This window comes from Dermochelys coriacea, chromosome 17 (assembly GCF_009764565.3).
Source record: "Dermochelys coriacea isolate rDerCor1 chromosome 17, rDerCor1.pri.v4, whole genome shotgun sequence".
Taxonomy (NCBI): Eukaryota; Metazoa; Chordata; order Testudines; family Dermochelyidae; genus Dermochelys; species Dermochelys coriacea.
The window spans coordinates 23,687,695-23,741,808 of record NC_050084.1 but is presented as its reverse complement, the minus strand read 5'-3'; the positions used below and the strand labels follow the sequence as shown (position 1 = coordinate 23,741,808).

The 54,114-nt window shown below is 47.2% G+C and overlaps 1 protein-coding gene across 1 annotated transcript; it reads left to right on the top strand.

Moving 5' to 3' along the window:
• The first annotated feature begins 5,967 nt into the window (after positions 1 to 5,967).
• Positions 5,968 to 53,800, top strand: MTMR4 (myotubularin related protein 4). Its single transcript, XM_038375506.2, is given in 22 exon segments — positions 5,968 to 6,417; positions 10,833 to 10,922; positions 16,307 to 16,423; positions 17,245 to 17,327; positions 17,625 to 17,791; positions 20,714 to 20,810; positions 33,536 to 33,649; positions 40,676 to 40,872; positions 41,200 to 41,328; positions 41,741 to 41,852; positions 42,309 to 42,504; positions 43,971 to 44,175; positions 47,202 to 47,234; positions 47,237 to 47,305; positions 47,308 to 47,352; positions 47,495 to 47,541; positions 47,543 to 47,628; positions 47,630 to 47,665; positions 48,688 to 49,930; positions 50,364 to 50,474; positions 50,877 to 50,965; positions 51,401 to 53,800. Coding segments are annotated over 22 exon segments (3,495 nt in total). The 5' UTR covers positions 5,968 to 6,366; the 3' UTR covers positions 51,579 to 53,800.
• Positions 53,801 to 54,114: the final 314 nt, after the last annotated feature.

Genomic DNA, 54,114 nt, shown 5'->3' with positions numbered 1-54,114 from the left:
AATGTTCTCAATGTCCTGGGGCAATGCTCAGTATAGTCACTATTTGGGGAGAGGGTTGGCGTGAATCTTGGTTCCTTTTTCCAATGCTCATACAGCATTATTGTTAGGAGGCACATCCCTCTGGATGGCATCCCACATGGCTTGGAGATGCCTCAGGGAGCATGAAAAGGCTTGGGATGTTGTCTGGGCGCCTTGTGTTTTGTTTGTCTTTGGTAACTCCTATAAAAGAACCTGCTTTTCATAAAGCTTCCCTGACCCAAAGCATCCAGTAAGCAAATGTCATATATTCATTGAAAAGCCTGACTGAATCTAAAGGCTGGTAGTGTGGCCCAGAGCCTGCCAAGCGTGGGCCTTTTTGGCCAGTTGTGGGGAACATCCAGACAGATGCAGTGCCCCTAGGTCTGGGGACCATACGTCCCACTTTTAATAGGATAGTCTTGGTTTCATATGATGTTCTGGTGCCTTGAGAACTTTTTGTGGGACACCTGACATGGCTTATTCTTTCTTTTCATCAGTCAAAATGTTTGTTTTTTCTAACTACAGAAAGTGGTAGAATTAGAGCAATGTGAATTACAGGAAAAAGTCCAGTGGAACCCAGTGTTCATGGTGCTGACCAGTATCTGCAGTGAATGAGCACAATCGCTACCAAAGCTGCACTGCTGCTGCTCAGAGTAAATGTTAGGGACAGGTGTTCAGTCTTTCGTGGTAACTCATTCAGACACTAAGTACTGAAAACACCCTTCCTCAGATACAGATGTATGCCTGCCTCACTCTTGAGCCAGAAGCTGGGAGGAGTGACATCGGGTGCTCACTGCAGCCAAAAACGTCAGTGGTCATTTGTCATCCCTGGGGACATTTCAGATCCCTAAATGAAGTGACCAAATAATCATTTGTCGGTTGTTGTTTTTTTGTTGTGTGTGGGTTTTTTTGTTTTTTTTGTTTTTTTGTTTTTAATTTTAAGATATGGTTAACTTACTCCAATCTCGACCGGTGGGGTTGGGCATAGGAAAGGAGGCATTTTCAGAAATTGCTGAGTCTGAAATTTGACTAACAGGTGTACACTACCACTTAATTTGGTATAACTGACATCACTCAGGGGTGTGAATAAGCCCCCCCCTCCCGCCCTGAGCGACATAAGTTACACCGACCTAAGTTCTGGTGTGCACAGCACTTTGTCGTCAAGAGAGCTTCTCCAGCTGACACGGCTACCGCCTCTCGCAGAGGTGGATTTATTATGCCGATGGAAGAGCTCTCTCCTGTCGGCACAGAGCGGCTACACCACATGCAGTATAGTGGTCAGTTCCAGTCTGTGGGTCAGGTGTAAAAGGTCACTGACATGAGGCTCATTTTACAGTCATGACTGTTCAGCTACTCAAGTTAAATGTTCCATTGACAAAATTAAAGTAAATATCTTTTTGAAACCTCCCATCCTCTGCTAAACTTCATATCTGTGCCTCTTGCCCATGGCCAACCATCCCCCTCCATCCCTGAAACGCTCCTTTGTGTGCCCCCTCCCCCCCCAGCCATGGCTAGTCACACCCCTACATTGCCGCGTTTCTGTGAATTTCCCCTGTTCTTTTCCCCCACACCCACAGTGGAATCCTTTCCCCATAACTTTTTCTCCTCTCCATCCTTTCCCCTCCAGTACTTTCCTTCCCCCAGCCCCCAGGGGAGAGTCTTTTCTCCCTGTCTCTGGCTGCGTCTCCCTCCTTAGCCCTCTGAGCTGTGGCTGGCAGGCACTGGTGGGCCAATGCCTTGGGAAGTTGCAGTGGGGGGAGCTGGAAGCTGGATCTGACTTATAATATGTGCAGTTAACACTCCAGCACTAAACAAAGGACAGTAGTAAGTAGCATTATCTGAAGTTGTGGGAGGCACGTGGATAACGGCATTGTAATGTTCCACCACTCTTTACTCCCTCCAGGCAGTGGTGGTGGGAAGAATGCTCCTTGACGCTGCCAGCTAAGAACTGTCATGACTTGAGCATTTAGAAAACAACTAGGTAGGCAAGGCTCCTGGAGACTCATGTTCAGGGGTCTGATGGCCTGGGCCCTTCCCCCCTGCAAGGTGAGAGCTAAAGGGTTGGAGAACAAAGGAATCAGGTGACTTCCTGTCCCGGGAAAGGGACAAAGCCCAGAGGAGGAGGGGCTTGAGGGTGAGTCATTTTGGAGCTGGCTGAGGACGAGGAGTGAAGTGCAGCCGTGGTTGTCTGACTCACTGCCCCCCAAAATGGACCCGGCTGAGGGGTCCTGTTCTCTGTACCTACAAGCTCTGTTTTAGACCATGTTCCTGTCATCTAATAAACCTCTGTTTTACTGGCTGGCTAAGAGTCATGTGTGACTGCGAAGTTGGGGTGCAGGGCCCTCTGGCTTCCCCAGGAACCCGCCTGGGCGGACTCGCTGTGGGAAGTGCACAGAGGGGCAGAGGATGCTGTATGCTCCGAGGTCAGACCCAGGAAGGTGGAAGCTGTGTGAGCTTTTTGCCCTGCAGACAGTCTGCTCACAGAGAGTTGACTTCACCAGAGTCCTTCCTGGCTTCGTAGGGAGCAGTTCCAGAGCATCACCCGGGGACTCTGCGACAGTCTGTATCCGCAAAAAGAACAGGAGTACTTGTGGCACCTTAGAGACTAACAAATTTATTAGAACATAAGCTTTCATGGGCTACATCCCACTTCATTTTGAGCATTGGCCTGCGAAACCCAGGGTTGTGAGTTCAATCCTTGAGGGGGCCATTTAGGGATCTGGGGCAAAAACTGGGGATTGTGCCTGCTTTGAGCAGGGGGTTGGACTAGATGATCTCCTGAGGTCCCTTCCAACCCTGATATTCTATGATTTCATCGGATGCATAGAATGGAACATGTAGTAAGAAGATAGATAGATAGATACTTAACATAGGGAAATAGATTCAATATGTGTAATGACCCAGCCACTCCCAGTCTCTATTCAAACCCAAGTTAATGGTATCTAGTTTGCATATTAATTCAAGCTCAGCAGTTTCTTGTTGGAGTCTGTTTTTGAAGCTTTTCTGTTGCAAAATTGCCACCCTTAAATCTTTTACTGAGCGGCCAGAGAGGCTGAAGTGTTCTCTTACCGGTTTTTGAATGTTATGATTCCTGATTATATTTGCTTCAGTATTTGCTTCAGGTTCGGGGGCTGTCTGTAAGCAAGGACTGGTCTGTCTCCCAAGATCTGTGAGAGTGAGTTAAGTGAGTATGTTAAGTATCCTCATACTTTCTTGTCAACTGTCTAAATGGGCCATCTTGATCATCACTACGAAAGTATTTTTTTTCTCCTTCTGATAATAGCTCATCTTAATTAATTAGCCTCTTACAGTTTGTATGGCAACTTCCACCTTCTTTGTATGTGTATATATATACATCTTCTTACTATATGTTCCATTCTATGCATCCGATGAAGTGGGCTGTAGCCCATGAAAGCTTATGCTCTAATAAATTTGTTAGTCTCTAAGGTGCCACAAGTACTCCTGTTCTTTTTAGAGAGAGAGAGTGTGTGTGTGTGTGTGTGTGTGTGTGTGTGTGTGTGTGATCGCTTCTTTCCATTGTAAAGGATTCCTGTAACGACTTCTTTGAAAAGTATTAGCATCTTCGATATTTGCAACAGACCTTTGCTAGTCATCAGAGAGAAACCCCTCAGGTTAGAGAAGTGCCTCTTTGTCCTATGAAATTCCATTTCCTTCTTCTCACTTGCTTACCAAAATCACCGAATGTTCTGAGCTGGACCTGCCCCGGAGCAGCCTTCTTCTAACACAGTTGTTTTTAGATAACTCGGACACACCCATCCTCCACAAAGCACTTGTTGTTAATCTTAGGGCTTGTCTACACTTACAGTGCTGCAGCTGCGCCACTGTAGTGCTGCGTGAAGGTGCTACATATGGTGACGGAGTTTCTCACATTGGTCTAGGTCCTCCACCTCCCTGAGAGGTGGTAGCTGTGTCGACAGAAGAAGCCTTCCCACCGATCGAACACTGTCTACCTCAGTGGTTCAGTTGGTGTAACTGCATCTGTCGGGGGTGAATTTTCAACACCCCGAGTGACGCCGTTATACCGACTTACGTTCCTAGTGTAGACCAGGCCTTAGAGTGGCCCAGCGAAGATTGGGGGTCCTATTGCACTAAGTGCTGTACAAACCCCTGATACCATGTGAATGGTGGCATAGTAAGTGGCAGATATAAAAGTGGGCTGAGGGGGGCAGAGTTAGGGTGGTTTATGGAACTGTATGTTCTGATTCCAGATTTTCTTACTTTCTAAAAGTTTTATCCCTCTAACATCTGCATGTAAACCTCCTGAATGATGTGCAAACTTTTGGACATAGTCTTTTTAAAACTTTTGACAGGTGGCTCATTTAGTAAAGTTAGGGTAGGGCCTGTAGCACAGTTACAATGGAGTTCGGAAATCTGGTCCCAACACAACTGCCCCTTGATCCGGTTACAGTCTAGTGTAGCGTGGCCCTTAAACCTCCTCCATGGAGACATGCCCAAGACTTTAGTCTGGCTACAGAAAACCATTGAGTCTCTCTGTGTTACCAGTTGGAAGTGTCTTGTAATAGCCTTGGGAATGAACAGCTGTGAAGTGTAAGCAGATGCACTGCTGTGGACATGTTTGTAGTACAGATAGGCCCAAGTATCTAATCCTGACAGTGAAAGGGCTCTTCTGTGCTGGAAGTTTGCCTGAGGTAGTATATTGTGATTGGCCTGGGCTCATGGAGTGTCATTCAAACACCACCTCTTGGTTGACTAGGTTTCCACTTTTTCTTTCTGAACAGAGGATTCCTTCTTCAGTTGTGTCTGGGTTTCTATACCCCATCATTCATCTTGTCATATGCCAGTTACCTTGGAGGAATGGTCCCTGACCATTAGCTCAGGGTGCAACCACAAGCATGTTTGCCTTGAACAGAGAAGGTCTGAAGGCCTTAGCCTGCTACTTCTTTCCTGCTGGTCCAAAGCCCTGGATGTTCTCTAGCATGTTAGGGAGCTGTTGATACCTGAACAGAACAAGGTGTTGAGAAGGTCAGGCTGTTGTCCAAGTAGTGGGCAGTGGAGAGCAACTGGTGATGGAAATCCAGTTGAGACTATATCTTGTGAATGTTCTCAGTGTGGCTTTTGGCAGGCACTAACTCTGGATCTTTAATTTGGACTTCAGGAATATTCCTGTCTTTCTTTAGCTCTTGAGGCGATGCTCAGGCCTGAGAGAGTAAAGAGGCTTCTGTTCTGCAGGCATGTCTGCACTGGCGGTATTTTCTAAACAGTTCCCACTGTTGCTATTGCTTACCTAATGCAGCTGCATTGGAGTTGGCAGCACTAAGAGCCCTGGCATAGACAAGGTTCCTATAGCCATTTTAAACAGTCAGTTTAAAACTTCAGACTGATTGATACAGCGTGAAAAGTGCTGGCAGCCACGGGAGCCTTGTCTGCACTAGGGCTTCCAGCTGTGCTAATACCAGGGCAGTTGCCCCTGGATTAGCTACATTTGGAAATGTTCAGCTAATGACCCTAGTGTAGATAAGGCCCATGAGGCAATGCCCCCTAAGTGCTCCGTGCTCTGCCTGCGCAGGGCAGTGGACATAGAGGTGTGTACTTGTGAGCTCCCTAGCAAGAGGAAGCTGTAGGGTGGGAGAGGACAGCCCCTTTGTCCCTTCCACCTGATCAGGCAATGTTTATCTGCTGGGTGGTGAAGGCTGTGAGCACTAGTGAGTTGCAGTCCAGGGAGGTTTGGGACCTCGTTGCTGTGGTTCTGTGGAACTGAGTATCCCAAAGCAGCAAGCTTGGAGCTGGAGTCTCTGTGGTCCCTCCTACGGGAGGAGGGGCTCAGGGTGAGCGCACAAAGCGAGCTGCTTGCTATTGTTCCTGCACATTCCTGCACATGCTGTCTGGGTAGCGAAGGCTGTGTGGCAGGTGCCTCTGGGAGTGTGCTGTAGGCCAGGACTGCATTTCCCAGCAGGCACCTCTCACTCAGCTTGCAGCTTAGTTTGAAGGGGGGATGTGTCAGCAGAATCCCCGCTCTGCGTGTGGGGGTGGGGAGGGGGTGAATCCTTATGGTCGGTTTGCTGGTGTCTCCATTTTCCATGCAGTCTGTGAAGGAGGCACTCGGATGGCAGGGTCTGCTCTGCTTCCTTAGGAGGTAGGTGGAGTCTCTCCATCCTCCCTCCCTCCCCCGCCTCCATTGTCAGCAGCGGCACCAGCAGGCACACCTGCTGTAGTCGCTTGCAGCAGGAATGCTCCTGCCCGCCTTTGAGGGATGGGAAGGCTGCACTGATCGGGTGTGATTGTGAGAGAGTCGCTGCCGGCAGCAGCAAAGGACCAGAGAAGGGCGATGCTGCTTGTGTGCGCCCAGCCCAGCCGCCACCTCTGGAAATGAACATGAGTCTACCGGGCCGTAGTTCCTGCTCCATGCTCAACTGCTTTGTAAGTGCCTTCTCTTCTCCTCCCTGTTGTCTGCTAAGCGTCTGCATGCAGGGCTGCAGGCCAGGTTTCCTTTCCGGCTCCTGTCCTGAGGCAGGGAAGGGGCAGCCATCCCAGACTCAGCCTGTTCTTGAGTTGGGCATCCTGCAGATCCTCGCTTCTCTCCCTGCTCTGGACCTGCCTGGGCTCGATGTGCTGCTCTTGCTCTGCCCCAGATGCTTTTTCTTGTGGGAAGGAATCTTCCCTCCCCTGACTTCCATCCCACTGATTCCATGTGCTCCTGGGAGAAGCCCTGTACCCTACTAGTCCTGCAGCGATTGCCTACAGTTTCCTGGGTCCACAGTTCTAACTAGCCCATGGCTGTGAATTGGCCAGAGTGAGTGTGGTGTGCTGCGCAGACTCCTACCCAGCCCCTGTCTGCAGCTGGAAAATTACAGTATGACAGCAGCAGGCATTTAGGGGGAATCCCTGAGTACCCACCCTGCCTGATGCTGCCTGGGAAGGAGACAAATAGGGAGGGGATCCCAGAGCTCCCACCCCATTGACACGCCCTGCAAAGAGGACATGGGGCCAGAGGAGCCCTGAGCTCCCCTGGCCCCATTGCACGATGCTGGCTAGGAAGGAAATGAGGAGACACAGCTGGCTGAAGTCCTGTTTAGTTCTGTTCCAGGGGCTGCTTCTCCCTCCTCCTTCCCCCCCTCCCCCCCCCGTTACTGAGTGGGCAGCATAGTGATGTCTGGTGTGGCAGTCCAGGTACACTTCTGGGGAATGGTACGCTGCAGCCACCTGGCCACAGGCTTTGCTCACTATCTCCCCTGGAGTGACACTGCTACTTCCTTGCCTTTGTGCTTTCCTGCTTCATCACTACTTGGCTAGCAGTGAGCGAAGCTGGGTGAGAGCTGACTGCTGGCTTGCAGGGCTCTTGCTCCAAGCCATTGCTGTTCCCCTGGAGACTCTCCAGGGAGCCTGCCCCTCTTCATTACTCGTGACCAGTAGGGGCAGAAGCCTATGGATGTCTCCCTGATATCTACACACACGCACCTGCAACGTGGCTGGTCACTAGGGAATTACAGTGAGTTGGCTTCCAGCTGGGAGTGGTGCCGTGTTTTTATAGGGACTGAAAGGGAAGTTTCATAAACTTTAAGACCAGAGGGGGCAATTGTATCATCTAGTAGGCCATGAAGTTTCATCTAGTGATCTCTGTATGGAGCCCAAAGTCTTAAAATAGACCAAAGCATTTCAGTCACCAGGAGATTAAACTGTGCGCACAGGTGGAGAACAGGAGAGACTGAGTTGCCACTGATGGCCAGAACCCCTGCAATGACAGGGAGCTGATTAGGTGAGACGTGCCTAGCTGATCCCAGAAGGTGAGCTGACCAGGTGCTGCAGAAGAAGGTGGAAAACCCCCCCAAGATCCCTGCTAATCTGATGTGGGATGCAAGGGGGAATTCCTTTCCAACCCCAAGTCTGGCGATCAGTTGGACTCTCAGCACGTGACCAAGACACAGTAGCCAGGCAGCTAGAAAGGATTTCCTCTATCACCTCAGAGCACTGTTCCAGCCTGCCTGGTGTCCCATCTCCAGCTGTTGCTTCACTGATGCTTCAGAGGAAGGCAAAAATTATATGTAGCCAATTGTGCATTGGGGAAACAATGCCTTCCTGATTCCTGCAGGCAAGTGACTGACTGAAACCTTGAAGCATGACACTGGATTAGTCATTATCTTAATGCGGAGCTGCAGTGTTATGAGCATATTGAGGACAATGCAGGCAGTCCCATTCGCCCCAAGGCCCAGGAAGAAAGGGGATGAGCAGGGGGACCCGCAGATCCACACATTGCAAGGCCCAGCAGGGGCCACAACTGCTCAGCCCAACCCCTATGCACACAGGCTGCAGAACTTCTTGAAGTTGGATAAAAGCATCTCCTGTAAGTGATGGGAAGAAGGTGGTGGTTCATACCTATACTGAGCCGGCTCCTTAGGCGAGCCCCTTGTGCGGTAGGCTATAGCTTGCTTCACATCCCTATTGTGCTACCCAGATACTAGTGGAGTTCCTTGCTACCTTTGTGGCTAGCAGTTCTGGGACTTAGTGAAAGCCAAGATGGAGGTCTGATGACCCTACGGCCATAGATTATCTAGACATAAGCTAGAACATGTATTGATAGAAGTACTATTCTCTCCATGCCAGGTGGGTGCGTCTTTAGGCTGCCCTCGGGAGAACCTCAAGGCCTGTGTGTGTGTGAGTTGATTGTACACTGTTCTAGCACCGGGCAGAGGGATAGGGCATGGGCATGTGTGCATTGTGCGTATATGAGGGTGGCCAGAGAGCAAGTGTGGAAAATCTGGTGGGGGATAATAGAAACTTATACGAGACAAAGCCCCAAATATTGGGACTGTCCCTATAAAATCAGGACATCTGGTTACCCTAGCACACATGTATGTGTGAGGTGCTAGCTGATACATTGTGCCCTGCGGGGGGAGGTGTGTGAAGTGTTAGCCCTATGTTCTGTGTATTGTGGAGAGGCACGCTGTGGTGGGGGGGAATGAGAGAAGTATTAGACCCATGATATGTGTATGGAGGGGCTGGGCCTGCACTCTGTGTTCCATGAGATACTCTTGGGGGAATTCTGTGCCAAAAAATTAAAAATCTGCAAATTTTATTTGTCAAAATAACACTACATAATCACACCAGTTTCAATTATTTTGATAATTTATTTTAAAATACCTGTCAGCAAGTATGTCTGTAACAATACAGACACGTACACAAATTCCCCCAGGAGTAGAGTTAAAGAAACCCCTATGACAGTCCAGTTCCTGTTTCTCTGATCCTGTTTCTCCATCTCCCCCTGCCCCCGCCCCTGAGCCCAGCTGTGGGACCAGACACCCAGATCCCAGCTGTGTCCCCCCCACCTCCCAGCCAGACACCCGCACCCTCTCCCCCCCAGAGTCCAGCTGCAGGGCCCCCCCCAGCCCAGACACCTGCTGCCTTACTTCCCAGAGCCCTGCCGTACTCCCCCCCCCCCGAGCCCTGAAGCCCGCCCCCTCCCCCTCAGAGCCCAGGGATCCAGCGGGAGAAGCCATCTCATGCTCGGTCCCAAGCTTGTGTGGCGTTTCCTGCACACCATCATCTCCTTCCCTCAGGGCATGCTGGGAACCCTCTAACTCTCTCACACTCCCCCTGGCAGTGTGCTCTATGAGTGAGCTGGGCTTTGCCAGGTCCTGTGTCCCCTAGTGGTGGCTAGCAGCATTGCAGCCCATTTCTGTGGGGGGGAAAGGAAATTCTGTGCAAAAACCAGCAGTTTCTGCAAAATTTTGCATTGCGTAGTAGCGCAGGATTCCCCCAGGAGTAATGAGGATGAGTCCCTGTGCACTTTGCCTCTGAGTTTTATATTCAACACTAGAGAATGCTGACATCTTCATTTCAAAAGTCTGGTATGAAATTACTGGGCTGGTGTATATGTGTATATTTAAACCCTTATAACTTAGCCAAATAATTAGGCCACCATGGTCTGTCATGGAGACTAGCCTTGTGTCAGATTTCAAGTTTCTTCCCCAAAAGGCTTGGGCACAAAGGTTTTTTATTTTAAAGTCACAAGCTTTTGTTTTTTTGATAATTGTGAAAGTGTGCGTTTTCTCCAAGCCTAGACCTCACTCATGACCAATGAATAAAACCAGTTTGAGAAACTCTAGAAGAAAATTAGTTTAAAAGAGATCTTTCAATGAAAGTTAGACTTCTAAACTGCTTTTCTCCCAAAGTCTTACCCTGTCCAGTTAATATCCACTTTTAAAAAAATCTCCTAAGAAAGGAAACAAGTCCTTAAATGAGAGAGGAAAAAATTGCCATTTTGCTCAATTTAGAAGTGGGTGAAAATTAAGGTAAGATTTTCATACGTGCTAGTGATTTGGGGTTCCCGGTTTGAGGTATCGTAACAGGGCCTCTGAGAATCAGATCTCTTTACAGAGTCTCAAGTGGGCACCAAAAATGGAGGTCCCCAAAATCTCTAGTCACTTCTGAAAATCTTGTTTTAGACTCATAATGGAAATTCTCATGGACTTATCCTCAGTATTTGTTTCATGGGACTTCATGTTTATAAGCGCCACAAGATCACTCATGGAGTTTAAATGTTCAGAAACTTTCATGGAGCTTCCAAAGTGTCAATCTTTTATCATCTAATTCCATAGGTTTCCACTTGACTTAATAAAAATGATCTAGTGCTGTATTCTGATTGAGCAGTAATGTCTATAGCAAAGTGGGAATTAATCCATGATGTCTGAGAGATACTTTAGGTTAAAAAAGTTACTGTTCAAAAGTGAAAAAGCAAACTGTTTTTCCAAATCCATAACCTTGGGAGTACTTTGTCCAATTAACCTCAAACTGCTCCCAGACTTTTCTTGTCTGAGTGTGTTCTGTTTGGAATGCAGGGTGAAGAAGGCCCTCCCAGTTTAGAGTACATCCAGGCCAAGGACTTGTTCCCACCAAAAGAGCTGGTTAAGGAGGAAGAGTCTCTACAGGTAAGGATGTAAAATCCCAGGAAACCATCAACTCAAGAACACTGTGTAAATCCCAGGCCACATGCTCATGGGTGGTAGAGGTTACCTTCAGGGAACAGGCTTCTTCCCTGAGCTTGCAGGCTGCTGACTTGCAGCTGCTGTGTGCTCCTCCTGACCCTCCTCTTCCTCCACACCAAGATGTTCTGATTTACACTGTGCTGCCATAGCCACAAGGGGATGGGAAACATAACTGAGGAATGACATAGTGCAGAGTTGTCCTGGGCATGCTTCCTTCTCCTTCTGTGCTGTCAGCGGGGGGGGGGGGTGAGTTGCAACAGCCTCTATGCTGACTCTCTGCTGATGGAAGACCCTCCTGGGCCACTTAGGCTGGTTGTAGGGTCAGACTGTCTCATAGTGTGGCACTAACCATCCGGCAACAAATCTGATCCAGTGTGTGGTGATGTGGCTTTGTCATACTGTGGAGGCACAGACCAGAGCGGCTGGAAGGAGAGAGATCCCTGAAGGGGCTTTGGGATGACATATAGATGCTGCCATGGAAGCACCTATGCGAGCAAGGAGAGTGTCACAGATTGATGCTTTGACCAAAGCTGCTTGATTCTCCTGCTGCCTCAGCGTAGACCACTCCCTTACATGTCTGCTGTCCTCCTCCTGTACCTGGAGCCAGGCTCTGGCTCCAGACTTGCACTTGGTGCTCTACTGTTCCCAAGGTCATTGGTCCAGATGGCAGTGCCATGCTGAGCTACATTCATAGGCCCTAGGCTAAGGAATGAATAAGGGGTTGAAAATTGAGGGTCATGGGAAACAGAAGACCCTAGGTTGTGAGAGGGACGGCATGTGGTCAGATTACAAGGAAGTTCACTGAAGAATGGGGGTGGGATGACTGATCTGTCATGTCACCATTCTTTGAGACGCATCCTCTAAACCAAATCCTGAACAGAACTGTATATAGCCGAGCGCACTGCAACAGTAGCTTTCTGCTGACAGACCTTACAGTTCAGCATCAAAGGAGTAATTCACATGCACAAATTCGTACTGTTCTCTTAAGTTAAAGTATGATTCAAAAGGCACCATCAATTTGAGATCAAGTTGACTTTGAACAATGAGTTGGAAATTGTGACAGTTGCTCCACCTGTCAGTTTGTTTCATGATTACCCCCTTCCAATTGTTATAACTTTACAAACATATTGTTAAAAAGGTTCTTGCTGCTTATTTGCCATGTGAAAAAGCCACACTAACATGGGAAGCAGCGACTGACTAGACAGAAAGTGCTGCCAAAAACAGACATAAACTGCAAAAAGAGAATAGTTTTCCCCAATCTGTCAGCTAAAAGCTTCGGTATTGCATAAAACTCTTAAAAACACGGATTTCAGGCAGAAGTGGTTTTTAAGTTGATGGTGCCCTTTAAGGTTGTTAACATTTATAAATAACTAGGGCTGTCAAATGATTTAAAAAAATTGTGTGATTAAAAAAATTAATTGCAATTTCTTTATGGTGAAAGTGCAACTTAAAAATGTAGATTTTTTTTTTTGTTACATAACTGCACTCAAAAACAAAACAATGCAAAACTTTAGAGCCTACAAGTGCACTCAGTCCTACTTCTCATTCAGCCAGTCGCTAAGACAAACAAGTTTGTTTACATTTACGGGAGATAATGCTGACCACTTCTTATTTACGTCACCAGAAAGTGAGAACAGGCGTTCAACATGGGGCTTTTGTAGCCAGCATTGCAAGGTATTTACTTGCCAGATATGCTAAACATGCCCCTTCATTCTTCGGACACCATTCCAGAGGACATGCTTCCATGCTTATGACACTCGTTAAAAAAAATAATGCGTTAATTAAATTTTTGACTGAAATTTTCTCCTTGGGGGATAATTGTATGTCCCCTGCTCCATTTTATTCACATTCTGCCATATATTTCATGTTATAGTAGTCTTGGATGATGGTCACTGCAGATTTGACAAAACGCAAAGGAAGTACAATGTGAGATTTCTAAAGATAGCTACAGCACTCAACCCGTGATTTAAGAATCTGAAGTGCCTTCCAAAATCTGAGAGGGACGAGGTGTGGAGCATGCTTTCGGATGTCTTAAAAGAGCAACACTCCGATGCGGAAACTATACAACCTGAACCATCAAAAAAAAAAAAAATCAACCTTCTGCTGCTGGCATCTGACTTAAATGATGAAAATGAACATGCATCGGTCCACGTTACTTTGGAGTGTTATCAAGCAGAATCAGTCATCAGCATGGATGCATGTCCTCTAGAATGGTGGTTGAAGCATGAAGGGACATATGAATCTTTATTGCATCTAGCATGTAAATATCTTGCAACGCTGGCTACAACATTGCCGTGGAGAACACCTGTTCTCACTTTCAGGTGACATTGTGAACAAGAACCAGGCAGCATTATCTCCTGCAAATGTAAACAAACTTGTTCGTCTGAGTGATTGGCTGAACAAGAACTAGAACTGAGTGGACTTGTAGGCTCTGAAGTTTTACATGGTTTTACTTTTGAATGCAGTTATTTTTTGTACATAATTAAACATTTGTAAGTTCAACTTTCATGATAGAGATTGCACAACAGTACTTGTATTGAATTGAAAAATACTATTTCTTTTGTTTTTTACAGTGCAAATATTTGTAATAAAAAATATCAAGTGAGCACTCTACACTTCATATTTTGTGTTGTAGCTGAAATCAATATATTTGAAAATGTAGAAAAACATCCAAAATATTGAATAAATTTCAATTGGTATTCTATTGTTTAACAATGTGATTAATCGTGATTAATTTTTTTAATTGCGATTAATTTTTTTGAGTTAATTGTGTGAGTTAACTGCGATTCATTGTCTGCCCTATAAATAACTTGAGGGGAGAAATCCTTGATAACTTCAAAAAATTTGGAGAGCCAGGAAATTCAGTATTTAGGCCACAAAAGTATATGAAATTAAACAGTATAGACTATTAGTTTTAAAACATGGGAATTGGAGCTGGTTAAAGTATTTGTAAGGAATAATGTAATCAAATCCTTGTGTGGACACATTACAGCCTGTGATTTGACAATTATGGCTACTTGATATTTTTGTGAGATTTGTCTAAATCTCGTCTAAATCACGTGTTGTGGCATCTGTTCTATGATTGGATGTCCTAGCTTTATAAAGAGAGAGCCTCCCTTAACAAACCTATGGGCTTTGAATCGCAGAGAGAGCACAACCGTGGCCAATTTTAGGTTATTCTGGATCTTTTCCTCCCCTCTTTTGCACAAGATGAACATTATACCTGGCTGTGTACATGGCCTCCAAGTTTTAAAATAGCTGGGTCACTTCCTGACTGAGGAAGAGAGAGAGAGAGAGAAGCCTAGTATATGGCCTGTCCATCAGATTTGCATTTTCATTTCTATTGTTGGCCACAGAAATGATTGTGTGGTTCATGTACAGTCCCGTCTGCAGAGATTGTGGCCAGATTCCTTGTCTGGCTCCTCTAGTTGCTTGGGCTGTGGCCAGTGGGTCTCATGCTGCAGATAATTGTTTTACATATACACGACTCTGCAAGACCATATATATGGCTCGGTGCTGTCTGGGGATGTGATTCAATTTGGGCTACACAGACACCTTGCTCCCTGTTCTGGGACACATGCAAAGTGCCTCCAAACAAGTGATTCTTCTTTGAGATCCCTCCCCTTCCACCTGCGGCTTATGCTAGTGTTGTGTCACAGTGAGAAAGCCAGTGACTTTAAATCCCTCTCCTTGCTCCCCACTGATCTTACTGTCAATGTGCACAGGGCAGGAGCACCAGGGCTTGAGGTACAAATAGCTCCCCCTGCAGTTTTATAAAGAAAAGGAGTACTTGTGGCACCTTAGAGACTAACAAATTTATTAGAGCATAAGCTTTCGTGAGCTATAGCTCACTTCATCAGATGCATTTGGTGGAAAATACAGTGGGGAGATTTATATACACACACACAGAGAACATGAAACAATGGGTTTTATCATACACACTGTAAGGAGAGTGATCACTTAAGATGAGCCATCACCAGCCGCGGGGGGGGGGGGGAACCTTTCATGGTGACAAGCAAGGTAGGCCATTTCCAGCAGTTAACAAGAACATCTGAGGAACAGTGGGGGGTGGGGTGGGGGGGAGAAATAGTTTTACTTAGTGTAATGACTCATCCATTCCCAGTCTCTGTTCAAGCCTAAGTTAATTGTATCCAGTTTGCAAATTAATTCCAATTCAGCAGTCTCTCGTTGGAGTCTGTTTTTGAAGCTTTTTTGTTGAAGAATAGCCATTCTCAGGTCTGTAATCGAGTGACCGGAGAGATTGAAGTGTTCTCCGACTGGTTTTTGAATGTTATAATTCTTGACGTCTGATTTGTGTCCATTTATTCTTTTACGTAGAGACTGTCCAGTTTGACCAATGTACATGGCAGAGGGGCATTGCTGGCACATGATGGCATATATCACATTGGTAGATGTGCAGGTGAACAAGCCTCTGATAGTGTGGCTGATGTGATCACATCACATCAACCACAGAGGCACTTCAGTCTCTTTGGTCACTCGATTACAGACCTGAGAATGGCTATCCTTCAACAAAAATAACTTCAAAAACAAACTCCAACAAGAGACTGCTGAATTGGAATTAATTTGCAAACTGGATACAATTACCTTAGGCTTGAATAGAGACTGGGAATGGATGAGTCATTACACTAAGTAAAACTATTTCCCCATGTTATTTCTCCCCCCCACCCCACCCCGCACTGTTCCTCAGACGTTCTTGTTAACTGCTGGAAATAACCTACCTTGCTTGTCGCCATGAAAGGTTTTCCTCCTTTCCACCCCCTGCTGCTGGTGATGGCTCATCTTAAGTGATCACTCTCCGTACAGTGTGTATGATAAAACCCATTGTTTCATGTTCTCTGTGTGTGTATATAAATCTCCCCACTGTATTTTCCACCAAATGAATCCGATGAAGTGAGCTGTAGCTCACGAAAGCTTATGCTCACATAAATTTGTTAGTCTCTAAGGTGCCACAAGTACTCCTTTTCTTTTTGCGAATACAGACTAACATGGCTGCTACTCTGAAACCTGCAGTTGTATGAACACAACCAAATGTTCCTGGAAAGGTGAATTTGAGGGCCCAAGCATTGCTGAGTCAGCCCCACGTTTCACACTGAAGAGCTTTCAGAGGTGAATTCATGGGGGGTAGGGGGGTGCACTGTGCCCTGCTGCCTGCGCTCAGGTCCCACTGGGATTGCTGTGTCCTACTGATTTCATGTGGAAATCGCATGGAGAAGGCACTAGCAGAGCTGGCTCTTCACTCCCTGTTGCACAAGGAGTTCTGGGTGTGTTTGTCTGACAGCTGCTCTGACTGTCTCTCCCCCTTGCAGGTCCCATTCTCTGTGCTGCAGGGTGAGGGTGTGGAGTATTTGGGCCATGCTAATGATGCCGTGATCGCCATTTCCAACTACCGACTTCATATCAAATTGAAAGACTCCGTGGTCAACGTAAGTGCAGCTCTGTCAGTCACTGGTTTGTTACTCACAACCGAGGCCTTTGGCATTCTTAGGCTGCTGCAGTATTCTGTGGCTGCAGAATCCACTTTTAGGTCTCTCGTCATCCTCCATGAAATTAAGTCTTGGAGTCATTCCAGTAGGTGGCGACATGCCCTGTGACACAGAAGCTGCATCTCTAAAGAGGCACGCAGCCTGACATACTCCAGTGCCATTAGCAAGTCACAGAAATGCTGTCCCTCCCGTTTGTGGGGTGAAGACCTCTGTGTTGGCATGTGGGTGATGGTCAGACTTCTCTCTTTCTCCTTTCTCTCTTTGCTATTCTCCTTTCTTGCAGGCTCTAATCTCCCCAGCAGTTGGGTTTAAGACCAGTGAAAAATGTTCTTGCAGACCAGGCTAGACGTGATTCTTCTTGTATTGAGGCCAGGGGTGTGGTGCCAGGAACTATGGCCCATGCTGCTGAAGTGCCACAGTGCCTTACTCAGTTTCTTCAGTCCCCTATTTTCCTGGTGCCCTTGTCTCTTCTGCATTTGTGATCCCCTGTTGCTTGCTAGGTTGTATCCAGTGGTTCCAGGCACCCCTGTTGTTCTGCCCTCCCTAGTCAGATCCTCCCTGACAATGAGAGAGGAGGACAGGGTGGGGGTTAAGGGGGGAGACTCTAAATTGTGGATCATGAAGCTATGTAAATGTGGGATCCTCTTTGCTGCTCAGAGAGCCTTGGCTGGGATGCACAATGAGAGAGTGATAGGCTGGGGTCCCTGCTGGTGTGGGACATCCCATGCTGTCAAGTGACGCTCTGCGTCTTTCTGTTTCAGGTGCCTTTGAGGATGATGGAAAGCGTAGAGACTCGGGACATGTTCCAGCTTCACATCATCTGCAAGGACTCCAAAGTGGTCAGGTAGCTGCATAGTTCCCTCCTATTGCCACAGTGTAAGGTTTCTCCAGCCACGGGTTTGGCCAGCAGCCTTGTGGATTCCCTGCCCTAGTCTGTGCTGCTGAGTCGAGCCCTGTTATCCTGGAGGGTGCTCTCAGATATGTGGGAGGGTGTGGCCCAGCCTTCCCCTGGGAAGCTCAGAGCCCCTTGGTCCTCCCAGGGAGGTTGGATCTCCCTCTTCTCCCCTGGTTGAACTCCAAGGCCGTGGAATTCCCTGTCAGTTCATCCTGACTGGCCCTACTGAGTCTATGTGTCCTGCAGGTGCCATTTCTCCACCTTTAAACAGTGCCAGGAGTGGCTGAAGAGACTGAGCCGAGCCATTGCCCGCCCTGCAAAGCCTGAAGACCTGTTTGCATTCGCCTACCATGCTTGGTGCTTGGGAGTCTGTGCCGATGAGGAGGATCAGCATGCACATCTGTGTCACCCAGGTGAGCTCCCAACCAGCTCCTTTCTTAGTGCAGCCCTCATGGTATATCCAGGAAGAGGGAAACCACACGCCCATATCATGCTGTGCTTTTGTGTTCTGCTGCAGCAGTCTCCCATATCCCTCTTGATGGTCCTGTTAAGTCCTTTGCTACACAAAGAGTAGCTATAGCCAGGTGTGCTCTGTCCATCTTCCTCTGGCTAGGAGGTGGCAGTGTCTCCTGGTCGATTGCTGAGTCCAGGGCCACATCCAGACCTAACCTGGAGATTCAGGTGCTGCACCTGACCATCGCCTGGAAGCTTTAGCTGGTGCAGAGCGGGCTCACCGCTTGGCTAGCAGCATGTCACTCAGGAAACATCTCCTTCCTGGCTTCACAGTTTCAGGGCAACTGCACTTATATTCCCCCTCCGTGGTTCACCAAGAGCACACACTTCAGGTTCCTGGCTCCTAGCCATCACCTCTCTTGGGAACTCCTGTCTCATTCCTTACTGACCGGGGGATTTTTAAGGCTGCACAGTTCCATTCCCTCCCTCCCCAGTGAACCAGACTCTGTGCTTTGCTTTCTCTCCTAAGGCTGTGGCCTTCGTATTGCCCACGGTTAAACGTTACCACCAAGCTCTTTCTAAGCAAGCAAATTTATTCTAAGGTAAAAGCATTGCAGAGAAAACATTTAAGCAATAGAAAAACCTACACACATGCTAAAAAGCTCACCAGAGGTCACCCCAACTTCAACCTTGGGTTCTGACAGAGAATGAGTAGATCTTGTCTCTGGACTGGTAAATGTTCATGGCTTTCTTGAAAGGTTGTATGTCATTAATAATTCTGTTTGCATCTCCTCTCCCAAAAGTGTTCAGGCCACTGAGCAACAAATATGGCAGGGTGATTAAACCTAAATTCTTACCGTCATGGACAGACACATGCAGCACCCAACAGTGGGGATAAAGCCCTCTTTCTGGATTGTCTCCTTCTATTCCAGGACTGTAGGTTGTTGGAGGCACTTGAGCTGACAATCCCAAATCTAGGCTGAGGATAGGATGTTCCCAGTGCCAGGCCCTTGATTCTAGAATATGCCTCCCCAATTGATCTGGCCTCAGGGGCTGATTAGAGGAGTTCGGGGCCTGGAGAAATTGCTGTATTAATTTAGATGAAATAAATGGGCCCAAAGAGTGAAAGGTTTTACCGTGACCTTATTACTTCAACATTAAACAGTTTTAAATAATATTTGGGGTTTGCCATACAGAGACCTCAGCCTACTTCGTACCGTGGCAAACATGCTAGGAAATTCATGCTGAAGTTTAGAGATTTATTAGTTAGAATACACAAGAGAAAAAGAAGTCAAACAATTTATATAGTACTTTAAAACAGCAGTTGAATTCTATGATAAAAAAGTAACCAAAACCTGTCAAAATCCCTTTAAAATTGATAAAAAGAAAAGGAGTACTGGTGGCACCTTAGAGACTAACAGATTTATTTGAGCATAAGCTTTCGTGAGCTACAGCTCATTTCATCGGATGCAACTGATGATGCTGTAGTTCACGAAAGCTTATGCTCAAATAAACTTTAGTCTCAGGTGCCACAAGTACTCCTTTTCTTTTTGCGAATACAGACTAACACGGCTGCTACTCTGAAACCTGTCTTTAAAATTGATGGATCAGGTGCTCTCTCATTTTGTGGGATAACTTTTCTTGGTAGCAAGGAAAGAGCTTTGTTGCTCAGCTCTAAGATATGAAGGATAGTCGCTTTTCCTGCTTTTAACAGGCAGATCCAAGGGGAGAAAAGAAAGTATACTAACGGTGGGGGAAATATGGCTTTTGTTAATGTTTTCAGGACTTTGGGTGTCAGGTCAGTCTCAGAAAGATGCTGTGGGTTGGCAGATTAGCCACTACAGTAGTTGCACTGAGCTCTGGCTTATTTTCCCATCTGGGATCTGAGATCTTCTGGCTGGACCTTCTCCTTTAACAGTCTCTCTCAGGCTGGGCAAAGCTGGATGGGCTGTCTTGTCTCATTGTGCTGATCTTGTGTGGTACAGTTGACCTTAGGATGAGATGAAAACCAAGAGAGACAGGGAGGTAGAACAGGAGGAAAAAATAGCAGGGCAGAAAGGAACACGCAAGGAAAAGGGAGACAGCAGGATCTCACATGTCTTTGCTGGTGTGGCACTGTCGACAGGGTGTTCTGACGTCTGAACTGCATGATGATGATGATTAGATCTTTGGGGTCCATGGGCGAAGTACAGAATCCCTCAAGTGGAGTGGAGTCCTGACTGGCATTCCCCCTCCTACAGAAATCCCTCCATCAGGCCACACGTCCTAGCCCCCAAAGCGGGCCTTTGGTTGGAATAGTCCATCCTCTCATTATTGTGTTCGCCATTTAGGCCCAACTTCCGATTTGCCATTAACATCCAGTCCCTCGCTTTTTTGTTTACCAGGTATTCATACATTCCAAACTGGAAGGGACCACTGTGATCTAGTTTCACCTCCTGTATAATGCAGGCCAGAGAACTTCCCCATAATAATTCCCTGAGCATTCCCTGATCTTCTAGAAAAACATCCAATCCACCATGACCCTTGGTAAATTGTTCCAATGGTTAATTATTATCTCATCGCTAAAAATGTGCGCCGTATTTCCAGTCTGAATTGGTCTACTTTCAACTTCCAGCCATTTGATCATGTTCTACCTCTGTCTGCTAGATTGAGGAGCTCATTATCAGATATTTGTTCCCCATGTGTAGGTGTTTATAGACTGTAGTCAAGTCACCCCTTATCCTGAACAAGTGAATGTGACCTTTGGAAAAGCACCCATCCCACAGCATTCAGACACCATCTGGCCTCTTGCTCATCCAGTCCTGTAATGTCGCAGCTACCAGGTTTAGGTTTCCCTTGGCTGTGTCTAGCTGCCAGTAACTGCTGTGCCTGTGCTGTTCCAGGAGACCACGTGAAATACCGGTTTGAGATGGAAGTTGTGAGAATGGACTTTGACTTGCAGAATGTCTGGAGAGTTTCTGACATCAACAGCAATTACAAGTGAGTAACATACCAGCCAGACCCCCCCACACCTCGTATAACCCCCTGGCAGGGCAATGTACCAGCCAGACATCTCCCCACCCCTTCCCTCACCCTGGCTAATAACCCACAGCGTAGCAGCCATATGTCGCTCTTCACCCTGGGTTGTGGAATTGGAGCAGTATTGCACCTAAGCTAACGGGGTAGCATAAGTTGCAGCAAATGCTGATGTATCCAGTTTAAAAGGTGGTAGGCATGGTTCTTCCATTAAAGCATTTGGGAATCTTGCAGAGCTGTTTCTGTTTAAGAATTTCCCATCCATGCTGCTCCTTTTTTGATCAGTCATTGGCTCTGAAGTGTTCAGATCATTTGGAATAAAAAAGTCCCAGATTCCCATAAAAGAATGCACAACTCTCCTGCATTCTTTAATCTCATTTTCTATGTCTCATAGGTTCTTTGTACTCTCCCATCAGTCTATCTGTATCATGGAATATCAGGGTTGGAAGAGACCTCAGGAGGTCATCTAGTCCAACCCCCTGCTCAAAGCAGGACCAATCCCCAACTAAATCATCCATCTGGTGTCTCATGTCTTATGCTTAGATTGTCCCCTTTTTGGGACAGGGATTGTGTGGTGGGTTGCTCCCCCTTCTGGGGTGCCACCTGATGTACTGGGGTACCACTGAGCCTACCTGTTCCACCAGTCTGGGTTCCCTCACCCTGTCCTGCTAAGCCAGGCCCTCAAACCTCCTCTAGCGCGCGCGCGCACACAGGTAGGGACACACGCAGCTGCAGAAAGATACTGACACTGAAATCAGCACTAGATGGGAACACTTTCAGCTAAGAAATTGCCCAGCACTCAAGTGCACTCCCCTTCTGGAGAGAAAACCCAAAATTGTATTGTCTTTCGCTGCACAGAGAATTTACAGCATAAGCTAATTGAAATTCTCCCTCTCCCTCAATATGGAGAGTGATAAGCACAGCTTTTTGCCCCCCTCCCTCCAGTTATGAATTCCACAAACTGGGTTTAAAACAAAAACAAGTTTATTAAGTATTTTAAGTGACTGTAAGTGATAGCAAACAGATCAAAGCAGATTACCTTAGTAAATAAACAAAAAATGCAAACTGAGCTTAACACACTAGATACATAAGATATATAAATTAGCAGATTCTCACCCTGAGTGATAAACAGGCTGACAGACTCTTAAGGCGTAAGTTGCCTTGGCTTTCCCAGGTTTTCATACACAGGCTAAAGATCTTTCTAGCCTAGGACCATCACTTCCCATAGTTCAGTCCTTGCCCCTCAGGTGTTTCCAGGTATTATGTTGTAGGGAGAGTGAGGTTCCCCATAATGTCATTTCCCCCCTTTTATATCTTCTCCCTGCTTTCTGGAAAGCTCTTTTGCTGTGAGCTGGGTCAAACAGTTCCCTTTGTGTAGTGCTATCTCTGAGAGGTTTCTGTTGTACACAGTTCCTGGGGTAATCCTTGTGATTGTGTGCATTTCCTCAATAAGCCATTAACATTGTTTGGCCTTTTTACTGTTGTACCTGAAAGGCTGTTTGTGTGTGTTTTCTACCTCAGGACATGTTTCAGTAACACATATGTAGCCAAGCTTCAAAACTTTGCATACGACGATAGCACATACAATCCAACAAGATATTACTGTCAGATCAAGACTTTTAGAATGCTTAGGCTTACTTAGTATAAGACGTATCCTAATTATATGACAGGGGTGAATATTGGGTCATGGGTGCTGGGGTTGCTGCCATACCCCCTGGCTTGAAGTGGTTTCCATTATATACAGGGTTTACAGTTTGGTTCAATGGCTCTCAGCACCCCCACTGTACAAATTGTTCCAGCCCCCCTGGTCAGGATGTCACAGATTGTCTTTGTTCTGTATTTGTACAGTGCCTAGCAGAATAGGGTCCAGTCCATGGCTAGGGCTCTGGAGCGCTCCCATAATACAAATAATAAATAACAATAATAATAGTCTAGGAGCTTTAAGAAGAACTTCTTAAAGCTCTTCTTCTGCTTTCTAAGTCCCCTTTCTTGAAACCAAACACACACTTCCCTCCATCTTTCCTCCAGCTGTTTCTCATGGTCAGTAAAGATATCCTCATCATCCATGGATGCTTACTTTCCACTACAAAGTAATTTCTAACTTACTTGGAGGAAATAACATTTCATGAGAAGATGGAAAGTTGAAGTAGGCATAGACACAAAAATTGAGGAGTGGGAGGATTTCTCCATATATGGTGGATGTGCTCCAAAATTAAGACCTTTTGGAAAGCCATTGGAGGTTTCATAAGGGAGATAACAGGGTGTCAACTGTCATATAACCCCCTTACTATTTGTATTCAATTGTTCTAAAAACTGTCTTATAAAAGCCATAAAGAATTGATCATTCTTTTTGTAGTTGCTGCTGGAATTACCATAGCAAGGTGATAGAAGAGGAGTGATTCTCTTAAAACTATTGGCTGGTATCAAAAAGTGGGGGAAATTCTGATACTAGAAAAGCTAACTGATTAAGTCAACGTCCTTCAGGGGAGAAGACAAAAAGATAAGGGCTAAGAAGGATGGTGGAAGTTTTTGGAGTTTGCAGGAAGAGGGTCATCATTGGCCACCAAACCAGGAGTTTGAGAACTTCTGTTTTAATACTGAGAAAGGGAGAAACTCCTTCAACAACAGTCACAATTAAACTTAGAATTAAAATATTAAAATAAGGAAAATGGATAGGAGGAAATAGGAACAAAGCTAAATGTTGTGTACAAGTTATGATAGGACAACTAACAGGTTACGCATCTAAATGTAAGAAAAACAGAAATTTGGACCTAAACATGAGATAATGAAAGACTTGAACCAACACAGTCAACTGACAAGGCAAAAGAGGAAGACCGAATAGAAAAGAAAAGGAGTACTTGTGGCACCTTAGAGACTAACAAATTTATTAGAGCATAAGCTTTCGTGAGCTACAGCTCACTTCATCGGATGCATTTGGTGGAAAAAACAGAGGGGAGATTGATATACACACACAGAGAACATGAAACAATGGGTTTATCATACACACTGTAAGGAGAGTGATCACTTAAGATAAGCCATCACCAGCAGCAGGGGGGGAAAGGAGGAAAACCTTTCATGGTGACAAGCAAGGTAGGCTAATTCCAGCAGTTAACAAGAATATCAGAGGAACAGTGCGGGGTGGGGTGGGAGGGAGAAATACCATGGGGAAATAGTTTTACTTTGTGTAATGACTCATCCATTCGCAGTCTCTATTCAAGCCCAAGTTAATTGTATCCAGTTTGCAAATTAATTCCAATTCAGCAGTCTCTCGTTGGAGTCTGTTTTTGAATAGAATAGAAAAGCATCAGTCACAATATATGATCAATACCGTAAAGTAGAAGAAAGTGACTAGTAGCAGGTCTCATCAGTACAGCTTCATGGACTTCCCATAGGCCAGTTTATAACTTTGTGTTTATACTAAGCTTATCGCTGTTAATATGTAAAGCAAGTTTAATATGATTTGTTACAAAAGAATGGATCCATTGATAAATACAGTGTTAACAAGGGAAAATGTCAGTTAATCGAAACAAAGTTTTTTGTTTTGTTTTTTTTTTTATTTTTTTTTATGGGAATGGGGAGGGAGGGAGAGCAAGTGTCCAGAATAACAAGCAGCCTGGTGGTCAGGACGCTCCCCTAGGTTGGAGTCTCCCGCATTCCAGGTGAGTGCCCTGACTACTAGGCTACTGGCTATTCTGAGTTTTTTCTTTCTCCTTCAAAAGGGAGAAATCTTGAAATCTCAAAGTTTCAAGGGATAGGAAAACTGTTTGGTCAATGTACATTGACCAAAGTGTTGGTTGAAGTTCTCCGACTGGTTTTTGAATGTTACGATTCCGATGTCAGATTTGTGTCCATATATTCTTTTGCGTAGAGACTATCCGGTTTGACCATCTTGATTATCACTACAAAAGTTTTTTTTTCTCCTGCTGATAATAGCTCATCTTAATTAATTAGCCTCTTACAGTTTGTATGACAACTTTCACCTTCTTTGTATGTGTATACATATATATCTTCTTACTATATGTTCCATTCTATGCATCCAATGAGGAGGGCTGTAGCCCACAAAACATTTATGCTCTAATAAATGTTAGTCTCTAAGGTGCCACAAGTACTCCTGTTCTTTTTGTGGATACAGACTAACACGGCTGCTACTCTGAAAGCTCTCCCACATGTCCAAACACTCATTTTGACTCCTTGACCTGGAGAAATGTTCCATTTGTCTCTCCCTTCTCCCTGTCCCCGTTTAGGGACAGGTTGGCTCGCTTTTACAAGGCTTGGGGCTCAATCACCACCAACAGCTGGGTCCTAATCACCATCTGATCGAGCAGTGCCATCCAGTTCTTCTCCATCCCTCCCTGTCCTCCTTCAGGGACCCCTCTCACAAGATATTACTCCTCAAGCAGGTGTGCTCTCTGATGGTGCTGGGAGCGGTGGAGGAGGATCCACCAGAACACCAGGGTCAGGGTTTCAATTCCTGGTACTTTCTGCTGCCCAAATCGGGGTGAGGGGCGGAAGACTAAAACCCATTCTCAACCTTCGCAGCCTCAACAAATATATCAGGTACATGGGGTTTCAAATGGTCACTCTATCAACTATCTTCCCCGCGTTCTCTCAGAACTGATTTGCTGCCCTGGACCATCAGGATGCCTACTACTTTCACGTGGCAGTTTTGCTGAGCCACAGTAAATGCCTTAGATTTGTCGTAGCGGAGCGCCTTTTCCAGTATACAGTGCTTCCGTAAGGCCTCTCTTCTGCTCCTCAGGTTTTTAACAAATGCATGCTTGTGGTGATGGCATACCTCAGGAAGAAAGAGATTCACATCTTCCCATACCTAGATGACTGATTACTGAGGGCCAGGTCCGGAGATGAAGTCCTTTCCCACGTTGACACTATACTATGCTTGCTCAGCCATCCGGGTCTTATCCTAAATGCTAGATGTTTTTGTTCCCAATCAGAAAATCAAGTTCATTGGGGCCCTAACAGACTCTGAGTTTAAGAGCGTTTTTGCCAACAAACCATTTTTAGGCAATTCACCGCCTCTGTCTCAGGCTGCAATCTCAGCCTTCCAGGACAGTTGCGATGTGCCTTAGGCTTTTCGTCCACACATCTGCTTGCACACAGGTGGTCCGGTTTGCAAGCTTGCATCTTCTCTCCCTTCAAATGTGGCTCAGCACGCTTTAGTGTCCAACTCTTTACTCCTTGGGCAGATTGGTCCATCTCCCTCCACTGGTTCTGGAGTCCTTGCAGTGGTGGAAACTTCTGGAGAATGTTTGTCAGGACGTTCCCTTCGTCTGGTCCTTACCAACCAGTCTTTTGTCACCAACACATCCCTAATGGACTGGGAGCACATCTGGGGTCTCTGAAAGTTCAAGATCAGTGGTTGGAGTAGCAGTCGTCACTGCATATTGAAGTGTTGGATCCTTAGGCCATTTACAATATATGTCATAGAATCATAGAATATCAGGTTTGGAAGGGACCTCAGGAGGTCATCTAGTCCAACCCCCTGGCTCAAAAGCAGGACCAATCCCCAACTAAATCATCCCAGCCAGGGCTTTGTCAAGCCTGACCTTAAAAACCTCAAGGAAGGAGATTTCACCACCTCTGTAGGTAACCCATTCCAATGCTTCACCACCTTCCTCGTGGAAAATTTTTTTCCCAATATCCAATGTAAACCTCCCCCACTGCAACTTGAGACCATGACTCCTTGTTCTGTCATCTGCCACCACTGAGAACAGTCTAGATCCATCCTCTCTGGAACCCCCTTTCAGGTAGTTGAAAGCAGCTATCAAATCCCCCCTCATTCTTCTCTTCCGCAGACTAAACAATCCCAGTTCCCTCAGCCTCTTCTCATAAGTCATGTGTTCCAGCCCCCTAATCATTTTTGTTGCCCTCTGCTGGACGCTTTCCAACTTTTCCACATCCTTCTTGTAGTGTGGGGCCCAAAACTGGACATAGTACTCCAGATGAGGCCTCACCAATGTCGAATAGAGGGGAACGATCACGTCCCTCCATCTGCTGGCAGTGCCCCTACTTCTACAGCCCAAAATGCCATTAGCCTTCTTGGCAACAAGGGCACACTGACTCATATCCAGTTTCTCATCCACTGTAACCCCTAGGTTCTTTTCGGCAGAACTGCTGCCTAACCATTCAGTCCCTAGTCTGTAGCAGTGCATGGGATTCTTCCATCCTAAGTGCAGGACCCTGCAGTTGTCTTCGTTGACCCTCATCAGATTTCTTTTGGCCCAGTCCTCTAATTTGTCTAGATCCCTTTGTATCCTATCGCTCTAGCGTATCTACCACTCCTCCCAGTTTAGTGTCATCTGTAAATTTGCTGAGGGTGCAGTCCACGCCATCCTCCAGATCATTAATGAGGATATTGAACAAAACCAGCCCGAGGACCGACCCTTGGGGCACTCCGCTTGATACCAGCTGCCAACTAGACATGGAGCCATTGATCGCTACCAGTTGAGCCCAACGATCTAGCCAGCTTTCTGTCCACCTTATAGTCCATTCATCCAGCCTATACTTCGTTAACTTGCTGGCAAGAATACTGTGGGAGACCATATCAAAAGCTTTGCTAAAATCAAGGAATAACGCCTTCACGGCTTTCCCTCACACTTCTCTGCACCTTATCGGGGCTCAGTGGTTCACGTACTTACCAACAATACCACTGCAATGCATTATGTGAACTGGAAAGGGGGAACATGCTCCAGGATGCTCTGCCAAGAGGCAATCAGGTTGTGGTAGTTTTGCATCGAGAAGAGGAGCACTCCGATAGCCGACCACTTGCCCAGGGTCCAGAATCAGCTTATAGACTGTCTCAGCAGGAATTTTCCCTCCAACCATGAGCGGTCTCTGAAAACAAATGTCTGGGTAATCTTCGCAGCTTGAGCCATTCCAACAATCAACCTGTTTGCTACAAGAGACGTCAAGAAATGTCATACGTTTTGCTCTGTCCAGGCTCCCTGTCCAATGCTTTACATCTCAGCTGGCAGTTGGCTCTCCTGTATGCTTTTGCCCAATCATCCCACAGGTTATCATCAAGCTGAAGATGGATTGGGCCAAGCTCATTCTCATTGCCCGGTGTGGTTAAGGCAGAGCTGGTTTTCCAATCTTCTCGCGCTGGTAGTTCAGCCTCACATACCGCTTCCTCTCCATCCCAACCTACTCACACAGAACTACAGTCACACTTTATGTACCACGCTCAGCTCCCTACATCTCACAGCGTGGCTGCTTCGTGCCTAAATGAGGAGGAAAAGCGGTGTGCAGCAGTTGTTCAATAAGTTCTACTCAGCAGTAGAAAGCTCTCTACTGGAATGGCCTATTCAACTAAATGGAAGCAGTTTTCGGTGTGGCCATTGGCCTGCAGAATTCAACCAACAATGGCTGCTATCCGGGACATCTTGGAATACCTGCTGCCCCTTCAGTCATCAGGCCTTTCATGTAGCCTATTGAGAGTGCATCTGGTGGTGATATCAGCATTTCGTCCCCCTATTCCAGGAATATCCGTCTTCTCCAATCACATGGTGGCAAGATTCTTAAAAGGGCTTCTTCATCTCCATCTCTGGTCTGAGAGCCAATTCCTCTGTGGGACTGTAACACAGTTCAAGTAGCTTTAATGGGACCTTCGTTCAAACTCCTGGCATCTTGTCTCTTTCCGCTTTTGAGTCTCTGGTAGCAGTAACATCCACAAGGAGTCTGTGGTTTGCAGGCTCTGATGGGAGCACCTCCGTATATGCAGTTCTCTAAGGACAAAGTAACTTTACGACCACACCCCAAATTTTTATCTGAAGTGTTGTTGTCTGTTCATTTGAACTAGGCTGACTACTTAACTGTGTTCTTTCCGAAGCCGCATTCATTTCCGCAGGAGCAGCGTCTCCATATGGAGGATGTTAGTCTTGATTTTCAGAGAAAATGATCTGGATAGAAGTTAGCATTTGGTACTGGAGGCACAGTATGCTGAAGAATCGGAGAGGGCAGTGCAGAATGGGGAAAAAAATTGGCAGCATGTGACCTCCAGAAGAAGAAAGACGAGAACCCATCTACCCCCAATGCAGATAGAAGTAAGAAAGGGTTTCAAGCTTTCTGCACAGATACTATGGCGGAAAATGGTTTGGAAGAGCTATATGAGGGAAGGGATCAGGAGACCCCATCGAGGGAGGCATGGGATGCATTGTCCTAGGGGTGGGGGCTCCATGACCACCACTCTCAAGAGAAGGAGACGGGTGGTGGTGGTCGGGGACTCCCTCCTAAGGGGGACAGAGTCATCCATCTGCGGACCAGACTGTGAGACTCGAGAATTGTGTTGCTTGGCAGGAGCTAAAATTCAGGATGTGACAGAGTGTCTGCCAAGACTGATCAAGCCCTCAGACTGCTACCCCTTCCCACTTCTCCATGTGGGCACCAGTGATACTGCCAAGATTGACCTTGAGTGGGTCCCTGCAGACTATGTGGCTCTGGGAAGAAGGATAAAGGAGTTTGGAAGCACAAGTCGTGTTCTCGTCCATACTCCCTGTTGAAGGAAAAGGCCCAGGTAGGGACCATCAAATTGTGGAGGTAAATGCGTGGTTGCACAGGTGGTATCAGAGAGAGGGCTTTGGATTCTTCAACCACGGGATATTGTTCCAGGAGGAAGGATTGCTAGGAAGAGATGGGATCCTCTTGACTAAAAGAGGGAAGAGCATCTTCACAGGCAGGCTTGCTAACTTGTGAGGAGGGCTTTAAACTAGGTTTGCCAGGGGATGGAGACCTAAACCCTGAGGTAAGGGGGGAAGTGAGAAACTGGGAGGAAACACAAGAAGCAGGGTGCAAGAGGGGAGGCCTCCTGATTCACTCTGAAAAAGCAGGGCAATCAGCTAGTTATCTTAGGTGCCTGTACACGAACACGAGAAGCCTGGGAAACAAGCAGGAAGAATTGGAAGTTCTGGCACAGTCAAGGAACTATGATATGATTGGAATAACGGAGACATGGTGGGGTAACTCACATGACTGCAGCACTGTCATGGATGGGTATAAACTGCTCAGGAAGGACAGGCAGGGGGGAAAAAGGTGGATGACTTGCACTGTATGTAAGAGAGCGGTATGATTGCTCAGAGCTCCAGTGTGAAACTGGAGAAAAGCCTGTTGAGTCTTTGGATTAAGTTTAGAGGTAAGAGCAACAAGGGTGAAGTCATGGTGGGCGTCTGCTATAGACTACCAGACCTGGAGGATGAGGTAGACGACTAACAAGTTCCCAGATCAGTCCCTGATTCTCATGGGGGACTTCAGTCACCCTGATATCTGCTGGGAGAGCAATACTGCAGTACACAGTCCAGGAAGTTTTTGGAGAGAGTTGAGGGACAACTTCCTGGTGCAAGTGCTGGAGGAACCAACTAGGTGCATGGTCCTCTTGACCTGCTGCTCACAAACCGGAAAGAATTGGTAGGAGAAGTAGAAATGGGTGGGAACCTGGGAGGCAGTGACCATGAGATGGTCGAGTTCAGGATGTTGACGAAAGGAAGAAAGGAGAGCAGCAGAATACGGACCCTGGACTTCAGAAAAGCAGACTTTGACTCCCTCAGAGAAACGATGGGCAGGATCCCCTGGGAAGCTAATATGAGGGGGAAAGGAGTCCAGGAGAGCTGGCTGTATTTTCAAGAAGCCTTATTGAAGGCGCAGGAACAAACCATTCCAATGTGCAGAAAGAATAGCAAATACGGCAGGCGACCAGCTTGGCTTAACAGAGAAATCTTCGGTGAGCTTAAACACAAAAAGGAAACTTGCAAGAAGTGGAAACTTGGACAGCTGACTAGGGAGGAGTATAAAAATATTGCTTGAGCATGCAGGGATGTAATCAGGAAGGCCAAAGCACAATTGAAGTTGCAGCAGAAAAGGATGTGAAGGATAACAAGAAGGGTTTCTACAGGTATGTTAGCAACAAGAAGAAGGTCAGGGAAAGTGTGGAACCCTTACTGAATGGGGGAGGCAATCTAGTGACAGATGATGTGGAAAAAGCTGAAGTACTCAATGCTTTTTTTGCCTTGGTCTTCACAGACGGGGTCAGCTCCCAGATTGCTTGACTGGGCAACACAGTATGGGGAGAAGGTGAGCAGCCCTCAGTGGTGAAACAACAGGTTAAGGACTATTTAGAAAAAGCTGGACATGCATAAGTCCATGAGGCTAGATGCAATGCATCTGAAGGTGCTGAGGGAGTTGGCTGATGTGATTGCAGAACCATTGGTCATTATCTTTGAAAACTCGTGGCGACTGGGGAGGTCCCGGATGATTGGAAAAAGGCAAATATAGTGCCCATCTTTAAAAAAGGGAAAAAGGAGAATCTGGGAACTAGACTGGTCAGCCTCATCTCAGTCCCTGGTAAAATCAAAATGGATTCCTGAGGACCTGCTCTATGAAGCACTTGGAGGAGAGGAAGGTGATCAGGAACAGTCAAAATGGATTCACCAAGGGCAAGTCATGCCTGACCAACCTGGTTGCCTTCTATGATAAGAGAACTGGCTCTGTGGATATGGGGAAAGTGATGGATGTGATATCATCTCTTGACTTCAGCAAAGCTTTTGATACGGTCTCCCACAGTATTCTTGCCAGCAAGTTGAAAAAGTATGGATAGGATGAATGGACGGACAGAAAGCTGGCTAGATTGTCGGGCTTGATGGGTAGTGATCAATGGCTCGATGTCTAGTTGGCAGCTGGTATCAAGCGGAGTGCCTCAGGGGTTTTATTCAACATCTTCATTAATGATCTAGATGATTGGGATGGATTGCGGCTTCAACAAGTTCGCAGATGACACTAAGCTTGAGGGAGAGGTAGATATGCTGGAGGGTAGGGATAGGGTCCAGAGTGACCTAGACAAATTGGAAGATTGGGCTAAAATAAATTTCCTCCCTTCTAACCCTGATATTCTCTACGATTCTTTGATAATATCCTGTATCAAGACCACATATGAAATAGTTTTGGCTGCACCCTGTCCATCGTTGCGAGCTCATCCTACAAGAGCGCAAGCAGTGTCAATAGCATTCCTCAGTGACATTTCAATGGTGGGCATTTGCAAGGCTGGTATGTTGTCATCTTATCCGTCAATTTATGAACCATTATGTCATAACCGCATCTTCCAGGGCAGATGCACTTGTCGGTAGGGTGGTTCTGCAGTCCTTCATTAGTTGGACTCTGAACCCCGCCTCCTGGTTGAGGGGTGGAACTAGTCAGTCACTTAAGTGGAATACATGACTGCATCTGCTTGAAGCAGAAGAAGAAACAGTTATTTGCTGAAACTGTGGTTCCTAGACATGATGCAAATGTGTATTCCACAACCACCCTCCATCCCCTCTGCATCATAGTCTGGGGGGTTGGTGCAAAGGAACTGAGGGGGGTCAGGGCGCCACCACCTCATGTAGCCAGGGGAGGGGCTATGGTTACAAGGCGTGAGCGCTGCCCCTCCATGGGTACTGCTAGGCAAAATTCTCCAGCTCCGATGCGCTGGGCATGCACACATCAAAGTGGAATACATGTCTGCATTGCATCTCAAAGAACCAGTTACAATAATTGTTTTCTTTCACTCTCTGTATCCATTACCACCTTGAGTCTATTTGCAGTCTCACTTTCCCTTACTTCTGAGTGCATAGAATAATCTCTTCTGCCTCCTGAGTCAGGCACACTATCTCAGACATCTTGCACGCTCCTGCTCCCTTCTGAGGCTGCTTTAGTTCAAAATTTTGGTGTCCGGTTTTTGCATTCATGGCTTTCAGCAAAATCTAGCCCAGGGCATCACTCCCTTACAATGCTGACTTTAGCATTTGCCGTGTGTGTGTGTGTGTGGACAGTCCCCAATGATTACAGAGACTCAACGTTTACAGTGACAAAATCCATATTTTGTGCATCGGCTGAAGCATCATCTTTCTGACTGAAATGTCTGTGAGCTGTAAAGTGAGAATGCTCTGTAAATGTCACAGCTGCAGGCCTAGCAGTTCTGAGTTCTGCCTGAGCTGATAGTTGTGCTATTGGAACTGCCTTTTTTAGGATTAAACCCTCTTGTTGAAAGAATCTTTCATGCAATGTTTTGTGCACATGTAACCCACTAGTTACTTACAGGTCCCGCTGTGTGTCTTGGCTACAGAGAGTGAGAGCCTATAACTGCCCCAGTGAGGGAGCTCTAGCTCAAGCTGTAGCAGCTCATGCTTTTAGCTCTGGAGCTTCAGTCCCTGGTGGGTTGGCCAAGATGATGGCCATCACATACACCTTCTGCGTGAGTTGATTTCTAGTCATGTCTGATTCAGGTGTACCAAAATCGCAAGACTTGGTTAATTTCCTTAGCATGTTTACATGAGTCATTGGATTGACTAGCCTTCTGCATTCTCCCTGAATTTGCAACATTCAGATATTATGTTATTTAGAGTAAAATATGCTTTTGCCTGTTCAGATGTACCTCTTTTGGATAGTAAATTAGCTTACAATCCCTTGTATGGGGGTTCCATGTTCCACAGTTTAGACCCTGTACACAGCCCAGTTTTAAGAGCCACCTTTGGCTCTTTCTCCCAGGTACCCCTAATTCTGGATGGGAAGAACCACCCATAGTCTGTGTTCTTGTTAGTCGAGTTCAGACAAACCTGAAGGTCTCCTCTGTTCTCTCCTCATAAATATAGTGAAGTGCATATTCCCATGGCTGTGCTCTGATTGATACCGTGTCACTTTATTTCTAGACTGTGTACTACTTACCCTCAGAAGCTACTAGTTCCTGTCTGGATCACTGACAAGGAGCTGGAGAATGTGGCTTCCTTCAGGTCTTGGAAAAGGATTCCTGTAGTTGTGTACAGGTAAAAAAGAATCTACAATAGCTGTCCTGTTGCTCATAGTCCATTGTACACAATATCATGAACCCAACCTATGGTGCTGGCTGAGGAATTAGAGAGGATGATTGTGATGTCCATGTTCCAGTGAGTAATCATGGCAACTCCCTGGGGAGGGCAGCAAGCTGTACTCTGCACGTGCCTGGTTTAACTCGGTATTACAGAAGCACTTATAAATCAGGTTGTGTGTACCGCCTTGCTCCTCATTCGTGCTGTTAGAGCTTGAAGGCAATTTGAGATCCCTATAGAAGCCTACATAGGTGAAGCACCAGTGCTACTGGCTCATATAGCTGTTATAAGTCTGTTATGCAGAAATAGTGCCGTTCTGGGGTGTGCAGCTACACGCTATACTTACGGATACTATATAGAGGGTCAATGTGGTGCTCCCTGCCTGAAAGTGTGAAGTTGGCCTGGGCCCTCCCCCCGGGTCCCCAAATAGAAGTCAAACTACGCCTATGCCTGAGGGTCCTCTCGCCCAGCAGCCAAAGCCCAGAGCCCCAGCACCCCGCAGAGCTTCCTGCATTGAAGAAAAGCAGCACCATGCAGCTGAGCACACCTATGCTACCTTGGTGCATGTTTTATTTGAAAAAGGGTATGTGACCCGGAGACTGTTCTAACCATACACCCGCACCAGAGAACAGAGCTAAGGCGAGGATATGACCTGAACTTTTGCCTTTTTTGACTGAGTGTTCAGCTGTGCAATCTTGCCATTGTTCTAACAGTTTTTGTATAGAATTCTGTGCCTCCCCTTAGTTGTTGGTAATTTACAGCCCATAGTTGTGACTCTTTGCAGGTTTGTATCAAAGTTTGAAAATGAGATGCTTGTTATGTATTTTCCCAGCCCTTAACGTTTCTTTAATGTGTCTGAGGATCCCCAGGGTTTACATTGATACAATGGCCATCATAGCTTAGCTCCGCTGTGCTTCCTGTGTTTGGTATAGAGCCATTTGATGCAGGCTTATGGATCTTATTCATGCTCATCTCCCTTGGGACAGAGATGTCTCAGAATTATTCCATGGCAGTGTGCTTTGGCACCAAGTGAACCAGCTCTGGCCTCAGTCACATCAGTGCTGATAGCTGCAGCTCTAGCAGCCTATTGGACTTGGCACCAAGACCCTACATATACTGGAGAGTACCCTTAAATCCCGTATTCTCAGCACTGAGATGAGATCTGTCCAATTCCTCACTCGTAGGGCCCTGGTGACTACCAAGCTTCGTTGTCTGGAGCAGTACCCAGTGTAGCTGAAGCTTACTGAGATTTGGGTATCACTTCAGTTGGTTTTGAGAGCAGGTATTTCTCCCTCCACTTACCCCATTTGCGTGCACACAGATTTTTCACTGTTCATTGCCATGTGATCGGGTTCTCTGTGAACATTCTTTACCACAGTTGCCTTCATTTCCTAGTGTCTGACTTTTGTGTCCTGAAGGCCAAGACCTTTCAGAAAGGTCAAAGAATCCCAATCAGTAGTTCAGGGCAGATTCTCTGCTCTGTTCTGCTCCCTTCACACCAAAGGCATTGGGGGAATCCCTGGTAGGCATGAAGTCAGAGTATTTGGCCCCTATGCCTTTTTCCTACAGCTTCTTGCACAGAAGTCTGTGGTGGCATTCATGAAAGTGGCATTCCCTGTGGTGATCTTACTGGCCAAACATTTGGCCATGTCTACACTACCAATTTGTGTCAACAAAACTGATGTCGACACCTAAACGTCGACATAATAAAAATCGCTATTTAGTGTTCACACTTGCTTCCTCTGTTGCCAGGTCACATCCATAGTGGGGGCACCATCATCGACAGTGTGAGCAATGCACTGTGGATACCTATCCCACAGTCCTTCTGTCGCTAGATGTTGTGGGACAATAGAGCTGATCACAGCGCATCTTGGGACAGTGCTAAATGTCCCGTGATGCATTGCTTTCTGTCCCAGCACTCCATGGGCTTCCGGCTTTCTTTAATGTCATTTTTTCAACGGCCCTTATTTGCTGTGAACCCCGGCATCTTTGTAAGAAGGGATGAATCCCACACTGCTCTCCTATGCTCTGTTAACTGTCATGAGGACATCACAGATGGCAGTGCAGTTAATCGTGAAGTTCCTAACCGAAGAAGACTCGCAGTCGCCCAACATTCTGCGTGATATGGATAGGAACAACTTCAGATTGTTTTTGGCATTCACAGAACAGGTGCATAGGGTAGACCATCGATTTTGGGTTCTGGAAACAAACACTGAATGGTGGGATCATACCATCATGCAGGTGTGGGATGACAAGCAGCGGCTACAGAACTTTCGGATGCAGAAAGCCCCTTCCTGTGCAGAGCTGGCCCCAGACCTGCAGTACAAGGACACCAGAATGAAAGCTGCCCTCTGGGTAGAGAAGCGCATGGCAATCGCTGTGTGGAAGCTGGCAACTCCAGACTGCTACGGGTCGGTTGCGAATCAATTTGGAGTGGGGAAGTCAGCTGCGTTAATGCAAGTGTGCAGGGCAATATATCACATCCTGCTACAAAGGACCGTGACTCTGGGAAATGTGCGTGAAATAGTCGATGGCTTTGCAGAAATGGGTTTCCTAACTGTGGAGGGGCAATAGATGGCGCACACATTCCAATTTTGGCACCAGACCACCTTGCAATGGAGTACATCAATAGGAAGGGGAACTTCTCCATGGTGCTGTAGGTGCTTGTGGATCATCGTGGGCATTTCACTGACATCATTGCATGGTGGTCTGGGAGGGTGCATGATGCAGGCATCTTCAGGAACACCGGCCTGTACAGAAAGCTGCAAGCGGGGACTTCCTTTCCTAACCAGAAGATTACAGTGGGGGGGGCTGTTGAAATGCCCATAGTGATCCTGGGGGACCCTGCGTACCTCTTTATAGCCGTGGCTCATGAAACCTTACATGGGACACCGGGATAGCAGTAAGGAGCAATTTAACAACAGGCTCAGTAGGTGCTGGATGACAGTTGAATATGCCTTTGGCAGATTAAAGACACACTGATGCTGCCTTTATGGCAGGTTGGACCTCACTGAAGATAATATTTCTATGGTCATAGCTGCGTGCTATATGTTGCATAATCTCTGTGAAGCTAAGGGTGAAAGGTTTTCTCAAGGACAGAGTGCTGAGGCAGACTGCTTGGCCACTGATTTTGAGCAGCTAGATACTAGGGCTGTCAGAGGAGCCCACAGGGGAGCTATTCGAATCAGGGAGGCTTTGAGGCAGCACTTTGACAATGACAACCGGTAACATATATATCTCTGTCTGAGTTGCTTCAATGTTGCATGACGTGTAGTTTTCCTAAGGGGCAATCGTGACATTTGGGGCCTTAAATTCCTGTAATAAAGTGATTAAAATGCCTGTGCATGTATTGGCAGTACCTGCAATCTCACCTTGTAGAAAAAAAAAGATGATTTATCAGTATAAAAGTTTGCTTTTATTGCACAAGAAACACCACATGCAAACACATAGATGCTTGGCAATGAAGGGCAGACTCTCACAGCTGTGTTAGGTCCAGCTTTCATTGTTAAAGTTGTCCAAGGGGGTGGAGTACAGGGGAAACTGAGAAGTCCGGAAGGTGGAAAGGAATGTGCGGGTGGAGTTTGGGGGGGGCCATGGAAAAGAGTTCTGAATGAGATACAGGGGAGGTCAAGCACTGATCTGCTCAGTCTGCAGCATTATTAAGGACTTCAGCGTTTGTGTTTGCTCCTCCATTACTTTAAGCATCTATTCAGTAGTGTCCTTAACAAACTCCTAATTTTCTTTTCTGTCCTGCTGTTTGGGCACTCCTTTCGTTCCCTTTTTTCTGCATTGGAGCACTGCGGCACCTCCCAAAACATGTCGTCTTTGCTGTATCTTGGGCGCTTTCTTATCTGGTGGAGACACTTGGCCGGGGTACATGGGGTGTTCATGAAGGCCACATCTGGTGAATTGTTAAATTCATGCACAGCATTTGAACATTTCTATTAAAAATACCTTTTGCAGCATTGCCATCACTTTCTCACTGACCCTAGCCAGGCACACATCTCTGCAAACACCCACAGCATGGTGAGTGTTGGCTGGTGGAGGGGGGGAGCTCCACATGGGGAAAAGAGCATACACTCTTTGCAAGGGTCATGGAGCAGCATTCTAGGGAACAAATTCTAAAATTCTCTCACACTTTTCCATAGGCGTGGGTAATTCTAGTAGACATCTCACTGCTAAGGGTAAGCAGGGAAATGAGGGTACATCTACCCAATGCTTGTGGCTTCCACCCTGCTCCCTGTGCTGCTCACTGATGTGCCACTTTGGTCCCTGCACAAGTGATTGTCTAATGGCACGGGAAAGTTTCCTACAATGGGGGAAGGAACAGAGCTACTTTGCCATGGAACCTTCAGCAGAGGATTGTCAAGTACCTCCGGGAAATTCCCGAATTTGGAGGATTCCCATGAGATCTTGATGTGCATCAACACCCTTTTCCGCTGTACTGATTAGCTACACAGGGAAATGTCCAGCTCACAGAAGACACACAGCCAGCCTCCCATGTTTCTATGCCCTGAATCCATCTCCGCACCACACAAGCCACAGCCTCACCTCCTGCTTCAGAGAGCGACTGCTGAGATTGGCTAGACACCTCTGGAGTGGAGAATAGTTCCTGGCTGCCTGCCCCATTGAGCGACCCCGCTGGGAGCTGCACATCCTCATCTAACTCCACCTCTTCATCAGTAAGGTTGTCCTCTGGGTTAGGTCCTCTTTCTGCTGCCCTCGTTCCCTCCAAAGTATCCACGGGGCTCTTGGCAGAGGAGGAGGGATCGCCACTGAGGATAGCGTCCAGCTCCTTATAGAACCGGCAGGAATTAGGTGAAGCACTTGAGCGACGGTTTGCCTCCCTCACCTTATGATACCCCTGCCTCGGCTCCTTTATCTTCTCTCTGCACTGCAGTGTGTCCCGATCATAGCCCTTTTCACACAAGCCTCGAGAAATGTGTCCATCGGTATCCCATTCCTATGGCTCAAGTGCAGCTGAGACTGCACAGCCTCCTCTCCCCATATATTAATCAGATGCAACAGCTCCGCAGTGGTCCAAGAGGGAGAGCGTTTGCTGCGATGACCCACCAGGGTCACCTGGAAGATGCAGAGAGACCTCTCCATGTGAAACCAGCCGGAAATGGAATTTCAAAAATCCCGGGGCTTCCGATTAAGTGAGTTGTAGCTCACGAAAGCTTATGCTCAAATTTGTTAGTCTCTAAGGTGCCACAAGTACTCCTTTTCTTTTTTAAGGGGGAGCGGAAGGTGGCTTTTTCCCCTGGCTGCAGGGCAGTGGAGTTCAAACTGCTGACCAGAGCGGTCAGGATGGGCATTGTGGGACACCTTCTGGAGGCCAATTAAAGTGATGAAACGAAGCGTAGTGTCTACACTGGCAGTTTGTCGGAAAAAAAGTAGAGGAAAAAGATGTCAGTCTCTCATCGGCGTGGATGTATTTAGTCACCAAAACTGGGCATTTTTCTGACAAAAGTCACATCGCAGTGTGTACGCTTTCACTGTTTGGTTGACAAAAGGCAGTTTTTAGCGACAAAATTTGGTAGTGTAGACAAGGCCTTAGAGTGGGAGGCAGCTGCAGTTTCGCACATTTCGATGTGCATCAACACCTTGTTCCGCTGTACTGATTAGCTACACAGGGAAACGTCCAGCTCACAGACAACACACAGCCAGCCTCCCACGTTTCTATGCCCTGAACCCACTTCCGCACCACACAAGCCATAGCCACTTACCAGGAGTCTAACCTCTTTCTTCTTGCTCTCCGGAGAGCAACTGCTGAGACTGCCTAGACACCTCAGGAGCGGAGAACAGTTCCTGGCTGCCTGCCCCATCAAGTGACCCCACTGGGAGCTGCACATCCTCATCTAATTCCACCTCAGTTAGGTCCTCTTTCCATCACCTCCATTCCCTCCAAAGTATCCATGGGGTTCTTGGCGATGGGTCGCCACCAAAGATAGCGTCCAGCTCCTTACAGCACCGGCAGGTCTTAGATGAAGCACCAGAGCGACCGTTTGCCTCTGTCGCCTTATGGTACCCCTGCCTCAGCTCCTCTATCTTCGCTCTCTACTGCACCATATGCCAATCACAGCCCTTTTCGCACAAGCCTCGAGAAATGTGTCCATAGGTATCCCAGGTCCTATGCTCAAGCACATCTGGAACTGCACAATCTCCTCTCCCCATATATTGAGCAGATCCAACAGCTCTGCAGAGGTCAAAGCAGGAGAGCGTTTGCTGCAATAACCTGCCATGGTCACCTGGGAAGATGCAATGAGACCTCTCTACACTGAGCAAACAGGAAATGGAATTTCAAAAATTCCCATGGCTTCTAAGGGGGAGGGGCGGATGGTTGTTTACCTGACTGCAGGGCAGTGGAATTCAAACTGCTGACCAGAGCAGTCAAGATGGGCATTGTGGGACAACTCCTGGAGGCCAATTAAAGTGATGACATTAAGCAGGGTGTCTACACTTGCACTTTGTCAACAGAAATGTAGAGGGGAAAAAAGACATCAATCTCTCGTGTGGATGGGTGTATTTTGTCGCCAAAACCAGGCATTCTGCCCAACAGAAATCACCTCAAGGTGTGTACGCACTCGCTGTTTGGGTCGAAAAATGGCAGTTTTGGCGACAAAACTTGGTAGTGTAGACAAGACCTTTGAGTGAACTCCAGGGCCTTAGGCCATCTGGCTGCCAAGATTGCACCCCATTATACCTATTAGCTATTTGCTGTGTGCTTCATGGAGCTGTGCTCCTCTTTGCCGTCAGAGCTGGGAGTTGAGGAAGTCAGGGCCATCATACTTTCTTTTGTAGGCATGATCTCGGTGCACATAATGCGTGAGTTGAGACATTGGCCCCTCACAATGAATCTGCTTTGAACAACGCTGGGTCTTCAAAGCAGGACGCTTGCCTCTGAGGGAACCTCGTCTTTTGCTGGCATGCTGTGTGGTGTGTCTGCAGTGGGATCGCAAGTGAAACTCTCCTCTTCCTCAGACACCAGCCCAATGGAGCTGCAATCGCACGCTGCAGCCAGCCAGAAATCAGCTGGTGGGGCTGGCGCAACGCTGATGACGAGTATCTTGTCACCTCCATCGCCAAGGCTTGTGCCTTGAATCCTGGAGCAAAGACAGCCAGTGGAACTCCCCACAACAGCACCAGTGAAGGCACTGAGGCTTGCGACACAGACTTTGGTAAGATGGGTCTCTCCCTTCTGCTTGCTTCCCAAATTGGTCTGGGTAAGGCTCTCCAGAGCTGGGTCCCTCCCCAGGGATGCATTCAAATGCTTGGCAGTTGTTTCCTGGTGCTGGGGAAGTTGCTGTTGTGGGGTGAGATTTAAATGACACCCCGATTAACTGTTTAGGCCCTTTCAGGCCGACTGCACTATGCTGGGCAGGGCTTTAAACGTGTGTTTTGTCAGTGTCTGGCTGCACTAGCTTAGCACCACCTGTGAAAGGCCAAGGCCCAGATGGGAGGAGTTGTCTGGATGTGGGGAAGTTCAGTCTGTCCTGTGTCTGCAGATTCCTCGCTGACGGCATGTTCGGGTGTGGAGAATGCAGGAGCTCCTCAGAAGCTGCTGATCCTGGATGCCAGATCCTACACTGCGGCTGTAGCCAACAGGGCAAAGGGAGGGGGCTGTGAATGTGAAGGTATAAAACTGTACACATGCTGCTTAATAGCTGGTCTCATGGCATCTCCCTGCTTGGACTCTTTCTCGTTGGACCCCTTGAACACACAGTTTGGACTGGGGATGTCTTTGTGTAGTGTTTCCAGTACACAGGTCTCTCTGGGGAGCAGTAGCAAGATTCGTGCTGCCCCTTCTTCTTCTTGCTAATGTTAAGGGCCAGCTCCTCAATTACTGCGAGGCTGCCTGCCTGCCTATCCTTCACTTTGCTAGGACAGGCTGCCCACCTGCTCCACAAATAGCTCCCAGGGATCAGGAATGCAGTGTGGGAGTGAGGGGCAGCAGCTTCTGTTCTGTGGGCTGTGATCAGAGCACCTGCAGTGAGGTGCTCTGATTGCAGCAGATCCCATCCAACCTTTTCTGTCTGTTGTGTTTAGAGTATTATCCCAACTGCGAGGTAGTGTTCATGGGCATGGCCAATATCCACTCCATCAGGAACAGCTTCCAGTACCTACGTGCTGTCTGCAGCCAGATGCCAGATCCCAGCAAGTAAGTGCCAGCTTGTTCTAATGCCACTCTCCCTGACTTTTTGTCTTCCTCGCCATCTGGAAATTCTCATCTCATTCCCACCCAATTCCCTGAGCCAGGTTGCCAGGTCAGGAATCAGAGAGGTTTTCTCTTGGGCGTGTTTACAGAGTTTGAGCGTTGCGTTTCCTGTGATCAGTATTTATTATTGGGACATTGTTTCCCTGTACTTGGGGATACCGTGAACACACCACTCTCCTGTGGGCTTCAGAAGAGACTTCGTGGGCTTTGTCTCCAGAAAAAGTAGGATTTGGGTGCTGGATTCTGCTGTTCTTCCTGAGTTGGCTGGTTCCCCTCTGTGGGAGCTGGTGTGGGGGAAAGGCAGCAGTATTTGCTGAGGGCTCCAAAGAGTCTTGGGATAGATGTGTCCTCTAGCAGAGAGCTAACAAGCCATTTTCTTTCCTTTTACATGCACTCTAGCTGGCTTTCAGCCCTGGAGAGCACCAAGTGGCTGCAGCACCTCTCCGTCATGTTGAAGACAGCAGTTCTGGTCTCAAATGCAGTTGACCGAGAGGGGCGCCCAGTGCTGGTTCACTGCTCGGATGGCTGGGACAGAACACCGCAGATTGTAGCACTGGCAAAGATTCTTCTGGACCCCTATTACAGGACCATGGAGGTACCATACAGTAGTGTTGTTCTGTTAGTTCAGCTTCTGTTAAGAAGTTGCTTGTGCTTGGATGAGCCTCAGACAGAAGCAGAAAAAAGAATCTGGAGTGGAATTGCATTTCATGGTAAAGCTGCTTTGCAAAATGTCACAATGCAGGGTAACTGCACCCTGTATATATTCCCCCTCTGTGATCCTTCAAGGAGACCCACGCTAGGGACCTGGCTCCTCACCAGTCACCTCTCTTGGGCAGAGACTTTGGTCTGTCTCCCTCCTGACTGGGATTGTCCAGGCTGCTCAGTTCCCTGCATAAACTGTGATATCTCTAGAAAGCCACGCCTTCTAAAAGGATAGCTTCTGCACTTTGCTTTTTTTCTAGAGTCTATGACCAATGTAATGGGCTGCAGTTATAAGTTATTATGCAGCTCTTTATAAGCAAGCATATTTATTCTTAAAGTGAAAGCATTACAGGAAAAAATATATTAAAAACAATAAGAGAAACTACACGCATGCCAAAAAACTTACCAGAGGTCACCCAACTCCAACCTGGGCTCTGGTAGGTTGCAGTCCTTCAAAACCCACAACTGGATTTTCATCATGGTTACCAGTTATCTGTCTCAGATTCCGACCCACCATGAATAGTTCAGTCTTTCCTTTATATAGCTTGGACCTTTGATCTTGGCCTCTTATAACAATTGATCAGCAGACAATGGCTCACTCCTCAGGGCATAGCTTCAAAAGGCTGGGTTTTTGCATAATCAGAGGTGGGGAATTTGCATTCACTCCCCGCTAGATATTTCCCAGGAAAACCACTCACCACTTTTTGTTCCAAAAGTCCATTCTTGTCTGGCACATTGTTAAACAAAGTCCTTTGAACCCCCAGGTCTCACATCTGTCATATCTCCCCACCTTCCTTCTCCTCCTGAGAAGCTGCATACAATCCTGGTCCATAATAATACATAGACCATTCATTTAAGGCAGTGGATCCCAAAGATATTTTAACATAATTCCGGAAGGTCTGCCAGTGATATTGTAGGAAACTGCCACATCCGTCACACAACATTTTCAAGCGCTGCTGTGCTGGGGAGGGGTTTTCCTGCATGTTCTTCAGGGGTCTGTACACCCCTGAATTGTGAAGCACCAGGCTCTCGTGAGCCTCTGCCTCAGGAGTGACCACTTGTGTCCAGGGCTTACAGCTTTCCCACTATATTCTCTGCATGACACCCAAAGGGGTTTGTTATGTGGATTTCGTAGCCACTGCTTCATATTTGGATGATAGGTTCTGAAAATCTCAGTGCAGTGCTATGGAAAAGGCCTTGTCCTTGCCTGAAGCCAGAGTAACACCAGCTTTCATTATGCTTAGCTTCTAACCCTAGCACAAGTGCAAGCTTCTCTCTAGCCCTCCAAGAAGCTCACTGGAGCTGCCTTGCCCTGCTTGGGTACCTGACGCTGCAGTTAACATTCTGCTTTTTTAACAGGGGTTTCAGGTGCTAATTGAATCAGACTGGCTGGATTTTGGTCACAAATTTGGTGATCGCTGTGGGCACCATGAGAATGTGGAAGATCAGAATGAGCTGTGTCCTGTGTTTCTTCAGTGGCTAGATTCTGTTCACCAGCTGCTCAAGCAGTTCCCCTGCCTGTTTGAATTTAACGAAGCTTTCCTGGTAAGAGCTGTGCAAGCAAATGCGTCTTTATTTTTTGCTAAATATGAGCTAGGGCAGAAGGACAGTTGAGCGTTTCAGAGCAGTTGTATTTGAGGAAAAGCAAAATGGACTTGGGTAAAAGTGAAAGATGTTTTATTATGGATTGGGTTTTCTAATGATGTGGCTGAGGGAGAAGGGGAATGAAAATGCATATAATTCAGCCAGTGAGGCTGGAGTGGGGAGCACTCATATTTGGCCTCATTCAAAGCTTTTGTCTCAGTACAAATCCTTTCCTATTTAGTTTGATTATGGTGACTGCACTGTTAATGCTGTCAGTTGACGTCGCTATTTGCTTACATGCACTGTCCAATCTAGTTCAGTTTTTACTTATTTCCCAGTGCCAAAGGAACTTTACATGGTGCCTGTGCTCTTGTTCACACACTTAGATCTCTGTCACTGGGAATTTTAACCCTATAATGCATTCCAGACTCTTAAACACCTCATCATATTTTTAAATAATCTTTTCCATCCAGTTACACATTTGATCATCTGTATTTGCAGACTTCTCTTTGACCCAAATACACATACACCTTCCTATTTCAAACTTTGGGTGGTATCTGTGCTATAGACAGAATAGAATAGAATAGTTCAGTTTTGTGTGGGCTCATTTTCTGCTTTCTATATGAAAAGAGCTTCATTTTTTTAATTTTAATGGATGGTTACTCTGTGTATATTTTCTGTGAATAAGTTGCACACAATTCCCAACATCAGTTTTAAAATTAATGTTTTGTTCATTGATTTCCAATGTCCCACATCGTGTTAAAGAATAGCTGCAAATTTAATAAAGGACCCAACAAAGTGCTCTCTTGACATTTTGTCCTCTAGCTATGAATTAATGAATGTAGTTTGCTTTTTTGTTTGTATTTTGTGCTGAAAGTGACATACTTTTGCAAAATGGTTGATTTGATTGCACAACATTGTTCCCCTTATGCTTGGACACCCTTAGATTGTGTTCAGTTTCCACCATGTTAAAAACAAATCTGGTCTCTGTACTTTGACACCTGTACTGATACTTATTTTTAAGTAGATTCATTTCAGTTCTTCACAGCTTGTTAACACTTTCATTTGGGCAGCACAGCTTTAACTAGCCCTGCAAATGTCTGCTGTTCCTTGTAAAGTCAAGTCTGCTTCTTGCAATATCCTTACTTTAACCTTGTTATCAGTTACTTCATAAAGTGATCTCTAATTAGTCCATCTGTTAATTGTTCAAATTGATGAGACTGAATTACATAGGTCTGAAAGTGCTAGTTTCTTGTGAAGAATGTGCCTTTTCCCAATGACATTCTGACCTGAATCACAGTATACTTAACACTGCTGAATGACTTTGTCTAGCAGTTTGCAGTCCTCCTCATGTTCCCACTGGGATGTACTGTAGATCTCCAGGGCCTCCGTGCCTACCACGTGGAGCAGAGAGAAGGATATCATCCTCCCCAGTTTCTCTGTAATCCCACTTGTTTCCACTTGGAAGCACTGCAGCTGCCTCCTCCAATTCTCTGCCAGATTCCCTTCCAGACTGAGGGATTCAGGTGGCTTCATTTGTTCCATTTCTGCCAAAGACTTCATTTATTTCTGACACAAGGTAATAAGGGTCTGAGGCACAGGGAATACTAGGAAAAAACTAAATGTTGTTGTTTTCTGGCCAGTCACATGCCATAGGTCAGGGTTTTAAAAGGTTGACCCCCTGTTATATGGCAGGATCAGTAGCCATCTCCAACCCCCATGTCAACACTCTCTTTGACACTTCCGGGGATACCCAGAGCTGCGAGGCACTCACTACTACTTGCCTTTTCTGTGAGGAGGCCTTGTCTGTGCCTGCTGTGGGTTAGCTTCCAACTCTACCGCCGTGGGCAACACAAGCACTGCTCTCTACACCTACATAGCCCCCACTGTCATTCTACAGGTCAGCGATTGTTGCTTTCCAACTCTCAAGCCCTCCAAATGTCTCCTGGGAGTGTCCAGGCCCTGGTCCACTGGACACTCTCAGTATTTACAGATTTGCTGCTTTGAAAGAAACAGTGTACCCCAGTTTACCAGTTCCACCTCTGATCACCACTCTGCTTAACATACAGCACTTAGATATGTTTATAGTGAAATCAAGTATAAGTTTATTTAACAAAGCCCAGAGATTCAAGTAGTAGCAAACAGAAGTATTGGAAACAAATGGTTTCATATAAAATAAAATCATAACATACATTCTAGAACCTAGACTTAATTAAGAAGATACTGTCATGTCTTGCAGAATGTTGCTCAACCAAAGTCCTTGCAGCTTAACAGCCAGGCTGGTTTCATGAGACATGCACGCTGTCAGTTTGCCTCTTTGGTGAAGACTTCAGTGTGTTTCTTAGCTCTCCAAGATATCCCACACCAATTCTGTGTTTGTATTAATAAACTGGACACCCCCGGCTGTTTGTTTATTCCTGAAGATTTCCTCTCTTGTAGATTTTGCAATCTCTGTCTGCACCTGGCTCAGTATGCAAATAGGCATATATTGCGAGGCATGCAATGCACAAATGGCCAGACAGGGAGATAAGTGTCAGTTATCTCCTGCCTGAAGGAACATTTCCGAAGTATGGCACCTCCTGATGACCTGCCTTAACTCCAAGACCTTAAAAACGTGATTTTTAATGTAGTACATAACTCCTTTAAATATTATCCACACATACATTTTGCAATGGTTATAACAAACAATAGGTTGCTGGCTCTCAGTAGAGATCTCATATGCCCCTCTTCGGTGAACTATTATGCAAATATCCAACCCAGGGGATTCCTGTAAAACCCTATGCATCTCCTGTAGCCTCTGCCAGTTGACATCAAGGGATCCTTGGGTAAAATTCTCCTACAGAATGTAAGGAGAGCTGTGGCAGGGGGGCTGGAGTGTGTGCTTGGGGTGAGCTGTTTTTAGGTGGGGTGGGATTTGTGTTGCGTGGGTGTGAGGGAGAGTGCTTTCCAAGGGCCCTGGCAATTGCTCTTTTCTGTTGGGCGGTGCAGGTGAAGCTGGTGCAGCACACTACTCCTGCCTGTATGGGACCTTCCGGGGCAACATCCATATGAGCGAGAGGTGCACAACATTACAAACGGTACCTGCTCAGTGTGGTCCCTCCTAAGAGCTGGCACAAGAACTTCCACAATCTCCTCTACATGCCTGGCACACGAGCAGGTGAGTGGCAGCCCACAATCCAGCTGTATGGCCGCTTGTGGCTATCAGCCAACACCGCTCTGGGAAGGGAGTTGGGGTGGTGGGAAGGGAGGCTGGTTTGCCTTGGATTGGGAGGGGTTTCCCATTTGTCCTGTCCCCTCAGTGTAATTCCTTCTGCAGGTGCTGCACCCAGTGTGCCATGTGCGAGCGGCTACATCTTTGGACAGCAGTGTACCTTCCAGCATCATCCCCTGTCCCTCTAGGGGAGGAGGGTATGGCCCGCTACCTGCCCCCGGATCCCAAGCCAGGAGTTCAGTGGCAGATCTCTGGATAGGTAGGGAGAAAGGAGTACCAATTTGGGTTCCCTTTCCCTGGGTTTCTTTCCTGCTCACTTGCTTTCTCTTCTGGCTGACATTACACATGCACATCTGCCATGAGATGCACCAGCACCATTGTCCTGAAAAGACAGGGCTGGAGTGTCCTGAACATGCCTGTCACCCTCTCTAGAGGGTAGCCTCGGGACACCTGGAAGAGAGAGTACACAGCTCCCCGCCATATTAGGAGCACCATATGGGGAGATTTCATGGAGCTGCCCTGAGGCCACCTTCTAGTGGTGCGAACAGCAACATGTCCTAGGGAGCAATAGAAGTGAGGCCTGGGGGAGGGAGACTGGTGCCCAGATGTGGTGCTGGTTGCACTGGGAGTGTCTATTTCTTGCCCTAGGAAGCAGTGTGTGAAAGAGGAAGTTTGTGTGACACTTGTCCATGCCTCTCCCAACTAGCTGACTTGCGCATTCTCAGCCTAACGCCGATACTGCTTTCACCTTCACACGCAGGCAGTTCACCACAGTGCCCTGGGCACTTTCATCTCCTCCTGATCAGTGGAGAGTAACACCTTGGGGGATCCAAAGGGAAGCTCCTCCAGCTGTATCCCTGTGCTCCAGGGGCTGCCTGGTGCTACATAGACTCCATTCCCACCTCAGCCTGATGAGGAATCTAGAGATTAGCGGAGGTTCTTGTTGGCTGGTTAGGCCTCTGAGGTGATGTCCCAGCTGTGAAGTGATTAAACCAAGAAATGGCTGGCAAGGAACCCAGAATCAGTGTCCACTTTTAACTTGTTGGCTGTAAGTCTAAATTCCAAGGTGATGTAATGATGCAACCCTATTAACTAAGCTCTCTCGATGCACCTCGAAGCATCCTACCACTATTCAGAGACCTAGCCCTGTGTGCTGGGCAGTCCTCCTTCCCCCCCCCCCCCCCACGCGCAAGGGCCCCTGTGGCACAGAGCAGCAGGTACTGGGATTTTTGTAGTAAAAGTTTCTTCTCCAGAGATTCAGGCTTTGTTTCTTGGTTCCAGGTTACCAAAGACACGATCTATGGATGACTTGCTTACAGCCGGTGACTCCAGCAGCCCACTGACCCGTACTTCTAGTGATCCCAACCTGAACAACCACTGTCAGGAGGTCAGGATGGGCCTGGAGCCCAGACATGCCAGCACAGAGGGCACCGAGCTGCACCCTGAGGAAGGCAACATGGTGCCAGTGGAGCAGGAGAAAACTCACCCCCTGCAAACCAGCAACAATTTCAGCAGCCACACTGATCACCATGCTCACTACAAGCTGATTAGTGGCTGGGTGCCTCCACCAGCAAGCATCATCTTTCCAGAGACAGAAATGGGTCACAGGGTGAATCTGGAGGGTGTAGATGGCATTGGCTCCGCTCCAAACCATCCTGGACAGGAGAATGTCTGCAGGACTTGTGTCAGACCTGTGGAGCAAGCTTGAAACATGTCCCTATAATCCTCCAAAGCATCTGGCCTGGAAATCAGATGGAACTGGAATCTTGTGAAACCCCCCAACCAAGACACCCTAAGTCCTGCAGGGGCATTCCCAGCCAGGACGCCCCCTGCACCAAGTGTGTCCCCTCAAACAACCCAGGGCCCCATACCAGGCATCCCTCATCAACATAAAGACACTGGCAAAAGTGGGAGAAGCAGGAGCGGGCACTGTGAGGAAATGGGCCAGGTGGGGATGGTGCCACTGGAGCTGTGGCAAAGGCCCATTTTCCAGAGCCAGACCAGCGAGTTCTCCCTCCTGAGTTCCAACTGGGACAGTTTCCAGGGGATGGTGACGTCGCTCCCTGGTGGGGAGGCAGTAACCAGGCAGCTACTTTCCTATGGGTGCTGTAACAAGAGGTTGAGCAGCAAACAGTTGTGGGCACCAGGGCTCTACCTCAGTAGCCAGTGGCCTCCAAGAGAAAGTGTGAAACCACCAGTCTGCTCTGGCCATCCCAGTGCACATTGTGCAGGCCCTGAAGGGAAGCCTAGCCGGCCATGGCTACCCTGCCACCTGAAACAGGTGTCTGGTTGCAAGCATGTGCCACCAAGCTGCCCTTCCCCTGTGCCTCCTCTCTACCTGGATGATGACGGGCTCCCCTTCCCCACAGATGTGATTCAGCACAGGCTGCGGCAGATCGAAGCCAGCTACAAGCAGGAAGTGGAGCAGCTGCGCAGGCAGGTGCGAGAGCTCCAGCTAAGGCTGGATATACGTCACTGCTACGCCCCCCCGGCTGAGCTACAAATGGACTATGAAGATGACTTTGTAAGTAATGGCCTATAAAGTGTCATCTCCCACAGTGTCTGACCCAGCCATGAACTGTGACATCCTTGTGACAAGCCCTTCTTGTCCCTGCTCTCCCCTGACTCCAGGGGGAGCATGTGATGCCAGGCTCATATGTTCTCTTACCCCTCACTTCCTGTTGGTGCAAGTTTGATGCTCATTAGGATAATGATTCACTCCTCCCCTCCCCTGCTCCTCTCCCCCACCGAGGGATTCTAGGTTCTCCTAGCCTGTGCATCCCAGGAGGGAACAGAGTTCCTTCTCTCATCTCATCTAGACACCACCTCCTCATGGCCTTCACTTTCCTAGTACCCAAAGATTCCTTCAGCCAATCTTCCTTTATTTCCCTGCCCTTTGCTTCCTGAGCTGGGGAGCGACAGTGATGACTTTTGTGACTTTGGCTTTCTCTCTGCAGACCTGTCTAAAGGAATCGGACAGCAGTGACACTGAGGACTTCTACTCTGATCACAGTGAGGACTGCCTGTCTGAAGCAAGCTGGGAGCCTGTTGATAAGAAGGAGACTGAGGTATATCCGTGTACAGCTACATATGTAGCAAGGTGGGCTTTGTCTGTCTGAAGGTGATAGATGCTACAAGGCAGGATGGGATCTAGGCTCAGAGTAGCCGTTCCTGTTGTGCATGGTGGTGACATATGGTAGGATTGGCTCTGTGCTTTCCTTGTGAGGTAGGCTGTCTCAAGATGGGTTGCCAGCTTTCCTGGGAGCAGTTCCATGTCCTTCGGTGCTAGGTGAGGTGCAGGCTCACTAGGCTGTGCCTCCATGCCTTACTTTGCAGACCAACCACATGGTTCAGTGTTTTATGGCCCAGTATCACACTGTAACCCATGCTCCAGTCTCAATGGTATTGTTTCACAAGTCTGTTACAGGCTCCTGGGATGAGGTGCTAATGAAGGCTGTTGTTTTCCCCAGGTCACACGTTGGGTTCCAGACCATATGGCTTCACACTGCTTTAACTGTGATTGTGAATTCTGGATAGCCAAGCGGAGACACCACTGCAGGTAAAACTCAGCCACCTCTTGCGTCTCTCCATTGTTCTTTTCCATCTCCTCCCCAACCAACCAAGTCTCTGTTCTTCCTTTTCTGTATCCTTAGGCCTCCCAGCACAGGATCACTGATCCTCCCTTTCTCTATCCAGCCACCCTTGCAAACTCTCCCTCTGGAGTCCCTGACCCTCTGTCTTTTTTATCGCTGTTGTCCTGGGGTCTCTGACCCTCCCTCTGGCCATGTCTGCATTAGAAATGCAGATAATGTTTAAAAACATGTCAGCTAACATCTCAGCTCCCACATAGTTGAACGTTGGTGCAGACAGGACTGAACGCCTTCAAAAACACACTGGTTGTGTTTGCCCTGGACTCCCCCAGTCTAGACAAGGCCTTCCTCTCTGTGGAGTTGTCACTGTGTTACTGCTCTCTGTTTTTATTACCCCTTAACAGGAATTGTGGAAATGTGTTCTGTGCTGGCTGCTGCCATCTGAAGCTGCCCATTCCTGATCAGCAGCTCTACGACCCAGTCCTTGTCTGCAACTCATGTTACGATCACATCCAGGTGTCTCGTGCTAGGGAGCTCATGAGCCAACACCTGAAGAAACCCATCGCCACAGCCTCCAGTTGAATGCCAGACAGGGACGCTGTCCATGCCAAGCCTTTTTGCTCACAGATTTGAAGGACAGCTCTGCCTCCACTGGAATTGTGAAGGTCTTTTGGTGCAGCATTTGAACACCAAACTCAAGTGCACTGTCTTCAGCAATCCTCCTTGATCCCATATCCGTCTGAAGCAGAGGAATTGAGATAAGACAATACAGTGGGCCCATCTTGAAACCAGTGTACTTATATGCTGATCTGACCACCTAGGGCTAAATAGGAGACCACTATCTTTCTCCTATGGATTGGAAAGTGATGCTTTCACAGAGACTGCCAGTACAGGTACCCACAAAGCAATAGAAAGGTATGTTTAGAATCAAACTCTTCTTTCCACCCTACGAAAGGCAGTTTGCATTGTACAAGAATGAAGAGGGTGGATTCTGAATGGTACCTCTGTCCTCTGTGTCCCTTCAGAAAGGCTCAGCCTAGAGGTTCCACTGCTTCTCTTTCTATGGAGTTTGATATGCAGGCTGGCTTTGTGGATAAGGGTCTGACCTTATTAGCAATCCCTGGGTTAACCTTCTCTTGGATGTGGAAAAGGAATTCCTTCTCTCTGAAGACAAGATGGGACTTCTCTGCGAGGCCAAGCAGATCTCTGCCAATGTCCAAGTCCTGCAGAGAGTGGTGAATGCACTAGACTAGACTATCCGCCTGCAGTACTGTGTGGGGAGAGGGGAGAATGGTTTGTTCTCTTCTTGCTCTGCCTGTCTACTTCTAGTTTCTCGCAGAGTCACAGCCTGGTGCTAACACAGGAATGACCCTGATTCTGTCCCGGGATGGAAACATAACTTGTGTTCCTGTGTTGCTCCTTCTCCCCTTTGCTGCCTCCATCTCCTCCTTTTCCTCCTCCTCGTCTTGCTCTTTATCCTGAAAACTTGACATCTTGAAGGTAGGCTGTAGGGTGTTGTTTTACCTCCTGGAACGTGCTGTTTGGTGTGCGTGAAGGTTTCAGTCCAAATGCTGCTATATATATTTCTGTGCACTTAATGTAACCTGAAGAAGGGAGAATGAAGCAGAGATACCAAATTGGGGGTAGGGAGAAAGCCGGCCAACAGAGACTCTACAGTCTGTTTTTTTTTCACTCTAATGTGGCACTTAACCAAAAGATACAGTGATGGGCATGACGTGCAGCATCTGCCCCTACTACATGACAGAAACAGTCTCTGGTTCATTCCAACACCACTTAAAAGTTCCTCTTGGACTTGACTTCCTTTCCTGTCTGCTGTACAGAAGCCATAACTTTTAGAGTCACCCATTTTGAAATCTGTAGTTATTGCCTCTCTATGGCTTCCATATGCTACACACCAAGCATCCCAGCTCATTTTAAGGAGTGCTCACTAGGGTACAAGCTTAAGAAGACGTGGGTTACAAGATTTAAGCTTCTGCTCTTTTCTTGGATCCTCGTGAGCTGTGTTTGATACTTGGTTCCTGACAAATCTGGAGAGCTGGTGGGTGCAAAGGAAAGAGCATGGAACCATGGGCATTTTTTATAGCTTGGTAAAAAAAAATTTTCTCTAAAATAAATAAATAAATAGGCCACAGATACCTTACTTAAGACTCCACATTGGGTGGGTGGGGGGATATGAGTCCTCCCTATCTAGTAAATAACCAGACAAACACTAGGCTATTCAAACCATGTTCTGACCTCCCAGTTCTAGTTGCAAAACCCAGTGGTTTTCAAATTTCAGTTGAAGGAGTGTAAAAAACAAATTCATTTCCTGCACTTTTACATTTCAGCCTCCCTGGTTTCCAATAGTGAAAACAAAGCTGGCATCATCTTAAGAGACTGTATCTGCTAAGACTGTTTTGCTGTTCCATACTGGGAGCAAACAACAAGGGGGGGAGAGAGAGAGAGAGAGAGAGAGAGAGATCATACTTCTGATTCTCCCCTGCCTTGTACCTTACATTATTTCCACCTGTGGTGTAAGGCTCTGATCCCCTGGTGAGGGCACAATTCCGATTTGGCCTCACTTTCCACAAGTGGAAGTGACTGCAAGGAATAAGGCAGCAGAGAGTCAGGGCCCATAGTCCTGGACATTTGGATTCAGACATGGATAATCTAAACTGCTTTCAGCTCTTGCCGGTGTCAGTGTCACAATATGCTGGCCAAAACCTCCAAATCAGTTCAGTAGCGTTGTGACGAACAATGTGCTGTAAGACTCAATACATTTGAAATAAAATCTCTATATTAGTGCCACTGTGTTTGGCCCCTTTCTTTAGTCTGGATTCTGTTGTTTTTTCATTTTAGATAAAAATCTCCCGAGCCAGCTGCAGTAGGGCAAAAAGTCAAACTAAAGCCATGCTCTTGCACTTCCACCAAGCCACACTGCCTCTCTCCTGTCAAACCCACTAAGATCCTGTCTTTCTGCCCCCAGGAGTGCATAGGCGCTCTCTCCTGTGTATCCCCTTAATGGCTGGGTGAGGAGATTCCCTTCTGTCCCAGTGCTAGTATGGAGAGTTCACCTGCTCCTGACCAGCACGCTTGCTACACTTCTGCCTGGAAGCAA